This window comes from Lepidochelys olivacea (genome assembly GCF_965140295.1).
Source record: "Lepidochelys olivacea isolate rLepOli2 genome assembly, chromosome: 3".
In the NCBI taxonomy this organism is placed as follows: Eukaryota; Metazoa; Chordata; order Testudines; family Cheloniidae; genus Lepidochelys; species Lepidochelys olivacea.
The window spans coordinates 179002039-179062986 of record NC_140413.1 but is presented as its reverse complement, the minus strand read 5'-3'; the positions used below and the strand labels follow the sequence as shown (position 1 = coordinate 179062986).

At 44.7% G+C, this 60948-nt stretch overlaps 1 protein-coding gene and 1 long non-coding RNA gene across 2 annotated transcripts; both read right to left on the bottom strand.

The window, feature by feature from the left end:
• Positions 1 to 9223: 9223 nt before the first annotated feature.
• Positions 9224 to 16855, bottom strand: EPCAM (epithelial cell adhesion molecule). The gene is made up of 9 exons (XM_084623543.1): positions 16473 to 16855; positions 15662 to 15766; positions 14948 to 15191; positions 14526 to 14591; positions 12788 to 12851; positions 11972 to 12073; positions 11644 to 11838; positions 10772 to 10813; positions 9224 to 9784 (listed from the first exon to the last, which is right to left on the bottom strand). The coding sequence occupies exons 1-9, from the start codon at positions 16546 to 16548 to the stop codon at positions 9743 to 9745; spliced, it is 936 nt and encodes a 311-aa protein (XP_084479669.1). The 5' UTR covers positions 16549 to 16855; the 3' UTR covers positions 9224 to 9742.
• Positions 16856 to 49296: 32441 nt separating this feature from the next.
• LOC311517491 lies at positions 49297 to 57194 on the bottom strand. Its single transcript, XR_014710718.1, has 2 exons — positions 57058 to 57194; positions 49297 to 49685 (listed from the first exon to the last, which is right to left on the bottom strand). It is a non-coding gene; the product is annotated as an uncharacterized lncRNA (long non-coding RNA).
• Between the last annotated feature and the right edge of the window lie 3754 nt (positions 57195 to 60948).

Genomic DNA, 60948 nt, shown 5'->3' with positions numbered 1-60948 from the left:
AATAAGGATTGACTGTAAGCGTATATTTTGGGTAAGATCTGAGTTATCATTTGACCTGGGTCTGGGGCTTGGTCCTGTGGGATCAGGAGAACCTTTTCTTTTATATGATGAAATAAGATTTTCAGAATTTATCATCATATGTTTGACCTGTGTGTCTGGATGGAGGCCTGAGGCTGGGCACTTTAAGGGAACTGCATTATTTGGACTTGTCAGTAACCAGGGAGGTGCTATAGAAGCTGTTTTGTGCTGGCTTGGTAAATCTAAGTATTGGAATATCCACCAGCCTTTGGGGTTTGTCTGCCCTGTTCTGTTTGCAGTCCACCCTGACTGAGTGACCTCAGCTGGCTCCCATGGGCAGCACCGTCACAGCAGGTCATACTGGATGGCTTTGCTGCAATGGGTTCCCTAACTGTGGTGGGGCAATAGACGGAACACATATCCCTATCTTGGAACTGGACCACCTTGCCAACCAATGCGTAAACCGCAAGGGGTACTTCTCAATGGTGCTTTAAGCAGTGGTGGATCACAAGGGACATTTCATCGACATCAACATGGGATGGCCGGGAAAGATGCATGACGCTCGCATCTTTAGTAATTCCGGTCTGTTCGAACAGTTGCAAGAAGAGACTTACTTCCCAGACCAGAAAATTACCGTTGGGGATGTTGAAATGCCAATAGTTATCCTTGGGGACCCAGCCTACCCCTTAATGCCCTGGCTCATGAAGCTGTACACAGGCAGCCTGGACAGTAGTAAGGAACAGTTCAACTACAGGCTGAGCAAGTGCAGAATGGTGGTAGAATGTGCCTTTGGATGTTTAAAAGCTTGCTGGCACTGTTTGCTGACTAGGTTAGACCTCAGCGCAATCAACATTCCCATTGTTATTGCTGCTTGCTGTGTGCTCCACAATATCTGTGAGAGTAACAGGGAGATGTTTATGGCAGGGTGGGAAGTTAGGGCAAATCGCCTGGTGGCCGATTTTGAGCAGCCAGACACCAGGGTGATTAGAAGAGCACAGGTAGGCATGCTGCACATCCGAGAGGCTTTGAAAACCAGTTTCTTGACTGACCTGGCTACGGTGTGACAGTTGTGTGTGTTTCTCCGAGCTGCAAACCTGCCCCCTTTGTTGATTTTAATTCCCTGTAAGCCAACCACCCTCCTCACTTCGATCACAGCTGGGAAAGGAAATAAAGTAACCATTGTTTTGAAACCATGCATTCTTTCTGTATTAATTAAAAAAAAAGTGAGATAACTGACAAGGTAGCCCGGGTGGGGTGGGGTGTGGGGTGGGAGGAGGGAAGGCCAAGCCCACATTGCTTATTGTAGCCACACTACAAATCAAAACTGTTTGAATGACAGCCTTCTGTTACTTGAGCCATCCTCTGGAGTGGAGTGGCTGGGTGCATGGAGCCTCCCCCACCCCGCGTTCTTGGGTGTCTGGGTGAGGAGGATATGAAAGAAGGACAGGCGGTTATACAATGGATGCAGTGGGGGTCTGTGCTCTTCTGCAGCTCCAACAGATGCTTCATCATGTCCGCTTGCTCCCCCATTAGCCTCAGCATCGCCTCCTGCCTCTGCTCTTCACTTAATGCTCACTTCACAGAATCACAGAATATCAGGGTTGGAAGGGACCTCAGGAGGTCATCTAGTCCAACCCCCTGCTCAAAGCAGGACCAATCCCCAACTAAATCATCCCAGCCAGGGCTTTGTCAAGCCTGACCTTAAAAATATCTAAGGAAGAAGATTCCACCACCTCCCTAGGTAACGCATTTCAGTGTTTCACCACCCTCATAGTGAAAGTTTTTCCTAATATCCAACCTAAACCTCCCCCACTGCAACTTGAGACCATTACTCCTTGTTCTGTCATCAGCTACCACCGAGAACAATCTAGATCCATCCTCTTTGGAACCCCCTTTCAGGTAGTTGAAAGCAGCTCTCAAATCCCCCCTCATTCTTCTCTTCTGCAGACTAAACAATCCCAGTTCCCTCACCCTCTCCTCAAGTCATGTGTTCCAGTCCCCTAATTATTTTTGTTTCCCTCCATTGGACTCTTTCCAATTTTTCCCACATCCTCCTTGTAGTGTGGGGCCCAAAACTGGACACGGTACTCTAAATGAGGCCTCACCAATGTCGAATAGAGGGGAACGATCATGTCCCTCAATCTGCTAGCAATGCCCCTACATATACATCCCAAAATGCCATTGGCCTTCTTGGCAACAAGGGCACACTGTTGACTCATATCCAGCTTTTTGATGCTTTCTTGGCCTCTGCCACTCAATGCTTCCATACATTAAGCTGTGCCCTATCAGTGCAGGAGGACTGCATGAGCTCGGAAAACATGTCATCGCGAGTGTGGTTTTTTCACCTTCTAATCTGCGATAACCTCAGGGATGGAGATGATTGGGGAGCATAGAAACATTTGCACCTGCAGGGAGATAAAAAGGGAGAGTAAAATTTAAGATGATACATTTCTGAGAACAAAAGGGAGACTCTTTCACAGTGAATCAAGCAATTCACAGCAGACAGCACATGTGCTTTAGGTACAAGGTTGCATTTTGCCGGTATAGTGACACATCACAAACGTCTGGGCAAGAGAATTCGGTTTCCAGGCAGCCATGGTAAGCTTTTTGGTATGTGGAGTTGGCTTCTTATGCTTTCATAACGTGGGAATGGTTTCAAACTGCAGCACCATTCTTTTCTAATAGCAAGCAATGCCGGTTGGGTTTCACATTTAAAAGGAGGGGCTGCAGTTTCCAGGTGGATGTGCAGCATACACCTCCCCCCACCCCCCGGCATGACTTTTCTCTGGGATAATCCCTTCACCACTCCCCCCGCCGTGTGGCTTTTCTCTGAAATGATCCCTTCACCCCTACCCCCTGCCGCGTGGCTATTCTCCAGGAAGATCCCTTTTAGCCAAGCGCAAACAACCCATCATGAACAGAGTCCTTTTACTGTTCCCTTACAAAAATTCCCCTATTTCAACCAGGTGACCATGAATGACATCACTCTCCTGAGGCTAACACAGAAAGATAAAGACTGAATGTTGCTTAAATGCGACCAAAACCCAGGACCATTCATTGTCATGCTTTGTGCTGCAGTGATTCCAGACTACTTGCTACTGGCTTGGAGTGGTAAAGTGTCCTACCATGGAGGACAAAATAAGGCAGCTCTCCCCAGAAACCTTCTGCAAAGGCTTTCAGAGTACCTCCAAGAGAGCTTCATGGAGATGTCCCTGGAGGATTCCCGCTCCATCCCCAGACATGTTAACAGACTTTTCCAGTAGCTGTACTAGCCGCAAATGCATCCCAAGTCTTCAGGGCAAATCAAACATTAAACACTATTGCTTTTAAACCCTGTACTGTAGTTACAAATGTGCACTCACCAGAGCTGCCCTCTCTGGCTTTAGGGTCAGGGATCTTGCCTTGGGAGGGTATTGGCTCCAGGGTGATGAAAAGATCCTAGCTGCCAGGGAGAACGGATTCACTGCTTTCCTGCTTTAAATGCATTCTCCTCCTCCTCCTCATCCACAAAATTCTCCTCCCTCTTGCGTGAGACTCCCCCCTTGCAGGTGTCCATGGACAGTGGTAGGGTAGTGGTAGCGGTAGCGTTCCCCCCTAGAATGCCATGCAGCTGATCACAGAAGCAGCATGTATGGGGCTCTGACCTGGAGTGACCCTTTGCCTCCTTTGTCTTTTGGTAGGCTTGCCTGAGCTCCTTGACTTTCATGGGGCATGCTGTGTGTCCCTGTTGTAGCCTCTTTCCACTATGCCCCATGCAATTTTGGCATGAATATTAGCATTTTTTCTTTTTGATCAGAGTTCAGCCTGCATAGATTCTTCTCCCCATACAGCAATCAGATCCAGTTTCTCCCTTTCTGTCCATGCTGGAGCTCGTTTGTGATTCTGGGGGGACTGCATGGTCACCTGTGCTGCTGAGCTCGCCACGCTGACCAAACAGGAAATGAAATTCAGAAGTTCCCGGGGCTTTTCCAGTGTACCTGGCTAGTGCATCGGAGTTGAAAGTGCTGTCCAGAGGGGTCACATTGGAGAACTCTGGGATAGCTCCCAGAGGCCAATACCATCAAATTGTGTCTGCACTACCCCAAATTCTACCCAGCAAGGTTGATTTTAGCACTACTCCTCTCACTGCGGAGGAGTACATAAGTAGATTTTAAGAGTCCTTCAGCTCGACGGAATGGGGTTGGCTGTGTAGACGCATTCATTTTAAAATCAACCTAACGTGGCTAAATTCGACCTAACCCTGTAGTATAGACCAGGGCTTAGGCTGCCTTACTACTTGAGCTACAGGAGTAACTGCAAACCAGTGGAGGAGGACTTGACACTTTCCAAGTGGGTTTCACGCTTGTTTACTAGTAAGCAGTAGAAATGGGTGATTAGAAATCCTATATTCTATTCCTGGCTCTGGGAGAAGCATGTACTTTATAGTGATTAACACAGGATAACTGAAACCGGTCTAGTCACCCTGAAAGTCAGCATAGGGGAGTGGCTAAGACTGGGGATTTTCATGTTAGACATGTGGTTTATGACCTTGTAGAAGTTCTGTTAACATATTTTTAAAATGGAGAGTGTGCAACAGTACTTCTCTTTGAGATTGAGGTTATGGCCTTAATCCCAGATTCTAAAGGTATTTAGGTGTTGCAATGCTGAACTGATTTAGAAGCCTAAATCTTATTTTCAAAAGTGATTTCTAGACACAAGTTTAGATTCCATGGTTCTGTGGATTTAGCTTGACACATGTATTTTCTGTTATGGCTAAAAAGTTATAAATTGTTCTAACACTGATGTGTAACTGATATTTTAGGAATCAGCAAATGAAGAGCAAGCACAGCTAAAGGATAAGATCCAGACTTAGATTTCTTGCAAAAGAAATCACAACAAAAGCAAGACAATCCAGTGTAAAATTGCAGGGGTGATTTTGAAGTTACTCATTCCACAGCCATATTATTTTCCATTCAAAACACCAAAAAATTTTGAATAGTCAAAGTTTACATTGCCTTGTGGCATTTTCTATTTCAGTCAAATTTTAACAAAAATTTAAAGCTCCTGTTAAACAGAATTCTGTAATGCAACCTTAACTAACCCCTCAGTATGTATTTCCAGTATGTTCTACTGGATCTACAGGTTTAAAACCTGTCCCTTTGAGACTGGAGTAGAGTCCAAAGCAACCAGACTCCACAGAAATATTTCTACTAACAAGCCTGAATATGAAGTAAAACTTCAATCAATCTTGAGAGCAGAGCCATTAAGGTTACCTAGCATTCAGTTTGTTACACATCTTAGACTGAAAGCAACTGGCTTAAGATTTGTGATTTATGGTTTAGATTGTTAGAAGAATCAGAGGGGATCACTACTTTAGAGACTGAGTTAAACTCAGCTAAACAATGGCTGAACCCCTTATTATATTCTTTCAACCTTTTAAAAAACAATAAAGGAGTTCTCCAGCCAAAACTAGAGACAAAGTTAGATTTGATATTGAAACAGCCCTCTGTTCTGCTGAGTGTTGATTACTACCAAGGATAGAATTTAGTTATGAATTCTGTTACTTTAAGGAATCTCTGACTTCCTCAGCTTTAGTGTCCGCTGCAGTGGTGGGGGCAGGGACTGGAGCTGTCTGCTCCCCCCCCCCCTCCCATGGCAGCAACTCAGGCTTCAGTTCCCCCCAGTGGTCAGCCCTCCATTATTTTTAGTGAAAGTTAAGGACAGGTTGCAGGCTTCTGTGACTTTTTTGTGTATTGCCACTACCTGTCCCTGAATTTCACTAAAAATAACCATGACAAAAATCTTAACCTTAAGTATTACTAATCAAGAGACATTTTTTAAAATGGTTTTCATTTTGAGGTGTTTGACAGCCATTTTTACATTAGATCCTGCCCCCAAGATTTTTGGCACTTGAAAGATTATACATGCTTAAGATTTATGCAAGCTCATGATAGGCACAGCTAACTTAATGTATTAAAAGGGCAAGTCTGAATAAAGTACTGAACACCTTACTGAGTAGGAACAGGGGTTGAGGAACTTATGTCATAGGAATCTGCATTTTTTAATGCAGTTGTACAATTATATGCACATGAAGACCTCCTTCCCCACAAATCAAAGCTACACACGCATTTACTGTGTTAGTATTTAACAACTGGGTAGTCTTTGGCTTTGATATAATTTATCCATTTAAAATAGAAATGGATGCCATGTTTATATCATGTCCACAACAAGCATCCTAGAAGACAAGAGCTTAAACAGTTTGCACCCAGCTAGAAAGGTGAATGGCCAATACAATAAGAATGTTTAGGTGCACATAAGACATGGCACTTGAATTTCTATGGGAAGATTTGTGGCACCTTAGAGATTAACAAATTTCAGCATAAGCACTCACTTCCTTGGGTGCATTCAGTGGAAGATACAGTGAGGTTTATATACACAGAACATGAAACATGGGTGTTACTATATACACTGTAACAAGAGCTATTACCAGCAGGAGAGGTGGGGAGGGGGCCGGAGAAGAGAACCTTTTGTAGTGAGATCAAGGTGGGCCATTTCCAGCAGTTGACAAGAACATTTGAGGAACAGTGGGGGGGGGGGGGAAGAATAAACACGGGGAAATAGTTTTACTTTGTGTAATGACCCATCCACTCCCAGTCTTTATTCAAGCCTAAGTTACCTGTGTATCCAGTTTGCAAATTAATTCCAATTCAGCAGTCTCTCATTGGAGGCTGTTTTTGAAGTTTTTTTTGTTGAAGAAGAATTGCCACTTTTAGGTCTGGGATCGAGTGACCAAAGAGACTGAAATGTTCTCTGACTGGTTTTTGAATGTTATAATTCTTGACGTCTCATTTGTGTCCATTTATTTTTTCGTAGAGACTGTCCAGTTTGGCCAATGTACATGGCAGATGGGCATTGCTGGCACACGATGGCATATATCACATTGGTAGATGCACAGGTGACCGAGCCTCCGATAGTGTAGCTGATGTGATTAGGCCCTATGATGGTGTCCCCTGAATAGATATGTGGACACAATTGGCAACAGGTTTTGTTGCAAGGATAGGTTCCTGGGTTAGTGGTTCTGTGGTGTGGTGTGTAGTTGCTGGTGAGTGGTTCTGTGGTGTGTAGTTGCTGGTGAGTATTTGCTTCAGGTTGGGGGGCTGTCTGTAAGCAAGGACGGGCCTGTCTCCCAAGATCTGTGAGAGTGATGGGTCGTCCTTCAGGATAGTTGTAGATCCTGGATGATGCGTTGGAGAGGTTTTAGTTGGGGGCTGAAGGTGATGGCTAGTGGCGTTCTGTTATTTTCTTTTTTGGGCCTGTCCTGTAGTAAGTGACTTCTCGGTACTCTTCTGGCTCTGTCAATCTGTTTCTTCACTTCAGCAGGTGGGTATTGTAGTTGTAAAAATGCTTGATAGGAGATCCTGTAGGTGTTTGTCTCTGTCTGAGGGGTTGGAGCAAATGCGGTTGTATCGTAGAGCTTGGCTGTAGACAATGGACCGTGTAGTGTGGTCTGGATAAAAGCTGGAGACATGTAGGTAAGTATAGCGGTCAGTAGGTTTCTGGTATAGGGTGGTGTTTATGTAGTGTCTCTTGTGTGGACTGGTCCAGGCTGAGGCTGATGGTGGGATGGAAATTGTTGAAATCATGGTGGAATTCCTCAAGGGCTTCTTTTCCATGGGGCCAGATGAAAAAGATATCAATATAGTGCAAGTAGAGTAGGGGCGTTAGAACAACGCTTCCTCAGCTCTTGTCCCCTAAGTCAGCCATAAAAATGTTGGCATACCATGGGGCCATGCGGGTACCCATAGCAGTGCCGCTGATTTGAAAGTATACATGGTCCCCAAATGTGAAATAGCTATGGGTGAGGACAAAGTCAAAGTTCAGCCACTAGGTTTGCTGTGACATTATCGGGGATACTGTTCCTGACTGCTTGTAGTCCATCTTTGTGTGGAATGTTGGTGTAGTGGGCTTCTACATTCATAGTGGCCAGGATGGTGTTTTCAGGCAGATCACCAATGGATTGTAGTTTCCTCAGGAAGTCAGTGGTGTCTTGAAGACAGCTAGGAGTGCTGGTAGCGTAGGGCCTGAGGAGGGAGTCTACATAGCCAGACAATCTTGCTGCCAGGGTGCCAATGCCTGAGATGATGGGCATCCAGGATTTCCAGGTTTATGGATCTTAGGTAGCAGATAGAATACCCCTGGTCGGGGTTCCAGGGGTGTGTCTGTGCGGATTTGTTCTTGTGCTTTTTCAGGGAGTTTCTTGAGCAAATGCTGTAGTTTCTTTTGGTGACCCTCAGTGGGATCAGAGGGTAATGGCTTGAAGAAAGTGGTGTTGGAGAGCGCCCTAGCAGCCTCTTGTTCATATTCCAACCTATTCATGACAGCACCTCCTTTGTCAGCCTTTTTGATTATGATGTCAGTTGCTTCTGAGGTTGTGGATGGCGTTGTGCTCTGCATGGCTGAGGTTATGGGGCAAGTGATGCTGCTTTTCCACAATTTCAGCCCGTGCACATCAGCAGAAGCACTATGTAGAAGTCCAGTCTGTTTCGACCTTCAGGAGGAGTCCACCCAGAATCCTCCTTTTTGTAGTCTTGGTAGGAAGGTCTCTGTGGGTTAGTATGTTGTTCAGAAATATTCCTTGAGTCGGAGACATCAAAAATAGGATTCTAGGTCACCACAGAACTGTATTATGTTTGTGGGGGTGGAGGGGCAGAAAGAGAGGCCCTGAGATAGGACAGATTCTTCTGCTGGGCTAAGCGTATAGTTGGATAGAACAACAATATTGCTCGGTGGGTTAAGGGAACCACTGTTGTGGCATGTAGTAGTTTAGATAATTTAGTGTCCCTTTTCTTTTGTAGAGAAGCAAAGCGTGTGTTGTAAATGGCTTGTCTAGTTTTTGTAAAGTCCAGCCACAAGGAAGTTTGTGTGGCATTTTCCACTGAATGCATCTGATGAAGTGAGCTGTAGCTCATGAAAGCTTATGCTCTAAGAAATTTCTTAGTCTCTAAGGTGCCACAAGTACTCCTTTTCTTTTTGCTAATATAGACTAACAGCTGCTACTCTGAAACCTATGGGAAGGTTAGAGCACATGTACGTCTGGGTTGCTTACTTTCTTCTGTAGATATTTTTACAGTTGGAGCACAGAGGATAGTACTGAAGTACTGCACGATTAGTTTAATTAGACTAGCAGAATAATATAAATTCAATATAATAAAGAGGGAGCTGAAAATTTGTTTTAGAGTTTTATTAAATTCAAGTCATAAAAAAGTTACAGCAAACGTATCAAAGACAGTGTACATACAGACATCCTTAAAAACAAAGCCATATTCAACTATACATGAGCCAGATAGCAGGTATTCAGAGTTCTGTAGCTATATCCTGACAAGGCCAGCCTCAAAAAAAAGTGTATTTAGATTAATTTTCCATTGGTAGTAGGAAGTTTGTAATAAATGTGTATACTCTGATGTGCAGGTTACTGCAACACTTCTGCCGTTCAGATCATTACAATCTCTTGAAGAGTTAGCCAGCTCCCAAATTAAACTTGTATCCCTCCCACCCCCTCAAGATTGGTGACAATGGTACTAGTACTTATCCTATCTATGCTCATTAGAATTTGAGAGATCACTAAGTCACGTAATTTTTTCCCTGTAGACCACAAACATTTACAAATTGAAATCCACACTTCTAGTCTTGTTTCAGTTCTGTTTGCCTCCTTAATAGTTCACAATTTGTCTTCTACTGACTTCAGTTATGGGTTTAGTTCTCTTTGCATTTCATTCATTTCCTTTGCCTGGTGGGGAAGGAGAAAAATATTAATGGTACAGATGATGGAAGACAATTATATTTACCTAAAGGCCACTGTGGGGAGGGAGGTGGTGGCAGTCACTCCCCTGTCCCTCTATTAGCTCTACCACTGCCCCAAACACCCTATCATAGCCAGCCATTGTCATCCCATGCTTACATAATTCATGGCCATAGCTTGGCATGCACTGTGTAGGGCCTCACTTCACTCAGCCAAACAGAAAATAAAATTCTCCTCCTGCTACCACTTACTCATGGGCTTAAGTTAACTATTGTTAGTAGATGCTGCAAACAATTATGAATGGGCTTAACTCAGTTACCAGGAACTGAATGCCTGCATAAATGTTTGGGCTTAGTGCACCCAATATGCATTAACCTTGCTCAAAAAGAGGTCTGCCACAATGCTATGACAAGTTTTAGAGTTACTCCTCCCTTTTCCAAAAGAGTTTTAGACATCAGTACATAGACCATAGAGTCAAATCTGCTACTACCACCACCACAGCTGCTACATCACAGAATGCTAGGCTTGCCAGTACTACCTCAAGGAACCCAAAAAATTTGAATTTTTCTTTCTGCTTGGCAGAGAGCAGAAGTTTTAAAGCTAGATGCTTTGTGCCTTCCTCATTTGAGGCCTCAGTCTTAAGGCACAGAAGTACCAGACAAAAAAAGTTCTTGGCATCAGACTGCCCCTAGTGCCAAGTACATTGCTTGTATATAGTCATAATCCTGTAGATATTAGGAAAGGATGTAGCTAAACAGAAATTCAGACTTCTAAAAACATGAGCTCTGGCCACACTAAGTCATTGCAACTAGAGTCACTTGTATATGGACACAAAGCTTTGACTTTTTTTTGCAGCCCACACAAAAAATTTTGCCTTAGTTGAAAAAGTCTTTCCCCCTAAACGAATCCTGAGGAAAGTGAAACTCCACACAAGTCTGTTTCTAAATGAAGTGTTTTCGGTCCTTTAGAACTTACCTCACTCTTCTCATACTTTCCTCTCCTTTTCTGCGTGATAACCTGTAAAAGACAGATAGGTTAGACAGTTAAGTCAAGCATCACAATTCAGTGTTCAGCCTCAAGCCTGCTCTGTGCTTTAAATTTTCCCAAACCTTGAATCCTTAAAGAAGGGAAAGAAAAAAAAAGTTTCTGCTATCCACTTTACTACATTGGACTAGCAGATTAAAAATCTTATCTCCATCCATATACAGATTTAAATTCTCCTATCTTCCACTCTCCCAATCCCTCCTACCTCCAAAAGATCACCTACTTGTATGCTGCATCAAAGCTATACAGAAAAAGAACAAAAACAAGCTTTTCATTCAGAGACTGAGCTCTGAATGAGACAAGTGTGAGGTCATTTATTTTATACAGTCAGATTACAGACTGAGTGCAAGTCATTTTACAGAAATCATTTTCTGCTGTAATATACATGATTGCTCCTCTGTAGTCTACACTAATGTTTTCCAGCTGGTGAGCCATAGCACAGTCATGCAGTGTCAGGCCCAAACAGGTGGGCTGTGGAATTTTTTCCAAAAGTACACATGAGAAAAAGTGAGGGAATGCCCCCTTCTGATTAGCCATTGGCCTTGTCTATTCCAGGGCAACCAATCAGAGCTTAATTTCTCTTCCTCCCACCCCTCCTGTGTGAGCAACAGGTCAGCTCCTGTTCCCATCCCCTTCCCTCCTGCTGTCATTCACTGGGGACGGGGTGGTAGGAGAAGGAGGAAGACCCCTTGGCGCGCGAGGTGTGCTGCAGCAGAGAAAAAGAGTTGGGGACCACTGGTCTAGAGTGCTGGCACAAAGTGTACATTGCCAGTATTACTTAACTAGTTTACAGCTAAACTTACCAGTACAACAATTCCAGCAACAATTGCTAGTATCACCACTACAATAACTGCAATAACACCACCAGTCAGACGTTTCATGGAAAACTCTGGTGCCTTTTCATCAACATAGTAAATTAGAGGTTGACCAAATTTTAAAGGTTCTCCACTGATGTTAATATGTAGCATGCCATTCTGAATTAGAGTGTCACCTTTGACCTGTGGGAGGTTGAAGAGGCACTTATTAGCACACTGCTCTTCTGCAATAATCCATCTAAACAATGTTGAATACAACTCAAATATAGTTGTTAGAAGTCACTGTTTTGAAAGCAAACTATTAATGCATTCTTACATCTTTTTCAAAGTAGTAAGCCACATCAGCTATATCCACATCCTGGGGAGACTTCTGGGAAGCATTTTGCTTCAGTTCAATAGTGATATAAGGGTTTTCATACTGCAAAAGTAAAAGCAGTGTTACTGTAATTACTTCCTTGTAAACAACTGGACTGATGAAAAAAATTAACAAGTGATTTATAATATTTTAAAGCAATCCCATAGAATTATGCTCTTTTAAATGTTATTGATGAGCAGTTTTACAGATTGAGAACAAGAAGATGGAAATACCAAAAATAGCACACTAGATGCTGCTTAACCATGCAATGGTTCAAACTGAAGTTAGCTATATGGTGGGGGGAGGAATTTTAGAATTATTTTGCACACAGTGAATTGATGAGAATTTGCACCAGCCTTTACTCTGATTTTTCCAATTCAGACATGACCAAAATCCTGAACTACTCACGAAGGGATTGTCAGGACAGGATTCACAGGAAAGGGAAGGTAGGGGCAGTGTCTCAGAAACATGTTCTTGAGCAAGAGTAGATTCCTCACAAACAAAGCACCTCTCTCCCATTTTGGAGAGAGAACGGAGAAAATCCAACTCTAAAGCTAATCTAGATTTAGGCACTGCCTACTCTTCAGGCTCTACTTTAGTCAATTGAATGATTACACTGAAACAATACTATCATCCTTTCTATTCAACTGGAATATTCCAATTTAACAGTGTTTTAGTCATACTAGCACCAAAATGCTTGCTCTGTATGAGCTCAATCTTAAAATATTAAATTGAGTTTGACACAACTCTAAGTAACAAAAAAGGTACGCCTCTTACCACAACATCACTTATATACTTTGGATCCAGCAAATAACGCCTATTAAATTCATTTTTGATGGTTCTGCAAGAAGATTACAATATTAAAATGTAGCAACTCTAAATTTACATAGAAGCTAGACCACCACCCAAACATATTGGGAGTCTTCATTTTCATGAGTAAGACAACCCCTATAGAAGGAACTACATATAGCAACAGCTCCTGTGGCAATTGGCACTTTCATGGGAGTGTATGATAAAGCATTGTGAAGGCCAAGTCAAAACTTCTAATGAAGTGAGTCAGGTATTGGGATGCTTGCAATATTTGCCTTTAAAAAAACAAAAACACACCACACACACCAGCTCAGTCTCAAGTGATTACATGGCAATTTTAATCTAAAGTTTCTAGCCCTCACAGTTGCAGGGAAGAGCACGATAGTGGGACGTAAGTGTAACTCAAAGACTCAAACCAGAAGGCCAATTATTTTTGGTGTTCTAACTAAAATTTCTTAGGTTTGGCAATATTGTATTTTACTTGGTTTAAATTAGGGCTGTCAAGCAATTAAACAAATCAATCACGGGATTAAAATAATTGTGATTAATTGCAGTTTTAATTGCATGGTTAAATAATAATAGAATACCATTTAAATATTTTTGGATTTTCTTCTGTATTTTAAAATATATTTCAATTACAACAAATCATACAGTGCTCACTTTACACTTATTACAGATATTTGCATTGTAAAAAAGATGAAATAGTAAATCGAAACACTCTTATACAAGTACTTTATCATGAAAGCGCAATTTAAAAATATGTAACAAAAATCTATAACTGTGCTCAAAAATAAAACAATGGAAAACTTGAGGACTTGCAGGCGCTAAATCCTACTTCTTGTTCAGCAAATCACTAAGATTGTAAATAAGCGGGCAGCATTATCTCCCAGAAATGTAAACAATGTCATCTGAAAGTGAGACCAGGCGTTCGCATGGCAATTCTGTAGCGGGCATTGCAAGGTATTTATATGCCCCTTCATTCTATCTAGCACGTAAATACCTTGCAATGCCCACTACAGAACTGCCATGCGAACGCCTGGTCTCATTTTCAGGTGACATTGTAAATAAGAAGCGGGCAGCATTATCTCCTGTAAATGTAAACAAACTTGTTCAGCCAATCGCTAAGACAAACAAGAACTAGGACTGAGTGGACTTGTAAAACTTTAGAGCCTACATTGTTGTTGTTTGGAAGTGCAGTTATGTAACAAAAAACAACCTACATTTGTAAGTTGTACCACAGTACTTGTAAGAGGTGAATTGAAAAATACCGTTTCTTTTGTTTACAGTGCAAATATATGTAATCAAAAATAAAGTGTATTCTATGTTATAATTGAAATCAATACATTTGTAAATGCAGAAAAACATCCAAAATATGAATAAATTTAAAATGGTCTTCTATTATTGTTCAAACAGTGTGATTAACTTGATTAAAAAATTAATCGCCATGTTAATTTGTTTTGAATTAAAATCGTTGGAGTTAACCACAATTAATTGGCAGTCCTAGTAAAAAAGAAAAGGAGTACTTGGGGCACCTTAGAGACTAACCAATTTATAAATTGGTTAGTCTCTAAGGTGCCACAAGTACTCCTTTTCTTTTTGCAAATACGGACTAACACAGCTGTTACTCTGAAACCTAGCAAAAAATAGACATCCTCAACTGCATACTATAGCACAAACAGTAGATGTTTTAATCTGATGCACTTACTCCTTCAAACGAGAAGCATCCACAGCTGTACTTCTCTCACTGTGTTTTGTTTCAATGATGATCCAGCTGAAATATAAAAGCCAAGCAGTTAGAGCAAATACTTAAAGTAGCTACAAAGTCAGGTACACCAATATATTAAAATATTTTGCTTACTCATGTTCTGAGGTTAATGTTAACCTATTTTTAAATTAAGTTGTGGTGAGCAAGAAGGACTAGAAACTTTCCACCATTCCCTGCACACTGATACAGTTGTATTAAATGAAGTATCAAATTATTTTAAAAACTGATTAACTTAATAGGAGGTAAGGACTACTGGATTCATGGTTCACATATACACGCCTATGTTTTCCCTTATGTACAAAATATAGAGGGCAAGTCACATACTATTACATTACGGTGTCATATTCTGTTACAAGACTGACCTTGTTCTGACTAGTTCACTGCACTTCAACTCCGTGTCACTCTTTTCAGTTCTTCTTGCTCCAGCAGTGTTCACACACCAACAGGAAGTTCCATTGCACTGCCTAGCCTTGAAGATGCCACTATTTTCACAGTCAGGATCATAAATACCATCATTGTCTACATATGCATACTTTGGTCTCTCCCGACGACCAGCCTTCTTTAAGCCAGCCATTTCTGCCTTCATCAGCAGACATTTTGAAGTCACTAAGAATAGTTAAAAAAAAAGTTTCATCTTGAAGTTACCAGAACCATTGGTTCAAAACATCAGTGACTGGTTTTGGTTTGCTAAGTAGAATGATGTTCTACTGAAAGGCAGCAATTGGAAAGCTGCTAGAAGAAAACCTTACCAGGGGACATAAGACAAGGATTAAAAAAAACAGGGGGGCGGGGGGCATATACATAGATTTGAATATGGAGAACTTGTTTAGACAGGACAAGCAAATTTTGAGGGGTTTATAACCTTTTCACTCAGTAACAGAGGGTTAGGAAACTTTCCCTAAGGGTGAATTATTCCTTAAGTGCCCATTTTGTGGCTTCTTGTCCTTTCCTCTGAAGCAGCCAGCACCAATCACTGCCAAAGCAGTCCAGTGGTCAGACCTAGTAAGCTCTTATTTGTCACCTGAAAAGATCACAGTAAGAAGCTGTCCAAACCAAGGAGTGTAGGTGATACTTACGTGTGTCACACCTGACTGGGACGTGTGACCCAAAGGACATACACTGGCAGGTACCAGAACTGAGACTGCAGTTGGTTGTGCGTTTGTTTTTGGAACATGTACAGCCTAAAGAGATTAAGAGAGAAAAAGAAAACCACCAAGAAGGCTGTGAGTACTTCACCCCTTACGAACGGGGCCCGCTCCCGCGTTTTAGCGGGCTGCGGGCGCGTGCCGAGACAGAGCGGAGCGGGGCGGCTAGAGCAGGGCCAGCCTGCGCACGGCAGGGCGGGAACGGGAAGGGAGAACGTCTCGGCTCCTCAGGCCATGCTGGCTTCGTGCCAGCCGCCGAGACCGGCGGCGGACCCCACGGACGGTCTCGCCTCCCGGCCGAGGGCTTCTCCGGGCAGCGCCCCCAGCATCCGCCGCCCCCACCCCACCCCACCCCACACTGCCGGGCTCGGCACCGCCCACGCAGCTCCCCGCAGGGCGGGGCAGCCCGGGAGCTAGTTCTCGAGACCCGGCAGGTGCTCCGGGGCGCGGCTCAGGCGCCCAGATGGGAACGGGACGCTCCGGCCCGGCGCCTTCCCCAGCCCCGCGGCGCGCCCGGCTCCGTCCCCCGGGGGCTCGTCCCCCGCGCGGAGCAGGCGGCGCCCGCGTTAGCCCCAGCGGCGTCTCGAGCGCCAGGGCGGAGAGCTCGCCTCGCCCCGCCGCTGCTCAGGGGCGGGAGGTGCCATTCTGGGGCCCGGACGGGTGGGGCGCGGGGCCGGGCGGCAGCTCCGCGGGCCGAGGCCCTCGGGTACCCCGCTGGCGGGCGGAGTGGGGCCGCACTCACCCTGGTCCTGCTGAGCCCAGCACACGGCGGCGGCGGCCACCAGCAGCAGCAGCGCAGCCCCGCGGAGCAGCTCCATGGCTAGCGGGGAGCGAGGGTCGGGGGGAGTCCGGAGCGCTTGGCCCTGTCGGCTGCGGGAGAGCGACCTGTGCGTGCGCCTCGGGGAACCGCGCCCAGTCACTGAGCGGGCCGCCCGACAGGTTCCGCAGGTAGTGGCCGAGTCCCGCCGCGCCTCCCGTCTCCGGTTACACCCGCCTGGGGCCGCCGCTCCGCCCCTTGCGATCGCTAGCGCAGCCCCACCCGGCCAGGACGGGCTAATAAACCCCGCAGCGCCTGGCCGAAACTGAGTGAATCAGGGCGGAGGCGGGGCCCAGCCTCGGCGCCTCACCTGGGGCGCCCCGCGGCTGGCCACCATATATAGCCTCTTCCGGGGCGGGGGGAAGTGAGGAGCCCATGGGGGCGGGGACTCACCTCAGGGGGAGGGGAGCAGGGCAGGGCAGGGCAGGGCAGGAGGGCGCTGGGGAGAAGGGCACTGAGGGGGCAGTAGTAGGGGATCCGTGGGACGGGACCCCCAGGCCCTGAGGGGCTTGGCCTGGAAACAGGTAGCGGGGTATGGCCCTTGGCAAGCTGAGTTCGTGCCAATACAAGTGACCGAGGGCGGGGTGGGCTGGGAAGGGAGGAGGGATCAGCCGGGAAAGGAGAGATCCACAGGGCGAGTAGAGGCAAGGGAAAGCGAGAGGAGAGGAGGGCAAGGTGCATAGAAAGGGGAGGGAAAGGAGGATGGAGGAAATGGGGAACGTCATGAATGAAAACAGGACATGACCTGTACTGGGAGGTTTTGCTCTCCAGGACAAGAAGAAACTGTTACTCATCCCGGAGAGATCCCCCACCTTCTGTTGGTTTTAAGGTGTGGCCACTTAGGTTGTCACTCACTTTTCTATGACCCCTTTGCTAGTGGAATAAACATGCCTCTTACTGCTTCCTGATGCCTATGATCTAATTTTTTTAAGATGATCTCAGACTCCCAGATATCCCAATTGTTGAATTGGACTGTTTGTGTGTTGGCATAGGTATGTCATTGTAGCTATGCCAGTCTAACCCTGTAGCATACACGCAGCATACAGAAGTGGAAGGGGTTTTCTGTCCACATAGTAACACAACCTGCTCAAACAAAGGCATGGTTTGCACCTAAAACATTGCTTAGGACTCTGAAAAATTTGATGCCTTATGCAACATAGCCTCCACTGGAGACACAGTTAAGTTGACAGAAGATTTTGTCCATTGACTAGCTACTTTTTTTCAGAGAGGTCAATTCACTACATCAATGGGAAAAAAAATCTATCTGTCAATGTAGAAAGCATCTATGCCCCAGCTGCAGTATCATAGCTGTGCTGCTATACTGTAGAATCATAGACTTTAAGGTCAGAAGGGACCATTATGATCGTCCAGTCTGACCTTCTGCACAACGCAGACCACAGAATCTCACCCATCCACTCCTGTAACAAACCCCTGACCTATGTCTGAGCTATTTGAAGTCCTCAAATCATGGTTTAAAACCTTCAAGGTGCAGAGAATCCTCCAGCAAGTGACCCGTGCCCCACACTGCAGAGGAACGCGAAACCCCTCCAGGGCCTCTGCCAATCTGCCCTGGAGGAAAATTCCTTCCCAACCCCAAATATAGCGATCAGCTAGACCCTGAGCATGTGGGCAAGACTCACCAGCCAGACACCCAGGAAAGAATTCTCTGTAGTAACTCAGATCCCACCCCAGCTAACATCCCATCAGAGGCCATTGGGCATAGAATCATAGAATATCAGGGTTGGAAGGGACCTCAGGAGGTCATCTAGTCCAACCCCCTGCTTAAAGTAGGACCAATCCCCAACTAAATCATCCCAGCCAGGGCTTTGTCAAGCCTGACCTTAAAAACCTCAAAGGAAGGAGATTCCACCACCTCCCTAGGTAACGCATTCCAGTGCTTCACAACCCTCCTAGTGAAAAGGTTTTTCCTAATATCCAACCTAAACCTCCCCCACTGCAACTTGAGACTGTTTCTCCTTGTTCTGTCATCTGCTACCACTGAGAACAGTCTAGATCCATCCTCTTTGGAACCGTCTTTCTGGTAGCTGAAAGCAGCTATCAAATCCCCCCTCATTCTTCTCTTCTGGAGACTAAACAATTCCAGTTCCCTCAGCCTCTCCTCATAAGTCATGTGTTCCAGTCCCCTAATCATTTTTGTTATCCTCCACTGGATACTTTCCAATTTTTTCACATCCTTCTTGTAGTGTGGGGCCCAAAACTGGACACAGTACTCCAGATGAGGCCTCACCAATGTCGAATAGAGGGGAACGATATTTACGACTAATAGTCAAAGATCAATTAATTGCCATAATTAGGCTATCCCATCATACCATCCCCTCCATAAACTTATCAAGCTTAGTTTTGAAGCCAGTTATGTCTTTTGCTCCCCTTGGAAGGCTGTTCCAGAACTTCACTCCTCTGATGGTTAGAAACCTTCATCTAATTTCAAATCTAAACTTCCTGATGGCCAGTTTAGATCCATTTGTTCTTGTGTCCACATTGGTACTGAGCTTAAATAATTCCTCTCCCTCCCTGGTATTTATCCCTCTGATATATTTATAAAGAGCAGTCATATCTCCCCTCAGCCTTCTTTTGGTTAGGCTAAACAAGCCAAGCTCTTTGAGTCTCCTTTCATAAGACAGGTTTTCCATTCCCCAGATCATCCTAGTAGCCCTTCTCTGTACCTCTTCCAGTTTGAATTCATCCTTCTTAAACATGGGAGACCAGAACTGCACACAATATTCCAGATGAGGTCTCACCAGTGCCTTGTATAACAGTACTAACACCTCCTTATCTCTACCGGAAATACCTCGCTTAATGCATCCCAAGACCGCATTAGCTTTTTTCACGGCTATATCACATTGGTGGCTCATAGTCATCCTGTGATCAACAAATACTCCGAGGTCCTTCTCCTCCTCCGTTACATCCAAGTGATGCGTCCCCAGCTTATAACAAAAATTCTTGTTATTAATCCCTGTTATTAATGCATGACCTTGCATTTTTCACTATTAAATTTCATCCTATTACTCCAGTTTACAAGGTCATCCAGATCTTCCTGTATGATATCCCAGTCCTCTGCATTGGCAATACCTCCCAGCTTTGTGTCATCCACAAAGTTTATTAGCACATTCCCACTTTTTTGCCGAGGTCAGTAATAAAAAGATTAAATAAGATTGGTCCCAAAACTGATCCCGGAGGAACTCCACTAGTAACCTCCTTCCAGCCTGATAGTTCACCTTTCAGTGTGACCCATTGTAGTCTCCCCTTTAACCAGTTCCTTATCCACCTTTCAATTTTCATATTGATCCCAATCTTTTCCAATTTAGCTAATAATTCCCCATGTGGAACCGTATCAAATGCCTTACTGAAATCGAGGTAAATTAGATCCACTGCGTTTCCTGTGTCTAAAAAATCTGTTACCTTCTCAAAGAAGGAGGTCAGGTTGGGTTGGCATGATCTACCTTTTGTAAAACCATGTTGTATTTTGTCCCCGTTACCATTGACCTCAATGTCCTTAACTACTTTCTCCTTCAAAATTTGTTCCAAGACCTTGCGTACTACAGATGTCAAACTATCAGGCCTGTAGTTACCCAGATCACTTTTTTTTCCTTTCTTAAAAATAGGACACACCCAAAGTTAGCTGTGTCAACAGAAGCATTCTCCCATGTGACATAGCTGTGTGCGGGAGTTAGTTTCAAATAGCTGTGCTGGTCAGGGTTTGGTTTTTTTACAGCCCAGACTGATGTAACTATCATGATCTAATTTTTAAGTGTAAACCAAGCCCAAGTTTAGCTATAGCAGAATAACTTTTTCTAAAACTATTGATTTAGGAAGGGTTTTTTAACTTTATTTAGGAAGTTTTAGTAGGTTGAAAAATCCTTGCTATATAAATATCAGAAACAAAAATAACCATTACAACAGCGAGCTTTTGTTTAGAGAAATATACAGTAATATAATAATCAGCTTTTTCTATTTAACAGTCTGTTACCATATTACAGAGTGAGAATCTTAACACTACACATGACATGTTTCTGGTGATTTTATTAAATTGAGAGACATCTCTGATTTGCACGTACTTAATGTAAGCATGTAAGTAATTCTTTTGACTTCAGTTTTTCTTAAAATTAAGCATTTGTGTAAAACCTTGCAGGATTGGGACCCAGGTTTTGTTTAAACCATTGTTATTTTTAGGTATGAGGAAATATGAATAAAACCGCTCCCAATCTTATGAGGCTGAAGTTGGTTCTTTGTTCCTTATTCAGAGGCTGACTTTAAAATAAATGAGTAAAACTTTATATTGCAATAGAACTGTTTTTAAGAGTACACTTTTCTGAGATACAAGCAAAGCCTCTGGTCCACACAGTGTAAATGTCTCTTACTTTGAGTAAGTAACTGAGATTTGAGGATGTGTCAGAGAGAAATTGTCACCCCAAGTGCTTCATCTCTGCCACCATTCAACATTTCTGAAGAACCTGAGACATACAACTCCCAAACCTGAGGTTTAATTTCTGCACCAAATTGTGCCACATCTTGTCCTCCCCTCTCTCCTCACCCTTTCCATTTTGCCACCACTCCTTGAAAAAGGGACTGGTTTTCACTTGTTGTAAAATGAGAAAATATCTCTTGGGGCACCTCAAGCGACACATCCCTGTGACTGTTAGTTGATTCTGAAGAGCCCAGGACATGCCACTCTCTGCCAGAAACCTCAGTTTTGGGGCAAATTCCTACCTCATCTTTCACGCTCTCCACTTTATTTTTCCAGTGCTCCTTGGAGGATAAGAAATTGAATATAACTTGTGTTAAATGATGAAATACTTCTGGGGCAATCACAAGTAACATGTCTTTGTGACTATTTGATAATTCTGAAGAGTCTAACATGAGGGGAAGGACTAGCTTAGTGGCTTGAGCATTGGCCTGCTAAACCCAGGGTTGTGAGTTCCAATCCTTGAGGGGGCCATTTAGAGATCTGGGGCAAAAATTGGGGATTCATCCTGCTTTGAGCAGGGGGTTGGACTAGATGACCTCCTGAGGTCCCTTCCAACCCTGATATTCTATGATTCCATGCTGTCACCTTACCAGAACCTTAGTTTCTGTACAAATACTTGCAACGTATCACACCCAAGTTCCATTTTGCTTTTACTTTTTGAGCAAACAATAAATAATGAAAAATAATATTCAGTTAGCTTTCTGCAAATCCAGTGCATTCTTTTCAAATTATTTTATGAACACAATATCCATAGAAATCCTGGTATGTTCTCAGACAATTCAAGAACAAACAAAAAAAAATGGTTAAAGATATAAAATATACTATTTGTTATGCATACATCAACTTGCTGTTGTCTTGAGTTCTGCTGTGGGATGTATGCAGCAGCAATGTATTTGTGCACTTTGATTCTGAGAAATTTGGAGAACCCTTCTTCTGTTGCTGGAGTATCTCCACTTCCTTTCCTTTTAAATTCAAAAATGCTATCTTAGAAAATCTGAATGTTACCAAGCTTGTGGAAACATACAAAATGGAAGTTAGTACCAAAAGGTATTTCAAAGGTAATGGGTATGACCCTTAATCTTAACAGAAAAGCTAGTTTTTATTTTTAAATATCATTGGTTTCCCAGAATATAAAAGCAATACTATTGGAAATATAAGACAGAGGTTAGGTAGAACACATTTTTAAAATATTTTCTAAACTTTTATTTTAGCTTTCTAAATAAACTTCACTCCAGAAGAAAGGCAAAATAAATAAAAAGACCTTTCTGAATAATTAAAAATGCAGCAGTAGGAAAACTTTCTTTTAGGAAAGTTGAAAGCCAGGACAGAATCCACCTTGGTCTTTTCCCTCCTTTAAGTTAGAAGTTGTAACAAACAATATGTTTCCTAATAGTTTTCTAACTTTCTCTTAAGACTATTTATATTAGTTATTCAGTATGGCCATTCTTATGTTCTAAATATAAATATGCTGCCTTTGACAGCATAATTCAGGGCTGAAAGTGCAGATACTCAATTTTAGTATTGGAATGCCATTGAGTGATCTGAGAGCAAAGTGGCTGCAAGGTAGGTCTCTTCATGTAATCTGTCTTTGTGTATCCTCTGTTTTTGTATTTGACACTAGCTCAAATAGCCTAAGCCTTTAAAAGTGTCATCCACTGAGGCCTTCCAAGTCATGTGAGAAACTGGTTCAGCTGGATCTGAGTTGAAACACAGTTTCTTAGCTTGCTATTGACCCAGTGTGAATGGGACTTCTATATCATTTATGACAGGTTTCAGAGTAGCAGCCGTGTTAGTCTGTATTCGCAAAAAGAAAAGGAGTACTTGTGGCACCTTAGAGACTAACCAATTTATTTGCGCATAAGCTTTTGTGAGCTACAAAACTAAATTTGTTAGTTTCTAAGGTTCCACAAGTACTCCTTTTCTTTATATCATTTATCTTCTCCATTTCTCTTACTATTTTGTGTGACTCATTAATGTCCCTTTGTGACTTCTTTTTCAAAGAATGCAGACCTAAGGTCATCAGCCAAGCCCTGCAATCTGAAAATTAGTGGGTGTGGATGGTTTATAGGCCCTGACCCTAGATTCCCATACTGCCAGTGTCACAAATGGTGACATTGTTGAGTAGGAAATCCCAATGACAATTGTAAAGCTCAGTTTTTCCAAGTATATTTAATTGTTTATTCAAGAGGAAATTATTTCTTACCCTGTCATTTATCAGGTTGCTAGGCTGAGCAAAATGGGCCTTGATAATGAAGAGTATTGATTACTTGCCTTTTCTTATAATTTCATTTCACAGTAATGTGAACAGAACGGAATAAAATATTACTCTGTCTTACTCTCCTGGGCCCCAATCCTGCAATGAACTCTCCACAAGCAGTCCCCTTTGCCTAACACTAAGGGTATGTCTACACTACGAAATTAGGTAGATTTTACAGAAGTCGACAGTCAATTGTGTATGTCCCCACTAAGTGCATTAAGTCGGCGGAGTGTTTCCTCAGTACTGTGGCTAGCATCGACTTACAGAGCAGTGCACTGTGGGTAGCTATCCCACAGTCTCCACTGGCCATTGGAATTCTGGATTAAGCTCCCAATGCCTGATGGGGCAAAAACATTGTCAAGGGTGGTTTGGGGTACATGTCGTCAGTCGCCCCTCCGTGAAAGCAACGGCAGACAGTCCTTTTGCGCCTTTTTTCCTGGGTTACCTGTGCAGACGCCACACCACGACAAGAATGGAGCCTGCTCAGCTCACCGCTGCTGTTCTGAGCATTGTAAATACCTTGCGCATTATCCTGCAGTATGGTCAGAAGCGGGCTAAGAGACACCAGCACGAGGATGATTGTGATGAGGACATGGACAGAGATGTTCCTGAAAGAATGGGCTGTGGCAATTGGAACATCAAGGTGGCAGTGGGACTGGTTGATACAGTGGAACGCCTATTCTGGGCCCAGCAAACAAGCACAGACTGGTGGGACTGCATAGTGTTGCGGGTATGGGATGATTCACAGTGGCTGCGAAACTTTCGCATGCATAAGGCCACTTTCCTTGAACTTTGAGTTGCTTTCCCCCACCCTGAAGCGCAGGAATACCAAAATGAGAGCTGCCCTGACAGTTGAGAAGCGAGGGGCGATAGCTCTGTGGAAGCTTGCAATGCCTGACTGCTACCGGTCAGTCAGGAATCAATTTGGAGTGGGCAAGTCTACTGTGGGGACTGCTGTGATCCAAGTAGCCAATGCAATCACTGACGTTCTGCTATCAAGGGTAGTGACTCTGGGAAATGTGCAGGTTATACTGGATGGTTTTGCTGCAATGGGGTTCCCTAACTGTGGTGGGGTGATAGACGGAACACATATCCCTATCTTGGCACCAGACCACCTTGCCAACCAGTACGTAAATCTCAAGGGGTACTTCTCAATGGGGCTGCAAGCACTGGTGGATCAAAAGGGATGTTTCACTAACATCAACACGGGATGGCCAGAAAAGGTGCATGACACTCGCATCTTTAGGAACTCCGGGTTGTTCGAGCAGTTGCAAGAAGGGACTTACTTCCCAGACTAGAAAATTACCATTGGGGATGTTGAAACGCTAATAGTTATCCTTGGGGACCCAGCCTACCCCTTGCTCCCATGGCTAATGAAGCTGTACACAGGCAGCCTGGACAGTAGTAAGGAACAGTTCAACTATAGGCTGAGCAAGTGCAGAATGGTGATAGAATGTACCGTTGGACGTTTAAAAGCTCGCTGGCGCTGTTTTCTGACTAGGTTAGACCTCAGCGCAACCAACATTCCCATTGTTATTGCTGCTTGCTGTGTGTTCCATAATATCTGTGAGAGTAAGGGGGAGATGTTTATGGTGGGGTGGGAGGTTGAGGCAAATCGCCTGGCAGCTGACTTTGAGCAGCCAGACACCAGGGCGATTAGAAGAGCTCAGTTAGTGCGCTGCGCATTAGAGAGGCTTTGAAAACCAGTTTCATGACTGGCCAGTGACAGTTGTGTGTGTTTCTCCTTGCTGCAAACCCACCCCCTTCGTTGATTTTAATTCCCTGTAAGCCAGCCACCCTCCCCGCTTCGATCACAACTGGCAAAGGAAATAAAGTAACTATTGTTTTGCAACCATGCAGTCTCTTTATTAATTAAAAAAAAAGTAAGATAACTGACAAGTTAGCCCCGGTGGGGTGGGGTGTGGGAGGAGGGAAGGCCAAGCCCACATTGCTTATTGTAGCCACACTACAAATCAAAACTGTTTGAATGACAGCCTTCTGTTGCTTGGGCCATCCTCTGGAGTGGAGTGGCTCAGTGCATGGAGCATCCCCCACTGCGTTCTTGGGCGTCTGGGTAAGGAGGATATTGAACTTGGGGAGGAGGGCAGGTGGTTATACAATGGATGCAGCAGGGGTCTGTGCTCTTGTTGGCTTTCCTGCAGCTCCAACAAATGCTTCATCATGTTCATTTGCTCCCCCATTACCCTCAGCATCGTCTCCTGCCTCTGGTCTTCGTGCTCAATTAATGCTTTCCTGGCTTCTGCCACTGAATGCCTACATGCATTAAGCTGTGCCCTATCAGTGCGGGAGAACTGCATGACCTCAGAAAACATGTCATTGTGAGTGTGTTTTTTCTGCCTTCTAATATGCAATAACCTCAGGAACAGAGATGATAGGGGAAGCATAGAAACATTTGCACATGGGGGAAAATAAAAAGGGAGAGTAAAATTTAAGATGATACATTTCTGAAAACAAAAAGGAGACTCTTTCACAGTGAATCAAGCAATTCACAGCAGATAGCACATGTGCTTTAGGTACAAGGTTGAATTTTGCCTTTTATATTGAGCGCCTGCAGGTATTGTGACACATTACAAACAGCTGGGCAAGAGAATTCGGTTTCCAGGCAGCCATGGTAAACCTTTTGGTACGTGGGGTTGGCTTCTTACACCTTCATAACATGTGAGAATGGTTTCAAACTGCTGTGCTATCCTTTCCCATAGCAAGCAATTCTGGTTAGGTTTCACATTTAAAAGGAGGGGCTGCAGTTTTCAGGTGGATGTGTAGCACACACCTCCTCCCACCCCACCACGTGGCTTTTCTCTGGGATGATCCCTTCACCCTTCCCCCTGCTGCGTGACTATTCTCCAGGATGATCCCTTTTAGTCAAACGCAAACAGCCCAGCATGAACGGGGTCCTTTTACTGTTCCCTTACAAAAATTCCCCTATTTCAGCCAGGTGACCATGAATGATATCACTCTCCTGAGGCTAACACAGAAAGATAAAGACCGAATGTTGCTTAAATGCGACCAAAACCCAGGACCATTCACTGCCATGCTTTGTGCTGCAATGATTCCAGACTACTTGCTACTGGCTTGGCGTGGTAAAGTGTCCTACCGTGAAGGATGAAATAAGGCAGCCCTCTAGAGAAACCTTCTGCAAAGGCTTTCAGAGTGCCTCCAAGAGAGCTTCATGGAGATGTCCCCAGGGATTCCCGCTCCATCCCCAGACACGTTAACAGACTTTTCCAGTAGCTGTACTGGCCGCGAACGCATCCCAAGTCTTCAGAGCAAATCAAACATTAAACACTATTGCTTTTAAACCATGTACTGTAGTTACAAATGTGCACTCACCAGAGCTGCCTTCTCCGCCTTCAGGGTTGGGGATCCTGCCTTGGGAGGGTATTGGCTCCAGGGTGATGAAAAGGTCCTGGCTGCCGGGGAGAACGGATTTACCGCTTGCCTGTTGCGCATTCTCCTCCTCCTCCTCTTCCCCATCCACAAAATCCTCCTCCCTGTTGCGTGAGACTCCGCCCTCGCAGGTGTCCACGGACAGTGGTGGGGTAGTGGTAGCGTCCCCCCCTTGAATGCCATGCAGCTGATCATAGAAGCGGCATGTATGGGGCTCTGACCTGGAGCGACCGTTTGCCTCCTTTGACTTTTGGTAGGCTTGCCTGAGCTCCTTGACTTTCATGTGGCATGCTGTGTGTCCCTGTTGTAGCCTCTCTCCACCATGCCCGGTGCGATTTTGGCATATATATATTACTATATTTTCTTTTTGATCGGAGTTCGGCCTGCACAGATTCTTCTCCCCATACAGCAATCAGATCCAGTGTCTCCCTTTCTGTCCATGCTGGAGCTTGTTTGTGATTCTGGGGGGACTGCGTGGTCACCTGTGCTGCTGAGCTCGCCACACTGACCAAACAGGAAATGAAATTCAAAATTTCCCGGGGCTTTTCCTGTGTACCTGGCTAGTGCATTGGAGTTGAAAGTGCTGTCCAGAGGGGTCACATTGGAGCACTCTGGGATAGCTCCCAGAGGCCAATACCATCAAATTGTGTCTGCACTACCCCAAATTTGACCCAGCAAGGTTGATTTTAGCGTTACTCCCCTCACAGGGGAGGAGTACATTAATTGATTTTAAGAGCCCTTTAGGTCGACGGAACGGGGTTGATTGTGTAGATGCATTCATTTTAAAGGTTTCAGAGTAGCAGCTGTGTTAGTCTGTATCCGCAAAAAGAAAAGGAATACTTGTGGCACCTTAGAGACTAACCAATTTATTTGAGCATAAGCTTTCGTGAGGTACAGCTTACTTCATCGGATGCATTCAGTGGAAAATACAGTGGGGAGATTTATATACACAGAGAACATGAAACAATGGGTGTTACCATACACACTGTAACGAGAGTGATCAGGTAAGGTGAGCTATTACCAGCAGGAGAGCGGGGCGGGGGAGGGAATAAGCATGGGGAAATAGTTTTACTTTGTGTAATGACCCATCCACTCCCAGTCTTTATTCAAGCCTAAGTTAATTGTATCCAGTTTGCAAATTAATTCCAATTCAACAGTCTCTCATTGGAGTCTGTTTTTGAAGTTTTTTTGTTGAAGAATTGCCACTTTTAGGTCTGTAATCGAGTGACCAGAGAGATTGAAGTGTTCTCCAACTGGTTTTTGAATGTTATAATTCTTGACATCTGATTTGTGTCCATTTATTCTTTTAGAGTAATCCCACTAATAGTAATGAGACTACTAATGGTAGAAACTGCTATGGTTAGTTGATTTTGTGCTTACAGAACTGGACCTTTATACCATGCCAAATAATTTACTCTTGCTCATTCATGAATTTTATTTGTGTCTTTTTATCTATTTAGTAGTTTGTTTACACACAGAATTTGCACCAGTAAAAGTTCACTCCACATAGTGTCACCAAAATATCTCTTTTGGCAGAGTGTGTCCACCTTGGGATGCTTGTGTTGGTGCATTGTGTTCACACAAAAAGAAAAGGAGTACTTGTGGCACCTTAGAGACTAACCAATTTATTTGAGCATGAGCTTTCGTGAGCTACAGCTTACTTCATCGGATGCACAGCATCAGCAAAAGCATTGTGCACTGTGAATAGGCATTATCCTCTACGTTGCTTTCAGGTGCACTACCTTGTGGGAAATGGTCACTGCGTATTGTGGAGCAGCGGGTGTGTATTGTGTAGGGTTGCCAGGTGTCCATTTTTTGACTGGAACACCTAGTTGAAAAGCACAGCTGACCAGGCCACTAAAAGTCCGGTTGGCCACAGTGGCTGGCTCCGCGTGGCTCCTAGGCGCAGAGGTGGTAGGGCAGCTCTCACGCGCTGCCCCCACCCTGAGTGCCAGCTCCACAGCTCTCATTGGCTGGGCGGGGGCGGCTCACAGAGCCACCTGGCTGCGTCTCTGTCTAGGAGCCAGAGGGACATGCTGACAGCTTCCCGGGAGCTGCCTGAGGTAAGTGCCATCCAGAACCTGCACTCCTCACCCTCTCCCACACCCTAACCCCCTGCCCCAGTCCTGAGCCCCCTCTTGGACCCAAACTCCCGCCCAGCATAAATCTGTTAAAAGAAAGTTTTTAGGTTGCAAAGTCAAGTACTCAAGTGTTAAGATAGTAGTTGATAGTAGCCTAAATAAGGCCCCCTGTGGTGGTCTTTGGTGGTGATGTTCTCTGTTTAAGGACTCTTCTAAAAAGTAAATTGTGACAACCATTTATATGGGTGTGCACTTTGCCTGGCCAGATCATTTTGCATGTACTGCTAACAGTTTTTGCATTTCTATATTAGCAAGAGTAATCATTATAAGAAAATCTGACCTTAGGCCAAAAAAAACAGTTAAGTCAACAAAAATGGCTGGTGGGCATAGTGTGCTTCCATAGAAACAAGTTAAAAACTAGGGTTCTGCCCCCCTTATCCATGTTGAGTAGTGCCATATTCCATAAATAGGCTTGGAAGGATTGGATTTTGATTGGTAAATATCAGTAAATATCGATTTCACCACATACTTCCAAACTGATGAAAAAACTGTTCATCATTAATAATCAAAATTTACCATGAGACAAAGTAAGACACATGTTGCTTGAGAAATTATGAGAGTATGATTTAAGGATATTTACTTTGTATCTTTTGACATGTGATATTGACCCTGCCTCCCAGCCTCCCTGAATTTTGCACAATTGTGAAAATTTAAATTGATGAAAAATCTAAAAAGAAAGCTTAGAAATAAACATTGATATTATCCACTGAAATGATAAAAAAATTAAAATTTAAATCTGCCAAGCCTATCCATGAATAGTCCCGCAGAAAGCAATGGGACGACTCAGAGAAAAGGTACTGCACAATCAGAGTCAGGGTAGCAGAATCAGGCCCCTAGGCTCTGATCCTGCAGTCTTCTCCATGTACTCAGGTGAAACCCTACTGTCGTAGAAAGAGAGGCCTGAGCTAGAGCAGTGGGCAGGCTTTGCTGGTATAAAGCCCGGTTAGCAAGTCAGGCTGTGAGCAAACGTCAGTCTCTGCCTGCCTGCAAGTTCACAGAACCCGGCAAGAACGGGGCTGATATTGCGGAAACACAAACATCCCTAAGACGTGCTGGTCACAGAGCACTCATGCAAACACATCCCGATATCAAGCAATACCAGAACATCCCGCTATCAAGGATGGGACAAAGCCATTCCCCAAGGATAACAGGAACACACTGACCCCTCCTAAAAGATCAGGTCAGGATGACAGTGTGTAATAGTGATGTTCTGATTGAACCAACGTACAAGGAGATGGGTGATAACGAGCTGAGTCATGGGGCAGTAACTAACTATGTCAGAGGGGCAGTAGTAACTTGTTTGTATTGTGGTATAAAAATGTATCTCAGAGGAAGTATCTTTGTCTGGCCTAGAGAGGAATGGAAAATCCTGCCATTCACTAAGCTGGTCCATTGTTACAGGCATACATGTATTAGTGGTCCAGTAGACTCTGCAGGATACTAGTACCGTGCTTCGTCAACAATAAAGCTGGCTGGGTGTCTTCGTCCCTTAATGGATCTTGTGGTCATTGGGCAGTTTGCTTGAGGTCTGCCATGCCAGCTGTCTGTGCAGGGCTGGGGCAGCACACAAAGGGAACACACACACACAGCCAAACATCTATCAACATCTTTCCACACCTATTGATATTGCATGCTGTTCTACGCGTGCTGAACAGAAGGTCTGATAAGTTATATGTATGACACAGTGGCCCATTGGTGGTTCACTACACTGTGTCAGCAACTCTTAGGAGGCCAGACAAATTCACTACACCTAACACATTGCTGTCATAGTATTTATTTATAAAGAATGTTGTGTGAGGTATCAAATGAAAGCTGTTGACACACTGGTCACTAATATCATGGTATTAACACTGTATGAGGAATTATGTATACCTATTGTTATTATCCTGTAAAGTTTGTAACAAGGCAGAGTGAAGAAAGGACTTTGGGCAGCCAAAAACATGTTTATTCAATGATCCCTGTCTCAAATGCAAATTAAGCATTATGAGAGAAATACAATGGGAGTTACATTTGCCAAGTGAAGTAAACTGGAAAAACAAGTTAACAAGGTGATGTGAAGGCCTCATGACACAGGCACACTGGAGAACATGTGAGGAGGAGCAGAGTCTTATTTGGGGGTGTCATAAATATAAAGGGAAGGGTAAACCCCTTTGAAATCCCTCCTGGCCAGGGGAAAGCTCCTCTCACCTGTAAAGGGTTAAGAAGCTAAAGGTAACCTCGCTGGCACCTGACCAAAATGACCAATGAGACAAGATACTTTCAAAAGCTGGGAGGAGGGAGAGAAACAAAGGGTCTGTGTCTGTCTGTATGCTGGTTTCTGCCAGGGATAGACCAGGAATGGAGCCTTAGAACTTTTAGTAAGTAATCTGGCTAGGTATGTGTTAGATTATGATTTCTTTAAATGGCTGAGAAAAGAATTGTGCTGAATAGAATAACTATGTCTGTCTGTGTATCTTTTTTTGTAACTTAAGGTTTTGCCTAGAGGGGTTCTCTATGTTTTTGAATCTAATTACCCTGTAAGATATCTACCATCCTGATTTTACAGGGGGGATTTCTTTATTTCTATTTACTTCTATTTTTTATTAAAAGTCTTCTTGTAAAACACTGAATGCTTTTTCATTGTTCTCAGATCCAAGGGTTTGGGTCTGTGGTCACCTATGCAAATTGGTGAGGCTTTTTATCCAACATTTCCCAGGAAAGGGGGGGGTGCAAGTGTTGGGAGGATTGTTCATTGTTCTTAAGATCCAAGGGTCTGGGTCTGTAGTCACCTAGGCAAATTGGTGAGGCTTTTTACCAAACCTTGTCCAGGAAGTGGGGTGCAAGGTTTTGGGAAGTATTTTGGGGGGAAGGACGCGTCCAAACAGCTCTTCCCCAGTAACCAGTATTAGTTTGGTGGTGGTAGCGGCCAGTCCAAGGATAACGGGTGTAATATTTTGTACCTTGGGGAAGTTTTGACCTAAGCTGGTAAAGATAAGCTTAGGAGGTTTTTCATGCAGGTCCCCACATCTGTACCCTAGAGTTCAGAGTGGGGGAGGAACCTTGACAGGGGGTAAATTTCAAAAGGATCCATTTCAAGGGTTTACTGGGCTATAAGAAGAAGGGAGAAGAACCACTTTGTTATCCATTTTCCTGAGAAACACCTTTGAAAGAGGAGGGAGTGGTTCATGAACAACTGGATCCTGAATTGACCGAAAATGAACATACTTTGCAATGGTGAGAAACTGTTTGAGACAAAGGAGTGTAGCCTGTTAAAGTTATGGCTAGTCTGTTAGAAGCATGTTATATTTTTGGTTTATTTGTAACCATTTCTGTTTCCATTATTCTTACTCAATACTCACTTGAATCTGTGAATCTCATGTAAGTGCTGTGTTGTAATGAAGGACCTAATCCTGAGTTGTAACCTTCTCTTTAGGGCTAACTACTGAGAGTGTCCAGTGACAGGGGCTGGACACTATATAGAGAGACACTTTGGAGGTGTTTGGGGATTGGGGTACACCAAGTGTTACCTACAAGGCAGAGTAAAGGCTGGCAGAGCTTCTGAGGAGATTGGATGGATGGCTAACAGACTGGAGTGACAGATGTCTTGTCTTGGTGTACGGCAGGTATCAAAAAGTTATATTCAGTATTTTGTTTACTACTTGGTGACATTTGCCTCAGAATTTGCTCATTAAGAAGTGAAAATCAATAAACACAGAAACAAGAATTCCCAAAGATGAGAGGCAGTCTAATCCGACAAACACAATTTAACATAATAACAAGAAGTTATAGGAAAGGATATAGAGATGGTATTAGAGAACTAGATGTGAGACTAGTCGATTGCTTTAGGTTTGTGTTGTAACCACTTTCCTTGTTCAAAATCTTCCATTATTTTGCAAGTGTTCAATGGACTTTGTTAACTGCTCATGCTACTTCTCTTTGTACTTTAATTAGCCTTAGTACTGCTAGTTTTATTGCATCAACTCCCTAACAGAGGAAGCTTTTACAACCTGTGGTTATTGAGCTTGAATACACAGAGAACTTTTAACCTACTGTACAGCAATTAAATTCAATTCAGACCTTCACGTCTTGGAAAGGGAGGGATATTCATCATTTAACAGACTACAGCAGATCTAATTTACCTTTGCAGTGCTTATGTATTACCAATGGTTTCTAGCAGACCCTGAGAGAGCTAGATAGACTATTGCCAGCTTGAATTTTAACTTGACTATTTTCAGTTACACTAGGGACTGACCTTAAGGCCATGCCTCTCCACCCCAAATTGGGCTGCATGCTTCTTCGCTGCAGTGGATTGAGACAAAGTATTTTACATATGGAAACTGATTTTGCTGGCTCCAGAAACTGCTGCTACATTATCAGTAATGAAGAGATGGGATTAGTCACCTAAGAGTAAGGCCTGCAAAATAAGGCTTTTGAAAATGTAAAGGTTAAACAGGCATAGTTCCATAACAATTATTATTTATATTACCATAATGCCTAGGAGTCCTATTCATGGACCAGAACCCCATTGTGCAAGGTGCTATACAAACACAGAGTAAAGATGGTCTCTGACTCAAAGCACTTACAATGCAACAGCTATATAGAACAGCTGAGGCAGAAATCCAGATCTCAGAGTTGGAGGGTGAAATCAAAGGTTTGATGCAACTTGTGCATTTTATCTACCTGTAGACTGTATAGGACTGCTGGCTAGGGCCTGAAAATGAAATATAGGCATGTGGTGATTCTTTCGTTTCCTCAGATTTTTAGCTAGAGAAGTGGTGCCTAGGCCAACAAGAGATGCTTAGAAAATAAAACATGATACTTTTCAGAGTAGCAGCCGTGTTAGTCTGTATCCACAAAAAGAAAGGGAGGACTTGTGGCACCTTAGAGACTAACAAATTTATTTGAGCATAAGCTTTCGTTAGCTACAGCTCACGAAAGCTTATGCTCAAATAAATTTGTTAGTCTCTAAGGTGCCACAAGTCCTCCCTTTCTTTGAACATGATACTTGTAATCCTTAATCTCTATGGACCAAACAAACGCAACCAATGCTCAAACGCCAAGCCAGAAAACAAAACAACCCCCCCACCCCCAAACTTCATAGCTGAAAAGTTGTTCGCTAGGGAAAATAAAAACCGATACTTAAACACATTGGCCCTGCTATCACATAAGCATGTGAGTATAGTCCCGCTGAGCTCAGTGAGTCTATCCATGTGCAGAGTTATTTGCATACATAAGCATTTGAAGGATTGGGGCCTATGGGCTCAGTTCAGTTATCCTGCACTTTGTCGTCATTTACATCATTGCAAAGTGAGTGTAAAATATTACACCATTCTGATTTGGGTTACATTTATACCCTGCAAAATGAATGTGAAATGACGACACAAGATGCAGCACAATGGTAAAGCAAGCCTTTTGTCTTCAATATGATGGAGAGTGTTAGGATATAGATATTCAGGCCTGTCTGCAAATGCCTGTACTTTAAGAATTTAGGTGTATTCTTATCACTTGGCTAGTTATAGAGGTATAAAAGAGAGAATCAAAATCGCTGTCTGCTGGTGTAATGTCCTTCTCTTACTGTGACAGTCTGAGGCCCTGTTCTTAGGCTAAGGCCTTTGGCTAAGCAGCAGAGGCAGCCATAAGCTGGGAAGCGAATGGTCACATCCTCACATTCCAAACTAGTCACATTGAAATAAGGTGCTATTGGGCTGTTAGGAATACAATCCTGTCCTGATAGTGCCTATCACCTCCAGAGAAAGGGAAGTGCCTAGAAAATGTAAAAGGAAACTTAGTTTGATAGCATCCTGTCTGGCAAGAACTCACTTATCAATAGCTGGGATGTGAAATCTTTACTTCTGTATTGTTTTGTCATTATAGTTCCCACTTTGCTATTGTTTGTCTGTATAATCTCTGTCTGGTTCTGTGATTTGTTTCTGTCTGCTGTATAATTAATTAAGGTGGTGGGATATAATTGGTTACATAATCATGTTACAATATGTTAGGATTGGTTAGTTAAATTTCAGGAACATGATTGGTTAAGGTATAGCAAAGCAGAACTCAAGTTTTACAATATAGTCTCAGAGTAACAGCCGTGTTAGTCTGTATTCGCAAAAAGAAAAGGAGTATAACCAATTTATTAGAGCATAAGCTTTCGTGAGCTACAGCTCACTTCATCAGATGCATATCGTGGAAACTGCAGCAGACTTTATATATACACAGAGAATATGAACCAATACCTCCTCCCACCCCACTGTCCTGCTGGTAATAGCTTATCTAAAGTGATCATCAGGTGGGCCATTTCCAGCACAAATCCAGGTTTTCTCACCCTCCACCCCCCCACACAAATTCACTCTCCTGCTGGTGATAGCCCATCCAAAGTGACAACTCTTTACACAATGTGCATGACAATCAAGTTGGGCTATTTCCTGCACACCAGCAGGAGAGTGAATTTGTGTGGGGGGGGTGGAGGGTGAGAACCTGGATTTGTGCTGGAAATGGCCCACCTGATGATCACTTTAGATAAGCTATTACCAGCAGGACAGTGGGGTGGGAGGAGGTATTGTTTCATATTCTCTGTGTACATATAAAGTCTGCTGCAGTTTCCACGATATGCATCTGATGAAGTGAGCTGTAGCTCACGAAAGCTTATGCTCTAATAAATTGGTTAGTCTCTAAGGTGCCACAAGTCCTCCTTTTCTTTTTACTATATAGTCTGCAGTCAATCAGGAAGTAGGGGGGGTGGGCATGCGGGTGGGGGAGATGGGAACAGGGAATGGGGGTGGGGAAATTGGAATCCTGTTTTGCAAAAGGGAGAAATGGAACCAGGGAATGGGGGTAAGGAAATTGGAATCATGTTTTGCTAAGGGCAGGAATGGGAACAGGGACACAGGTGTAAGGCTCCGTGGTGTCAGAGCTGGGAAGGAGGATACTAAGGAAGGAAACTGGAATCATGTTTGCTGGAAGTTCACCCCAATAAACATCGAATTGTTTGCATCTTTGGGTATTGTTGCTCTCTGTTCATGCGAGAAGGACCAGGGAGGTAAGTGGTTGAAGGAATAAGCCCCCTAACAGAGAGGATGGAATTTATGTTCTGATTCAGTGACTGATGTCAGTTGCTTTGCAATGGACAAGAACCTTGCTATAATAGCCAATACATAAACATGGAGGAATGAAAAATTCATGGGAAACAACAATACTTGGTTACAAACTGTACAGGAAAGACAGCCTATGCTGAAGAGATGTGGAGTATTGCTGTATCTAAAGGATTGTGTTGTTTCTATTGCTCTTTATACAACAAAACAATATGTAGAAACCACATGAGCACAGCTGGATCCCATGTAACTGTTTACTAACTATGTATGTGGTTTCTGGGGGCTTCTAAAACATCAAACATAGAACATGGTGAGTACCATGAAAGAGCCCACAAACTATTTAAAGGGATACCACCCCATTCCTACATACGAGGGGCTGAATGTTCAGAATCTTGGCACATAACGTTTCAAAATTTCATTCCAGGGGCAAGTTAGTAATAGAAAAGTAAAGAAGGTGTCATTTGATTTGTAAAAATCGACAGAATTAGAATTTCAATGGTTTCAGCCTCTGCAGTGTGGCAGGGGAGGATTTGTATGCTCCAGGTCCTCCACCTGGTGGAAATTTTGATAATACGCCATCAGAAATGGCTCAAGTTGGGTATCATTTGAAAACACTTTCTCCCACAAACACAATGGTACCAAACATGACAACTCTAGAACAATTATGCAGATATATATTTGAGAAAATGTTTAAAAATCAACTTTTTAAAATTATACTTTAACATAGGGATGTATTGTTTACATAAAAAAAGACATTGATCTTTGGTAATGGTGGGGACGTTAGCCTTGGCATGTAAGACTGAAAAAGTTTATTCATCAAAGTCATCAGTGTCGTTTGTGTCTAGGGCACCACTGCTAGACATATTGTCACACTGATCTTCATCTGTGCTGCACTCATACATTACCATACAAGGCAGGCTGCTGGCCAAATGTTTGCAGGGTGATGAACATCTGGCTTTTGCACAAAAGCATTTGGTTAGCTGAAGGGTTGATTTGGGAGTGCATAGTATTTCACACATAACTGGTGTGATCAATCCATCCTCCAAGAGCCATTCATGCCCTATAGGGGAGGGTAGTTTTGGATGTGCTCAATCATCCCGGAGCCGTTCTATTGCTTGATTTGCCCTCTTGATAAATGCACCCTTTATCAGTGCAATTTTTCTCTATTTGTCTGATTCTTGGAAAACATCCACCAATGTAGCTCTGGAAGTAACTATATTGGCCCCACACAGTATTCTGATTGGCAAAGAAAGCAGCTATAGCTACCAGTCCTAGATGGAGACTTCTCTTCTCAAGTACTTTGTCTGTCAAATGTCCCAGAAAAACAAGATTTTGGCTACCCTGAAGCCCTCTGGTCCAAAAGTCCTACAAAAGTCTCTCACAGCAGGGTGTTGGCAACCCTGAGACCCTCTGTCTTACAGAGTAACAGACCTCTTCAGATATTAAATGGGGAACTGCCACAGCACATATGATATTCTTAGTACTTATATCCCTTGTTTTCAAAGGAGTCACATGTTCCTGGAAATATGCCCTGTGGATGTTTCATCACTTGTTTTTTCAATTAATAGTTTTGGAAGGGACAATGAAGAAGAGACTAAAAATCAGTTGACCTGTACTTACTCATCAATCATTCACCAGAGCTCTTAGTGTGGTGCCATCTTAAAGGGGTCATTTTGACCCTGGTTAGTTAGTACCAAGTTCACCATTTAACTTAGTGAACTGGCCATTGACTGACCATGACCAAAGTTCCAAGCCGAAATACACACACACACAGCGCCTCTGGTTAACCATTCATAATCCACACTGTTCAAGCGTAATTGTTTGTATCAGCAAAAACAACTACAAGTGTAATTGTAGCACTCTCAGTAAATTTCCATATAAATGGTTTGATGCTAAGAGAACCCAGCTCCCAGAATCCTTTAGCAAATTCAGTACCAAGCCTCACTACATTCATATCAGTCTCAATAATTCATAAAAATAATTGGCACTGTCCCAACACCTGCCACCTTCCCTCTGACTTTCTTCTTTGCATTCAAGCACAATTTTAGTCTGTTCTTCTTGATTGGAGCCCATAGATTGATGGTGTCTGGGATAATTCTTTGGGTTTTGAAGGCTTCATATAAGTCATGACCCAAAGTATCCATTTGACTGACATCTGAAGACTGCTATTGTCATGATATTAATATGCTCTGGTCCATTATAAGCAAATGGGTTGTCAGTGCAAGTAAGTTCATCCTGTGGCTTTAACAGTGTCCCCTTTTGTCATTTAACAACACCTAATGAGTCTAGATGGTTCTTGGTTACTTCTGTCATCTCAGCCATATTTAAAATTTCGTTCAAAATTCCATGGAGTCCTGGGGTTGTCAGGAAAAACCAAGAAAGAGCATTTGGATGCTGTTATGCCCACCAACTCTTCAATGATTTTCATTGCTCTGTTTTCATGTTCTAGGACTTTCTCTGAATCAAGTGCACAGAAGGGAATGGCAACCTTTTAACAATCCAATTTCCTTTTCAAAATTCTTGCCATATGTTGGGGTCAGAGTTTTCTACACCTCTTATCTCAGTGAGGTACAGGTGATTATCACAGAATAGTTTGTGAAATACTTTTCTGCTTTAGATTTAACCAAGTCTTGCAGTGCCATGAGGTGCAAATTCTAATTAGCTGTGCTGACAGATTGAATAAAGAGCAGCAAAGACTTGCCCATACCTGGCATTTGTCCTGGCATCTTCAATGTTTTCCTGGTGCTCAATGTACTTCCTTTCCAACCTTGCCAAATTCAGTTTCTGAGCCACAGAGCATTGTATTTAACCAGGTCCTTTTTAGTGGTATTCTCCAAAGATACAGCTAGTCAGTACTCTTTTTTTTCTCTCCACTGATCCCTAAAAATGATGAAGTCCAAAGTCAAAACAAATTACTTTGGGATTGTAATTAATTATGTAATGCATGTTATGTAACTGTGTGCAAACTATTTGTGGATGGACTCCAGTAATTTTTGGCTGGATGCTGACATCTTAACCAGTGCCTCATTACAACTCTTTGGCACAATAAGCAAAGCTGACAATGCCACCAAACTACTACTTTTTGCTGATGGTGAGTCAACCTGAAGCACTCCTTCCATTTGCAGCAATCTGTAACATTAAAAAATTAACCAAGTAACATGTTCTGAGCACTAACTGATAACACTGTAATGTCAATCAAGGGCCAGAATTTAAGTTTGTGAGGGCTGCATGTTTGACATGGCTGTGTTAAGGTATAATTTAAAACTGCTGATTTTTAAACATTTTCTCAAATATATAGCTACATAATTGTTCTAGGTGTGTCTTGTTTGGTACCATTGTGTTTCTGGGAGAAAAGACTTTTGAAGGATATGCAGCTGGACCCATTTCTGACAACACTATTAAGATTTCCACCCACTGGAGGACCTAGATTTGGGAGTCCAGGGTAAGGGTCAGTGAGTACCCCCCTGCCATGACGCAGAGGTTGGCACCATTGTAATTTGATTCCATAATTTTTTACAAATCAAATGACACCCCTTACCTTTCTATCATTAACTTGTTGTGTAATTACACGTGCTCCCAGACTAAAAGGAGTTAGGCTCCTAACACATCTATTTAGGCTTTTAACTTTCATTAAAATCACACATTTCATAGTAACTGTTACATGTTACTGAGAACCAAGTACTTGTATTACCTGCAGTTTTTTTGCCTATAGTTTGTAATGATTAATTCTTGACTGCAAATGAGAACCTACTCACCTGCCTGCAGGGTATAGATTCCATACAAATTCTTAAAATATAATGTTTGCCTGTGGCAGAGTTTCCTTTTGAGTTCTAAGTTCATGAAAACTAATCAGCCCTTCTTAAATGTGGGTGAGTTTGCATACAGAGAAAGAGAGAGGTAGAGATGGCTCTTTCTAGCTAAATGAGGCTGCAATGAGTGTGGGAGGTTTCTATAAATAATAATTTTATTTTATAAATGGCACCTGTAGCAGTGCACAGTCGGCTCCTGCCTTCTTGCATTATAGCAACCTGCTCAGACTCCACTGGTTGGCTCTCCAACCATGCTGTTTATTTCAGTTCCCTCCACCAATGCCTTTGCAGTTTTGTGCAGCAATACTATTTATAGCAATCCTTGTATCCTCAGCCCTTTCCCCAGGGCCCAAGAGGTCTCCCTTCCCTGCTGGGAAGGGGCTCAGTATCTCTCATGTAGGATAAATTGTTTCAGATGTCCAGGTGGGCTCCAAGACTCTTCACTGCCAGGGTATCATTGTGAGTGATGTGAATAATAGTGCTGTAAACCCCATTGTGCTAAGCATGAACCTGATCCAGCATGGCTACAAGGAACTGCCAGGGGTACTGCAAGTGGATAGATATGAACTGCAGACTAAACAGCTGACCTGCCAGGTCCTGGAGAGAAAGCTGCAGACTGTCCAGGGGGAGAATAGGAAGCCAGATCCATGGCTGTGGGAACTACAAGGCAAGATGGCCAGCCTTAGGAATGATTTTCAAGCCCAGCTGCTGCACAAGAGGAAAAAGACTGCTCAGGTGGAGGAACAGGTCCATCAGCATTCCCAGGTGGAGAACAGGGAATCGCTGACTTGGCAAGCCAGGTCTCCAAAGTGTTTGAGCTGTTTGGCACTAATGAGAGAGAGGCCATCCATATGCATGAAGGACTGTAATGGAGAAGAAGGATCTAGCCGTTGCTGGCTTCAGTTGGTCCCTGAAGGACATTCACACTGGCAGGGACAGCTTTGACACAGACACAATCACAAGTACAAAGTCTTATCTGTATTACAAATCTATGCAATAATTATAACTAGTCATACTCACATCCTCAGAGATATTGTAGGCTCTGATGGACCTCTCAATAGCATATGGAGATTCTCCGACTTGATGTGGGTTTATGCTATACATATCTTCATAAATATCTTCTTCTCTAACATCAGCTATAGATACTAGTCTTGAGGTGTGTCAAAGTTTGACTCAGACTCACAATTTATCAGACCACTCTGTTTTATTAGGAAAGCTGCTCTGCTAATACATTTAGAATTGAGCCCCCCAAGTGGGGCTTGTGCCTTTTAATTTATACAGTTTTTTGGAGAACAAGTTACAGACAAAAGAAGAAAGATTTTAGTCACCACCCTTCGAGATCCCGGAGACCAGTCACGTATCTTCAATTACCTGCCACCCTTAACAATCTCCTTTAACAGCTTCCAGTTAACTTAACTAAGGAGGGTAGCAGGGTTTAACCGGGAGCAGTGCTTAATAGTGATATGTGAGGCTGAAAGCAGCAAAAGTTCATACCTAGTGAGGCGAGCAGAGGAGAGGTGAGCAGTGTTGCGTTGCAGAAGGAGAGTTTCCACAGAATGGGGAACCATGAGAGTGAGAGGAGAGCAGAGGACAAGGCACTCAGACATCTCGACCAGGCGCGCTGCAGCAGCTACAGCGCATAGGCAAGGGGGTAAACCCTGGGCTACAGGGTCCAAGGTTGCAGAAACATAAGCCACCAGGCAATTTGTCACCATGCTCCTGAGTAAGAACCCCGAGGGCACAAGCAGATTGTTCGTGACAGAAAAGGGTAAAAGGCTTGTCATAGTTAGGTAACCCTAAGACAGGGGCAGAGGCTAAATTCTGCTTAAGGGAGATGAAAGCAGCATTTGCTTCAAGTGGCCATGGCATGGGTTTAGGTACAGAGGATCGAGTGAGTTCTTGGAGTGGTTTAGCCAGAGAAGCATATTGGGGAATCCATTGCCTACAGAACCCTGTCATGCCTAAGAATTTTCTGACCTGGCATGGAGAGCAAGGCTGGGGAAAGCTAAGGATGGCTTGTACCCGGGCTGGATAGAGTGTACGGGAGCCCTGGGAGAGAAGGAAGCCTAGGTATGTGACAGAGGTTTGGCAGAGCTGCAATTTTGTGCGAGAAGCCTTATGACCCTTGTTTGCTAAAGCTGTGAGAAGTGTTAGTGAATCAGTTTCTGAGGCAGACAGAGGGGGAGCACAGGAGTAAGTCGTCCACATATTGGATCAGTGTGGATCCTGATGGGAAAACCAGATCAACGAGATCCCTGGCTAGGGCTTGAGAAAAATAGGATGGACTCTCTGTATACCCCTGGGGAAGGGTAGTCCATGTATATTGTTGACCCTTGTAGGAGAAGGCAAAGAGATACTGGGATTCAGAGTGAACTGGGACAGAGAAGAAAGCGGAGCACAAATCTACAACAGTAAAGTGGGTTGCATTTGGAGGAATAGACACTAGTATTGTAGCAGGGTTAGGAACCACTGGAAAAGAAGGTATGACAATACGGTTAATAGCTCGAAGGTCTTGAACAAATCACCACGATTTGCCATCAGCCTTTTGAACTGGGAGGATAGGGGTGTTACAGGGGCTGGAACAAGGGACAATAATTCCTTGTTCTTTTAATGCAGATATAACTGGAGCAATCCCTGCCTCTGCCTCAGGATACTGAGACAGGCGAGGCAGAGGTTTGGAATTGTCTACAGTAATCCGAACTGGGTCAGTATTTAATCGGCCCACTTCAGATGGGTGAGATGGCCATAGGGAGGAAGGAACCTGAGAGATTAGGTGCTCTAGGGATGGAGTTAAGGGACAGCAAGGGACCGGAGTAGAGAGGGAAGTTTCAGACAGCAGGGAGGCTACAGAATCACATAAGGAAGACTGAGGGATTTGCAGGTAGACACCATCTGGGGAGCAGTAAATAGAACAGCCAAGTTTGCATAGCAAGTCCCCTCCCAGAAGGTTTGCAGGGGTGGAATCAGAGCGGAGGAATGCATGCTCCTCAGAGAGGGGACCGACCTGAACAGACACAGGTTTTGAGAGGGGAAAAGAGGTAGGGATCCCTGTAATGCCAACAGCAGACACAGATTTTCCAGATCGGGGAACCTCAGGCAAGTCAGTGGTGCGGATTGTAGAAAGAGAAGCTCCAGTATCAACAAGGAAAGGGAGAGAGAGAGATCATTTACAGTCAGGACACATTCTGCAGTAGGGGACAGAGGTAATAAGGGAGCTAAAACTTTGAGGTTCCTCAGCATCCTGTCATTGTTGGGGTGAAAAATAGGGTTGGGGATCAGCTGGAGGAACCAGTGGGGGGTTCACTTGATTTCCCATACAATTATTAGGTTGTCTTGAACACTCTTTTTTTCCAGTGTCCAGGCTGTTTACAGTAGTTACAAACCCCAGTTAATCCAGCCCCCCGCCCCCTTCCACAACCCCGTCCCTGTCCCCGGTGTGGTCTGCTTAGTCCTGAATAATGTTGTATCTGCAGAGCCATTAACTTTTGGGAGGACTGTTCCTCCTTTCCTTTTAAAGTGCGGTGGCAATGCTCTGCTACTGCCAGCAATTTGTCCATGGTTTCAGTCTCCCATCCCACACTTATTTGTTTTAACATGCTGCCTGTGGCAAGGAGAAGACCATCAACAAATGCATGTGCCAAGGCCCCCTGCCCATTTACATCGGGCTCTTGTATTCCTGAATGTTGTAGGAAAATATCAGTTAGCCGGGACCTATAGTCGCTTGGGCTTTCTCCTTGCCCTTGCTTACAGCAACGTATTGCTGTCCAGTTTGTTTTAGGAGACCACACTTTGGGAATGGCTTGATGCAGGCGCTTCCAAAGAGCCATACACCGGTCTCTGTATGCCGAATCTGGGCCAGTACTTTTTATGGCTGAGTGGCATGCCTCAGCTGGCCAGTCTGTGGCAGCCAACCATTTTTCATAATAACTGGCAGGAGCTAACAATTTACACAATTGGAGGAGATCTGTCTCAGAGGGTTCATAGGTTTCACAGATTAACAAACTCCTCAGCAAATTTGACAGAGTTTTCCTGTGGTTTGGGAAAACTTTTAACTATAGATAAAAGTTCCGTACGAGTCCAGGGTTTATAATCCCATATGGATTCACTTTCTCCCATCTTAAGGACTCGTAAGAGTGCCACAACAGTTTGAGAAGAGTCTCTCATTAACCTCGCATCGGGTTCTCTTTTCCAAGAAGAGATGTCAAGAGAATCTTTGCAGTCTGCTTTGGATTTCTTCTTCATAATATTTTGCAGAGCTGCGAGGCCAATGAGGGTATCTTCTTCACTTTCATTATCTGTAGTCACTGAAGATTTTTCTATTTCTGATTTGCGCAGGAGTATGGTGGGGGTCGGGTTTGATCTGGATCATTGCACAGGACTGGGCAAAGGGGAGCGCTCGGACTAGTGGTGGGAGAGACTGCATCCAATTGAACTGTTAGTTTTTTGATAGAATTTTTAAGAGAGGTGAGTTTTGACTCAGTCCATCTACGATTTGCCTCTTCCCACCACTGCATGAAGCAGTCTACTTCTCCTCTCTCCAATCTGGTTTTTGGGAGGACGAGTTTGCTTTTTAAAGCGTCCACTCGATCCTTGTCCCAAGAACCTAACAGTGGCCACTGTAATTTGGGGTTCTCTAGAGCTAATTTGGACCATTTTTCAAGAAACCTACAAGAGTCTGGACCCCTCCTAAAATACATAAAATAAGCTGGAGTTCCCTTAGGGAACTGTTCTACCTTAAACTTCTGATTACCCATCCAGGAGGACTTCACACAGCACTCACACAAGAAGGAAATTCGGGCTCAGCAGAGCGGTACCCAGTGCAACACACAGAAAGGAGCCCACAAGCTACTGCCTCTACTGCCCTTGCTTTCACACCAGGGGTTATACCCAAGGCGTTGTGTGGCTGCAGCTGTGCAGATTCCACTTATTCAGACCATGGGGACGGGGACCCCTTGGTCAGCCAGTCTCCGGACAGAGATGGCTCCCAGATTCACACACACACCACGGGGAAGACGGATAGACAAAGACAAGACAGTCCTCAAACTGGTTAAAGCACAAAAATAATTACCTGAGACGTCTGATTCCAGAAGCTGGATCCAAAGACCCCTACCCGAACAGAGTGGGAACCAACAAGTTGAATGGCGTAGACTGCGCTGCTGCTGTGTACCTTTCTGTCTTGTGGAGGATCGCTTGGACTAAGCGTCCAGGTGCCGGCTGCCACGATCGTCCTGCAAGGCAGTCAGGGATCACACAGCCTCAGTGAAGCCACTTGCCATCTTGGTGGAACCTCCAAATTGTCAAAGTTTGACTCAGACTCACAATTTATCAGACCACTCTGTTTTATTAGGAAAGCTGCTCTGCTAATACATTTAGAATTGAGCCCCCCGAGTGGGGCTTGTGTCTTTTAATTTATACAGTTTTTTGGAGAACAAGTTACAGAGAAGTTACAGACAAAAGAAGAAAAAGATTTTAGTCACCACCCTTCGAGATCCCGGAGACCAGTCACGTATCTTCAATTACCTGCCACCCTTAACAATCTCCTTTAACAGCTTCCAGTTAACTTAACTAATTGCCCTTCACACCTTCCATTCTGATGCCTGCTTCTTAGATGTGCTGGCTCTATCTTAATTGCTTCTCCATTCAAAAGCTAACTGTCCCTACGTGTGCTCCCTCAGATACTTTGTAACATGTTTTGGCATACCCTCTCATATACAATGTATCCAGCATGTCCCCTTATACAACGTTATACTTATACAATGTTATACTTCCACAGGTGACAGTAGCTAAAAGGGAAATGGAAATAGTTTGGATTCAGCAAGACTGGGTTTTGACCTTGTGTTGGGGTGTATCAGCCCTGCACTGGTGCAGCAGGGGTTAATCCTTCTCTCCAGGCCAAGGAGGCCATGCTCCATTGGCTCTGCTGAGCATGCTCCAGCTGCAACCAGGGTATAAAAGGAATCAGAGCAGGTCAGTCTGAGCTGACTGTGAAGGAGGTGTGCTATCAGCTCCTGCAGAAGGACTGGACACACTCCAGGATGCAAAGGCCAGTCAGACAGAGTTGAACCAGGACCCCGAAACTCAGGATGCCACTGAGGGAGGGGAGATCATGTAGACGTTAAGGGGGAAAGCCATGGAGAATCAGGTATGAAGTGACCCAGAGGAACTTTGTGGGGAGTGTGACAAAGCTCTGTCCTTGCCTCTGTGGGTCCCGCATTTCCTGGCGGATTTTGCTAGCCTCACTGTGACCCTCCACGTAACCCTTCTCTCTAGAGACAAGGGTCACAGTCTACTGAGCCATTTTCATCATAAGCCAGCAAGGGAGGTGAAGAGAAATTATCCTTCCTTGCACAGTCTCTATTGTCTCCCAGTCTCAGTGATTAATCAGGGGGCAAAGGTGGGGAGGGGAGCCCAGGCCCACCCTCTACTCCAGGCTCCAGCCCAGGGACCCTAATAGTATCAGCTATGGTAGCTGACCTTTTAGAAACATGACATGTACAATTCCCTGGGCTACTTCTCCCACAGCAGCCCTCATTTCCTCAAGCTCCACTTCACCCTTACCTCAGGGCCTCCTTCCTTGTGCCTGATATGGTGTGTACTACTCAGCCTCTCCAACAGCGCAACTTCCTCCCACAGCTCCTGACATGCCCACCCACCTGACTGACTGGGAGGCTTTTAACTAGTTTCAGCCAGCCCCTGATTGGCTTCAGGTGTCCCAATCAACCTAGCATTCTCCCTGCCTTCTGGAAAGTTCTTAATTGGCCCCAGGTGTCTTAATTGACCTGGAGCAGCTTCCATTTCACTTAACCTGGTACCAGGGATTTGTTTAGTCTGGAGCTAATATATCTATCTCCCACTACTTTTCTATAGCCATCTGGCCTTGCCCCATCACAGAAGTCAGTTGCAGAACCGGACACTAGCTTGGCATGTTGCAGTATGATCCCTGCCAGGCTGGTGGCAGGCAACTCTGCCACTGCCAGGGCCCTGGGTTAGGACCCAGTGGAGAGGGAGGGCACCAGTCCCAAAGGCTGCACCAGTGACTCTGGCTGCTAGGCTGCCCTGCCCTGAGAACAAGAGCCTCACCAGTGACTAAAGCCGTTAGGCCACCAAGCCCCGAGACCAGATGCAACCCTACAGACTCAGCCACGGGGCTGTAAGGTGCCCCCCCTCACCCCCAAAGGGTGATGGGTGTACCAGCCCCGCAACAGACCTTTTCTCTATTTATTGTCCTAATTTTTCCTCCCATATAGGCAGAAATTGTATCTGCAGTGAGGATATTGTGGACAAAAATTCATCACTTTCACCCAATTTCCATCCCTCCAGAAGGGGTGAATACTTCATTTGGGGTGCTACTGTTTAAAATTTTAGACCGTACTTGTTCTGCCTGATTCATGTCAGTACTAATATTAATTAAATGTGAATTTTTCCTTTCTAACAACTGTTTTAGCTGCAAATTTAATGGTGGTATATATGCTTGAAAAACTGGAGTACTTTTCTTAATTAAATCTTGATAATCTGGGTTACTAAGAATGACAGTCTCATTTTCAAAAACAGGTATCAGTGATATTGTTGTATGTCCAATAATCATGGGTACTTGTGGCTTAAAAGTTTGGATTTGTGACCACATATCTAATCTGACAACCACATATCTAATCTGACCAGAATAAAATTCTTTGTGATTAGTTACTACACATTATTGTGTAGTAACTCTGTCCTAGGTCACCCACTCCATGGGAGATCCCCACTTAGTTGCACTGGACATGACACCAGTGTTGCGTTGACTTTCAGTAGGTTCCATTGGCACCTTTCCACTTGGCCACATAGTGCGATTGTTACCATAGGCGTCAACTTTTCCTGGCTCCGGTGGGTGCTCACATCCTCCAACACCCGGCCCTGCCCCGACGCCGCCCCTGCCCTGCCCTCATTCCAACTCCTTCCCTAAAGTTCCCGCCCCAACCCCACCCCCTCCCTGCCCCTATTGAACTCCTTCCCCAAATCTCTACCCCGGCCCCGCCTCTTTCCCAAGCACGCTGTGTTCCCCCTTCTCCCCACTCCCTCCCAGCACTTGCCGCCATGAAACAGCTGTTTCACAGCAGGAAACGCTGGGAGCTAGGGGGAGAAGTGGCATGCTCAGGGGAGGAAGCCGAGGTGGAGGTGAGCTGGGGCAAGGGGCAGGGTGGGGAGCTGCTAGTGGGTGCAGAGCACCCACCAATTTTCCCCCATGGATGCTCCAGCCCTGGAGCATCCATGGAGTCAGTGCCTATGATTGTTACCTCAAACACATTACATCTACAGTTCCATTGATGTCCTTTTTGAGAGGAACAAGCAATCCATGGGACTTTCCATGTTTGGGCATGGTGATGATTTCATTTGCTCCCTGTAGATGCTATCTTCTAGGTGACCTATGGAGTGGACAGTGGCTTATTGATTAAATACATCCTTATTTGGATTGAACATGGGTAATGATAATGTGAAAGAGACATATAAGGATTTTGAATTGTCACATATCTTATTTAAATAACACATGTCATAATATGGAGGTGGAGTCACAGATCCCTAGTATCTAATTGCACCAAATGATATTCTTTGACACTTAATTTGGCATTTGACTTTCTCTTCTCCATATTTTTGAATATAATGTGGACAACACCAATTAAGATTTGTTTATTCCTAATTAATTTTGGCACCTTTCTCAATTTTAAGAATTGTAAAGTATTATCAATAGTGTTTATTACATATTTACTATATGCTGAACAAATAATTTTTTCCATGTAGTGATTTTTTCCTGATTATTATATTATCAATTGACTAATTTTTATCTGAGCTTCTTTAAATAATTTGGTTATTTCATGCATTTTATACACCATGAATCATTCTTCAATTGCTAAACCATAAATTTCCTTTAACATGGGATTAATTAAGTTGTTAGCTTCTTCCTGAAACACATAATTGATATTTTTTAATTCTTCAACATCCACCTTATTCCAAATTGACACTCCTGTTTCAAATAAACCTGTAATACTGTTTAAAATTCCAAAAGGATTAATTTTTCATTAAGGTTGATCTTTATATTGAAACCTACATTGGCAATATCTTGTACTTATTTTTAAGGCCACAATTCTGTCACGAAGGTCAAGGAGGTCACGGATTCCGTGACTTTCCAGGACCTCTGTGACTTCTTCTGGGGCAGGACTGGAGCAGCTGTCAGCCCTGGGGCTGCTGGAGCAGTGGCCGCCAGAACAGCTGACCAGAGGCCAGCCCCAGGGCCACCAGAGCAGTGGCTGGGGTTGGGTCAGCCCCCCTGGGGCTTGAGCAGCAGCAGTCAGCCCCTGCCACAGGAGCAGTGGCGGGGCTGGAGCAGCTGCAAGCCCCAACAGTGTTCTCTTTGTGGCCCCCTCTCCCTCTGAGGGTATTTTTAGTAAAACTCAAGGACAGGTCACGGGCAATAAGCAAATATTCATGGAAGCCCGTGACCTGTCCATGACTTTTACTAAAAATACCTCTGACAAAATCTTAGCTTACTCGCTGTTGATAAGCAGTAACCTTATCCATAAGAAGTACTGGAAAGAAGGACATAACCTTAGTGTTCTTACAACAACTAAATTCATTCATTTGTCAATTAGATAAATTTAACACAACAGAGATATGCATACATTGCATTTGATTGACCAATACCCTGGTATAGGCATCGCAGTGAGACGCCTAGCAGGGCCTTCTTGTAGAACTAGACATTCTTCTTCGAGGGGTGTCCCTGTGGGTCCTCCACTCTAGGTGTCGGTGCATCCCTGCGCCGGAGAGCAGAGATTTTTTGCAGCAGTACTCGTTCGGGGGAAGGGCATGCACAGGAGCTGTCTCGTGCACCTCCTGTAGTGCGCCGCCCTCCCCCCTCCCGCCCCTGACCGTTCTCTCAGTTCCTTCTCAACTGTCCTCGGCTGCAGACAGAGCTCCACAGCAGTGCTCTCCTTGATATTTTCTGGGGAAAAAAAAGTTACAAGTTACATAGGAACTTCATATAAGTCTATACTTAGTTACATAGTTTTGTTAGTTCCTCTTAGAGGTTTTTCTTAAAAAAAATTTTTTTTTCATTACTTAGTTCTCCATTTAGGAATAGCTCTATGGCTTACCACTGCAATTAACTCCCACCCTCATCTATCGAGAGCGGGGAAGAGGCTTAATTGAAGTCATGCCAGGCTCAACGGGGTTTAAAAAGTGTGACTCCTGTCGTGAATCGATGCTGGTCTCTGACAGCCCGCATCCTGCATCTGCTGTCTGGGAGAAACTCATATCTCCCAGAAATGCATACATTGCAGCAACTTGAAGTCAAGAGCAAGATGTGATAGGGATCTCCATTTGAAAATGCTTCTGATGGAGAAATCCTTCCAACCTCTGCAAGAGACGTCCTCTGGGGAGTCTCATAAACCATGATCCCTAAGCAATGATAAGGCTCCGACTTCCAAAACTATCAGGAAGTGAGCCTCAACCTCTCCAACAAGGGACTCTCACAAAGAGAGCTTTGCCAGCAAGGTCTTTACCCTCAGTGCTCCACTCATCCACTCCACCATCCCTCTGCTGAGTCCCAATGTGCAGCACTGGAGTCGAAATGTCAAGTCTCCCCCACAGCACCGACTACCCCGGTGCGGAGTGCAAAACAGGCAGCGGCACCACGATCAGTGCTGCCGTCACCGGCACCAACCCCAGACTTGATGCCTGCTAACAAGCCGAATCCGGCACTGGTTAGTGCTCCAACGGTCAACCACAACCCCCAGGCGGGACCAATACAATGCCTACATCATGCTGACATAGCAGTTTCTTTGGTACCGCAGTAACCACTGCTCGGCACTGAACACTCCCTGAGCTGCATAGCACGGTACCATCCTTCATCGCCTGCACCACTCTCCATGCATAGTGGCAAGGAAGGAGACATGCAGGTCAACCACATCTCCTCCCAACGTTCATCCCCATCACAGAGGAGACCTACATGGAATGCTATGAAGCCTAAGCCTCATCCCTCCGAGCATTCACAGCCCTGGTATGCACAACACTGGCCTTACCCATTGCCACCTTACCCCATGCAATGGCCACAATGGGGTCCTTGAGCCACATACTAGAACCTATATTCTGCCCCCTCTTCCCCAGCCAGAAGAAGATTCAGAGTACATCCCTCCTTACCACTCAGAGAAACCTCTGACCCCCCCCGAGACCGAGATAGAAGGGGAAGAGAAACTATCACAGGCAGACCTGGATGATTCACCACCTGCCCCACACTCATCTTCCACACCAGAGGAAGTGGTGACGCCATCTATCCGGACGGCGCTGGATGAGCTGAAACCATTCCAAGAACTCTTCAAAAGAGTAGCAAACAGCCAAGAAACTGCCTTACATGAGGTGCAGGAGAAACAACATAAGTTGTTAAAAATCTTACAGCCGGCATCATCAGCCAAGATCACCTTCCCCATGGATGAGTCTATAATGGAGCCTGCGGAGGCCATATGGCAAACACCAGCATCAGCACCACCCACCAACAAAAGGGCTGATAGGAAATACTTTGTTCCTGCCAAAGGCATAGAATTTTTGTTTTCACACCCTCAAGCCTGTTCTTTGGTAGTAGAAGCTGTCAATCAGCGCAGTAAACAGCCCCATTTCTGCTGCACACCACAAGATAAAGAACGCAAGAGACTGGACCTCTTTGGGTGTAAAGTTTACTCATCAGCCGCCCTTCTGCTCAGAGTTGCCAATTATTCTGCTCTACTAGCAAATTATGACTACTCTAACTATAGTAAATTACAAAAGCTCGTGGAAGACCTCCCCGAGCACAAACATCCTCAACTCAATGCCGTTATTAATGAGGATCAGATAATAGCCTGCACAGCGCTGCAAGCCTCAATGGATGTACTGGACACAGCTGCCCGAACAACTGCAACAGCTGTGGTCATGAGAAGAACATCGTGGTTGCCAGCTTCAGTTGAAAGAACTACAGCTAAAAGTGGAGGACCTCCCCTTCGATCGGGATAAACTGTTCTCATCTCAAACAGACGACGTCCTCCCTACCACGAAGGCCTCCCGAGCAGTGCTGCGTACACTAGGCGTACACCCACCACCTGACAAATGCCCATGCTTTACACCATACCAGAGGTCACGAGACACCTCGTTTAACCGTCAACAACCACGATACTTCGTTCAGAACAGACCCAAACAACGGGCTCAGAGACAATGAGATCCACAGAACTAGGCCCTGTCCATCTACATCTAAGCCACAATTTTGAAGTATTTGTTGAGGGTAGGCACAACCTCCCCACACCTCGAGCGCCAACAGATACCCCATCCCACAACTTTGGTAACTGCCTACGCCCCTTTTACTGTGTCTGGGCTGTGATAACAGATCATTGGGTATTGGATATCATACAATTATGGCTACACCATCCCTTTCACAACCGTCCTCCCCTCTCCCATTCCCTGTCCCTCTCACGAATACCTTCTGCAACAGGAAGTAGACCACCCCTTACTGCTGGGTGCTGTATAACCCGTACCACACCAATACCAAGGGAAGGGGTTTTACTCCAAATATTTCCTGACAGAGAAGAAAGGAGGAGGATGGAGACCAATCTTAGATCTCCAAAACACAACAGGTTTTGTATGCAACCACAGGTTCAAAATGGTCATTCTGGCCACAATAATCCCAGCGCTAGAAAAAGGTGCCAATCGACAAGAAATGGAAGGCGTGCTGAAGACCACAATAGACCTGTTTCACCAGCTAGGTCTACAGATAAATGAAAATAAATCCACCCTGGAACCAACCCAGTGATTGAGTTTATCAGAGTGACCTAAACTCCATACAAGCCAAGGCAATATTACCAACCACAGATTCACTACATTGTCCAAACTTATTTCCACAGTAACCATCAGCCCACAAACTTCAGTGAGGACATGCCTTCAGATTCTGGGATATATGGCAGCTATGACTTTTGTAGTAAAGTTTGCCAGACTCCATATGCGCTGTCTGCAGTACTGATGGAGTACGGTCTATGCACCCAGCAAACACTCTCTCAACAGATGCGTGACTACCACCAAGGGTTATCCTCTCCCTACAATGGTGGACACAACCAGGGAATGTATGCTCATGGATTCCCTTTCAAGAAGACTCCCTGTCAATGACTATTACAACAGACACCTCCCCGATATTCTATGATTCTATGATAGCTTGGGGTACCCACTTGCATCACCACAATGTACAGGGCAAGTTGTCTGTGTCGGAAACCCAACTACATATCAATCTCCTGGAACTCCGCGTGGTACAAAATGCGTGCTGCCACTTCCTCCCACTCATACGACACACCTCAATCTCTATTCTCACCGACAATGTGGCATGCATGTTTTACATGAATAGCCAAGGGGGAGCCAGGTCTCACTCGCTATGTGTAGAAGCCATGAACTTATGGAACTTGTGCATCTGCAACAATATAAACATCACAGTGTCATACCTACTGGGATGCCAAAACACTACAGCTGACAACCTCAGCAGTCACTTCTCATGGGAACACGAGTGGGGAAATCCACGACGGTGTTCTCAGCACAATATTCCAAAAATGGGGTCACCCAGTAATTGACCTGTTCACCACAGAAACGACTACAGATGTCCCCTCTTTTGCTCCAGGGTAGGCCTCACACTGGGATCATTAGGGCACACCTTCCTTATCCCCTGGAACGCGTCGCTCATGTACGCCTTCCCGCCGATACCACTGATCCCATGGGTCATCTGCAAGATACGACTCGACAGAGCATACATCATTCTTATTGTCCACCCTCCACCCAATTACACAGTGCTTTCTCTCAGGCATACAGAACATGTACCCAGAAGTACACCAACCTACACCACCATGGGATCTCAATCTTGTGCTCAAATATTTCATAAGACCACCCTTTGAACCTCTAGCAACCTTTTTGCTCTTACATATGTCAATGAAGGTCGCATTCCTAGTGGCAATCACGTCTGCAAGACATGTCAGTGAAATAGGAGCGTTGATGGCTGAACCACCGTACACGGTATTTACCAAAGACAAAATCATGTTATGTCCTCACCCAAAATTCTTGCCCAAAGTGGCTACACATTTTAATATTAACCAAATGATACACTTCCCTGCCTTCTATCCCAAGCCACATAAGGATTCTCGAGAAACAATGTTACACATGCTAGATGTCAGACAGGCTGTAGCCTTCTTGAACTAAACCATTTCGCAAGTCACCAAGACTATTCGTCTCTACAGTAGAGCACTCCAAAGGCTCTACAATATTGACCCAGAGACTCTCCAAATGGGACCCTTCCTGTATTCAAACTTGCTGCCACCTACATAACAAAGAACCCCCTGTGGGCATCAGATCCCACTCAACACGAGCCATGGTGACATTGATTGTATTCTTGAACAATGTCCCCTTAATAGACATTTGTAGAGCTGCAACCTTTGACATCAGAGCACACTTTTGCAAAGCATTATGCTATCACCCAAGGCCTTGTCTCAGATTCTATTGTTGGCCTCACAGTGCTCTCATCACACACTTATACATAACTCCGAACCCCTGCCACCCCTAGTGGGATACTGCTCTACAAGCACCTAGAGTGGCGCACCCACAGGGACACCACTCGAAGAAGAAGAAGTAACTCACTTTGTGCAGTATCAATGGTTCTTCGAGATGTATGTCCCTGTGGGTGCTCCACTACCCATCCTCCTCCCCTCTACTTTGGAGTTCACATGGCGAGCTCTGCGATAGAGAAAGAATGGAGGGCACAGTCGGGAGTGCATGTGCTACAGGAGGTGCCAACGGCTGCACAAGACAGCTCCTGTGCACACCTTTCCCCCGAATGAGTACTGTTGCATTCCCAACAGCTGTAAGCATGTTTGGAACACTTGCCCAGTAAAATGTTTTCCTCTGTATAACTCAACCCTAGCAGGGAGTCCCCAATGAGATAAGATTTGTTCCACCAAAATTGTAGCTGTGGTTTGCAGTATTTACCTTAAGGGGAAATTCTTCCACCCACTTAGAGAATGGATCAATAAGAACAAGAAGGTATTGGTTTCCCTTGATCACAGTAGTTCATCTATGAAAAAGCAATATGCCTCTGATTTTTCCCTCTCTTGGTATTGACACCTCCTCAGCAGTTATTGGGAGTGGACCACATCCACCCTGATTGAATTGGCCTTGTCAACACTGGTTCTCCCCTTGTAAAGTAACTCCTGTCTCTTCATGTGTCAGATATTTATGCCTGCATCTGTAATCTTCACTCCATGCATCTGAAGAAGTGGGTTTTTTACCCATGAAAGCTTATGCCCAAATAAATCTATTAGTCTTTAAGTTGCCATCGGACTCCTTGTTGTTTTTGTGGATACAGACTAACATGGTTATCCCTCTGAAACTTTGTAAGTATACTCTGTATGCCATTATCTAAAACAATGATGAAGATATTGAATGGAACCGGTCCCAGAACTGATCCCTGCAGGACCCCACTTGTTTTGCCCTTGCAGCATGATTGTGAACTACTGATAACTACTCTGTGGGAACAGTTTTCAAACCAGTTTTGCACCCACCTTATAGTAGCTCCATCTAGGTTGCATTTCCCTAGCTTGTTTATGAGAAGGTCATGCGAGACAGTATCAAAAGCTTTACTAAAGTCAAGATATACCACATCTACCACTTCCCCCACATCCACAAGGCTTGTTACCTTTTTTTGACAGAGTATCAGGTTGTTTTGACACCATTTGTTCTTGACAAATCCATGCTGATTGTTACTTACCAAGTTATTATCTTCTAGGTGTTTGCAAATTGATTGCTTAATTATTTGCTCCATTATCTTTCCGGGTACAGAAGTTAAGCTGACTGGTCTGTAATTCCCCCAGTTGTCCTTATGTCCCTTTTTATAAGAAGTTATGTCAGTGGGCATGGGCAAATTCATGATTGCATCTGCTTTCTATTGCGCTCATGTTCTACCTACTTGAGACATGATAATAGAGAGACAAAGTGGGTGAGGTAATATCTTTTAGTGGACCAACTTCTGTTGGTGAAGAAGAGCTCAGTTTGGCTCAAAAGCTTGTCTCTCTCATCAACAGAAGTTGGTCTAAAAAAAGATATTATCTCACCCATTTTGTCTATCAGTTTATCTTTTGGTCATCTAGGAAACCACCTCAGGTGGTGATAAGGAAGGTTTCCTTAGAAACTTGAAATGGTCCTTTCTGATTAGCCCCTTGTCAAGAGTTATTGGGAGTTATTTCCACTGCAGAGAAGAGAGAGTGTTTAAAAGAGGAATTTCCTTTTTAAATGCTCTTTGAACAAGCCAGGGAGTGGACACAGCAGAGGCACACAGGGGAAAAGCCCGCCAGCAATATGAAATAAACTGAGTGCATCAGGTAGAGGAAGGGAAGAGCTTTAGGCTTTGATCATGCAAATTGCTCTGTGGGGGTGGACTCCAGAGTCATGCAGAGCCCAATGAGGCTGGATTTGCTCACCTGTAGCAGTTTACAGGTACAGCAAGGAAAGAATTGCTAACAGGTCCAGCTATGGAAGGGGCCTAGCCAAAGAAAGACCAGTGTGTTAGTGCACAGAGTTATGCAGCCTGGGGAATGAAGCAGCTAAGCAGCAAGGGAAAAAGAAAGATGGTAGGTGCAAGTCAAGATTAATCATGGCTAAGGCTGTGAGTCTCTCACGGAAGTCACAGATTCTGTGACTTTTCGGGACCTCCGGGACTTCCACAGCTGCAGCGGCTGATGTGGCTGACCCTAGGGCTGCCCGAGCAGCTGGGGTGGCCCTGGGGCCAGCTGCACCGGCCGCTGCTCCGGCAATCCCAGGCAACTGGTCCCAGGTGCTGCCCCGGAGCAGCAGTGACACCCCAGGCCTCTCCTCGCCCGGAGCAGCGGCGGTGGCAGGGCCCTGGGCCTCTCCTCGCCCGGAACAGCGGCGGTGGCGGGCTGCCTGGACGAGCGGTGGCAGCGGCGGTCGGGCCACGGGCTGCCCCCCGGCTCAGAGGAGTGGCAGCGGCAGCGGCGAGGACACGGCCGGCCTGGGGGAGTGGCAGTGGTGGCGGCGGGGCCAAGGGCCGCACCCCAGCCCAGAGGAGCGACAGCAACAGTGCCCTGGGCCACCCCCACCCCCAGGAGCCGCAGCGTCCACTGGAGCACCCCTGCCCCCAGCCCCTGAGATTTATTTAGGGGTATTTTTAGTAAAAGTCACAGACAGGTCACTGGCTATGACTTTTGGTTATTGTCTGTGACCTGGCCGTGACTTTTACTAAAAATACCCGTGACTCAATCATGGCCTTAATCATGTCTAGAGAAGAGCACGGTCTCCAGCAGCATGCCTACCTGTCAGCAGTGCTGGGAACAGCAGCTCCGCAGTGGGAGACTGCGGCAGCAAAACTCTCCTGGGATCAGCCTGACAATAAAGGTATTCGTAGCCTAGGGAAAAGGGGCTGAACTGAAGGGCAGAGCTTGTGATGTTTGTATCACTGTTAGGCGGATGTCTCATTACAATCTGTGTTCTGTTGTCATGGTGTCAGCTCTGCCTTCCAACCCTGACAACCCCTCCCCCACCGCTGCCATCACGACAGACTTTGTTCTCAAACAATGCAAACACTACACCCTTAAGTTGTTTTTTTAAAGCCAGTGAGCTATGTATGAAACAAATATCATTATCTGTGAACCTTCTTCCTTCGCAAGTCTCTCATGCGCACCCTCTGACAGTCCCTTCTGTGGGAGGTGTAACATGAGACCAACCCTGCAGATTGCTGTGTCCTTCCCGCTGAGTGCCCTTGGATTGTAAATTTCTTGCTGAAAGGACATGTCCATCTGTCTCATGCAAGTCTATGGCATTGTGAGAATAATTTACTGGTGTGGTTCCCAAGGGCATTTTTATGTTGCAGCTATTCCCACTAGTGATCGTTTCATTAAAATCTTTGCTCAGAGGGTGTATAGGGCTGTAATATTCCATTCGCTAACCCATGAAGTTCACTGATCATATGGTTTGTATTCCCTGGATGACTTCTTGCCTCTTCCAGAAAGAGAAAAATATTACGTATTCTTATATTTTCCCTCTTCTCAGCTTTTAACAAAATTAGCCCATCCCGAAAACAGGCAAATAATTAAGGCCTGTATCCATAAAAGGTAGTTAGGCACTTAAATACCTTAGGGAGCTGAGTCTAAGGGCTTAAAACTGAGAAGGGAAATATAACTATACTTCACACTTCCATAGTGCTTGCGGCCAGGGGATTTCAGAGTACTTTTCAAACATGAGTGGTCAAGTCTCAGTACGTGTATGAGGCAGGTAAGCACCATCCCCCTTTTATAAGTGGGCAAACTGAACAGGGAGTGGTCTAGCGCTATACATGGCTGGGCTGTTTCCCCAGCCAGGGATGGGAAGTGAACACTACACCCAAGTCCTCTAAAGGCCGTTGCCTCAGGGCACAATTTATTGTTTCAAAATAAAGAACAAAATAAATCAAATGCACAGAAGTTTTCCCCTTCGAATCCAATCCACAGAAATTTCCCCCTTCACCAGCAGGATCCTTGTTCCTCCTTATAGACCTCTCCCAGCCACCCACCAGTTGTCTCAGAGTCCCCGGGCGATGCTCTGGAACTGCTCCCTACGAAGCCAGGCAGGACTCTGGTGAAGTCTCCTTTCTGTGAGTAGACTGTCTTCAGGACACACAGCTCACACAACTTCCACCTTCCTGGGTCTGACCTTGGAGCATTCAGCATCCTCTGCCCCTCCGTGCTCTTCTCACAGCGAGTCCGCCCAGACCGGGTCCTGGGGAAGCCAGAGAGTCCTGCACCTCAACTTCGCAGTCAGACGTGACTCTCAGCCAGCCAGTAAAACAGAAGGTTTATTAGACGACAGGAACACAGTCTAAAACAGAGCTTGTAAGTGCAGAGAACAGGACCCCTCAGCTGGGTCCATTTCAGGGGGGCAGTGAGCCAGACAACGACGTCTGCACTTCATTCCTCCTCCCCAGCCAGCCCCAAACTGAAACTCTCTCCAGCCCCTCCTCCCCTGGGCTTTGTCCCTTTCCCCGGACCAGGAGGTCACCTGATTCCTTTGTTCTCCAACCCTTTAGCTCTCACCTTGCAGGGGGGAAGGGCCAGGCCATCAGTTGCCAGGAAACAGGGTGTTGGCCATTCTCTGTGTCCAGACCCCTGCACACACCTGCCCTCTAGGGCTCTGCAATGATCGTACACCCTTATCCCACCACCTAGATACTTAAGAACTGCATAGGGGAAACTGAGGCATCCCCACAATATTCAGAGGAAACATTAAGAACAGTCCCACTTTGTCACATCTCTCCCCCCTTCGAGACTGAACTGAGCGGGGTCACTTTAGCCAGAGACCTGGGGAAGTTTGAACCCACCAACATTCCCATGGATGCTCCAGCATCTCTCCCATTCCTTGGTGGGAGTTACATCAGGCCCTTCCAGTTTTACACCCTTCCAGTTTTACGCCCTCCCTTAGGTCAGGGGTGGTCGATAGCACTCTCATGCCGCATGTGGGAAGGCTTATGCAACCCGTGCCCTTTTGCCACCCCAAAACCCCTGGGGGTCAAACTGGGATCGGGTCTTCTCCTAGCGCTCCAGTCTGGAGATCTGCAATTCGGGCTCTCTTGGTTAAGAGCCCCCATCTTGACCTGGGCCACATACTGTTCAAGTGGTCAGTGGGGATCTCTTAACCCTTTTCAGGCCATTGCTTCATCTTGTCACAAAAGCCTGATCCAAAGGTCACACTGAAGTCAGTGGAGAGACTCTTATTGGCTCCCGTGGGCTTTGAATTAGACCCCTAAATTAGCAGAACTAGGAATACAAATCTAGGACAGTTTTCAGGAGAGAGATTTCATACACAAGTCTATAGGATGTGTAAAGCAACTGAGTTAACATTGCTCTAGGAACCTTGTTTCATTTTCATGACTGTGCACCCTCAAAGCTGTATTGACATTTGTTTTCACATTTTATATATTCACACACTCACCCAGGACATGCAATGACCAGCTGTGGACTGCTAGTGCCCTGAACCTCCAGGGCACAATAAAGAAATGAGTTGAGTTATAGCACCCAGAGCAATCCCAAACCTTCTCACTTCAATTGTTTTGTTACAACCTGATTAGTAGAGAGACAAGGTGGGTAATATCTCTTACTGGACCAACTTCTGTTGGTGAAAGAGCCCAGCTTTCAAGCTTACACAGAGCTCTTTTTCAGGTCTGGGCTACAGCAATACTGCAAACAAGCTGATTAGTGTCAGTTTCATGCTATAAAATAAAAGAGTGTCCTCTAGTGGTCAAAGACTTGTAAAGTTTAGTAAATAAAAATCGAGAGAGACAATTACCTCACCCACCTTGTCTCTCTAATATCCTGGGACCAACATGGCTACAAATAAAACGGCATACACAAATACAAATCTGTTAGTTTGTAACTGGTTTTTACTTCATATTTATCTGTTGCACATGTTTGTCAGATGCAGAATCCATTCTCTCTCTGTAGATTTTACATCATTACAGTAGATCCAGAAGGTACACCATCTCAACAGCTCCGCACCCACCCCCTGACTTACATAGAAATGACATGAAGAAGAGCTCTCTGTAAACTGGAAGCTGGTCTTTTTCACCAATGGAAGTTGTTCCAAGAAAAAGATACTATCTCACCCACCTTGACTCTCTCACAGAAATGAGCCTCAGTTAGGACCCCAGGACTAATTCCCCTCAGCTTTAGGAAGGTTCCTGTCTTTATATGGCTCAGAATTGTATGGCTTGGAGGCCATCTCTTAACAGATTTGCGGGACTGGTGAAAAAGCAGTTGTCTGATATAGATTGTCTTTACAGAACACTCAAAATTGCATTGGAAATTATAGAACTATTTTGAAGCAGTCACTTACTACAGCGGTTTGCTTACGGACAGGGTGGTCTTCAGTGAAAGTTCCAGTATTTCTTTCCCACTGTAAGAGTCTTGCCCAGAATCAGAGCTGGGGTAAGGCAGATTTCTTTGTATCTATGCCCAGTGACTAGAGGAGGACTGTAAGAAAGTCAGGGTTGAAGTAAGCAGGTGCCTTGCCATTGAAATCAATTCATTAATATTGGCTAAGAATGTGTTCCTCATTCAATCCCTCTGCAAGGTCCACTCCTAACTTGCATCTTAAAATTCCAGACCCTATAGGCAGTTTTCCAATACTTTGCCTTAGTCCCATTTACTGAAAGAGGCAGGATCGACAACCCTGAA

Bases quoted from the DNA above. Each gene is read 5' to 3' on its own strand.
- EPCAM (XM_084623543.1), bottom strand. From the start codon at position 16,548: ATGGAGCTGCTCCGCGGGGCTGCGCTGCTGCTGCTGGTGGCCGCCGCC. The intron at 12,074-12,787 runs GTAAGAGGCGTA...TTACTTTTGCAG, and splicing joins AGTATATAAGTGATGTTGTG to TATGAAAACCCTTATATCAC. The intron at 9,785-10,771 runs GTAAGTTCTAAA...CTTCCCCACCAG, and splicing joins GAAAGTATGAGAAGAGTGAG to GCAAAGGAAATGAATGAAAT.